Source organism: Chaetodon auriga, chromosome 5 (assembly GCF_051107435.1).
Source record: "Chaetodon auriga isolate fChaAug3 chromosome 5, fChaAug3.hap1, whole genome shotgun sequence".
NCBI classification, from domain to species: domain Eukaryota; kingdom Metazoa; phylum Chordata; class Actinopteri; order Chaetodontiformes; family Chaetodontidae; genus Chaetodon; species Chaetodon auriga.
Window position 1 is genome coordinate 4,131,396 of NC_135078.1, and position 56,105 is coordinate 4,187,500.

The window sequence follows — 56,105 nt, forward strand, 5'->3', positions numbered from 1 at the left end:
TTGTCAGTATGCATTAACTCCCTCTGTAGTCTGTAGAAGTCACATGACCCTCGCGTTTGTGGCAATCACTTGCTCCCATATGCGCACACTAGATGAATGTAATGATAACAGGGACCTGCTTATTAAGATGTTGCTCTACAGCAACACTACTTCTCCAGCACTCCACTGTGTACCTTTAACTGAATGGGTGAGCTATGGACAGTCATTTATCATTCTTTAAGAAGGCAGAGCTGACTCAGAGATGAGACCACAATGGATCATTGTTGAGAGGGAGACTACAACCACAGGCCAAACAACCCATAAGAAGCATCACATGTTTATTCAGGAATAAATAAATCATCAAAGCTTTAATATTAATCTTGACTTTTTCCAGATCAATTCCTGATTCCTTCATGACAAAAACCAAAAAAACATGGAGCAACACATTTACAGATCACATGAGAACATGAGTCTTTGGCATTTCTACTCTAAGAGTAGACTGTGAAATCAAACTCAAAACCATCATGGACACGATATTTGAATGTGATATCAAATGCCATTTGTATTTAGGGTGGCATTTTCTGAAACAACCCATTATTCCTTTAGTCATAGGCACTTTTTTCACTTCCTTCTGATGCTGATTAAATGCCTTGTGTGGTCAGTGAAAGTTAAACAATGAGAATGATTAGACTGGATGAAATACTCTAGCAGGACTCAAAAAAAATTCAAAAAAAAAAAAAATTATAATTCATTGAAAGTCCAGCAATGAATATTTAGAAATATTAGTAAACTGTCCGTTTTGAAGAACAATCACTTTCACAGTGCTAAATCATTGATGCATTGTTGGTGCAGTGTTTTAATGTTGCAGATGGTGCAATGCCTTTTGCTTGAGAAATCTAAACCTGCAAAGCCATCCAACAAAACTTGTAAAAACTTCAAGATTTTAAATGAAATAGGTAGTACAGTAGTCTGTAAACTGCATCTCCCATTGTACTTCAGCACAGTGATTGGGCACATCTATTTTGTTACACTCCTTTCTCTTAATTTTTGCACCTTAACACCTACCGTGGAACAACCCTCCCCTCTCCCTGTCACATTTCCTCTTCTCTTCAGTATCATGTTTGTGTATATTGACGTTTTTCCATCAGCTTCTCCTCCAAACACTTAATCAGGATCGGGTCCACTTTGGGGTCAAATTTGTTAGCAAACCAGTGACCATAGTTGAGGAGCCATCGAAGTTCAGCAGTTCCATAGATGCAGACACTCCGCATGTGTGTACCTGTGCAGGCTGGGTAAAGATTTCCTTCTAAATAGTTCCATTTGACGAGGCGTGTCTTACTCCTCAGATCTGTAACATCTGCTTCTGACCTGGGAATGTGTCCAGGCACCCCAGGGACCCTGACAAGGGTGGCCCAGAAGTGTTCATCTGGTGAGTATGTATCAGCAGACCATGTCAGAAAGTCCTGTGCCACCTGGCTGCGGCTAATATGATTCACAAAGTCCCATGACAAGACAAAATATGCGCTGCCAATGAACATCTCGATACCATGAGGAGGGACATCTTTGGCCACTGTGGTTTTGACAGGAATACGATGGTATTCATAAGGCACATTTTTCAGCTCGTGCTGGAAGCTGAAGCGCTGTTTCTTGAGCTCACTGGGTCGGCTGGACTCCAGCATGTTGCTGCCATTCAGTCGTTTCAGCTCCATTACCAGTTCATAGTTTGACTTGAGAGGAAAGTCCTGGCCACACAGGTTGATGACATACTTCCACTTGACCTCTGACCTCAGCAAGTCAGAGAGGCAGTTTAGGTCGGCATTAAGCCTGCTAATATGGGCATATTCCACAGACTCCAACTTTGATGCAATGAACACATTTTTGGTACACTTTGCGAGGTTTTTAATTGCCTTTATAAATGTTGGAGAGGACTTCTGATCATAGTGAATGCAATAGATGTTATGAGGTGCATAGATGGCATGAAGAATACGCTCCACCATGGGTGCATTCTTATGCACCACCAGAGAGTAAGCCAAAGGGAAGCTCCGCTCTGCATCCGACACTGGTACCTCATTATAACCCCTCGTCTTGATGAATGTTTGACAGTCCGAGGTGAAGCTCACAGTGCTATCATCGTCCACGTCAACAATGGTTTTCTGTTTTATCTCAAGAGCTTTGCCTATCTCCACAGGGTCCAGCTCATAGATGGCAGTGCAGTTGACGTCATACCTGCGATTGTGGAGTCTGGATAAGCTGAGAGTGATTCCATAGGGCTCAATGTAGATGCTGTCCCTTACTGTCACTTTAATGTAGACCAGCTTGAGCAGACACACCGCCAACAGAGACAGAGAAAACAGGAAGCACCTGTGTCTCAATCTATGTATGTAGTGGGCACATCTTATTTTCATTCTAGGAGCAAAGGGATTAAAAAAAATCATGAACATTTGCATTCACACTGTGTAGTTAACTACTGTAGGCAGTTATGTAATGTAAGAGTGAGCATTATTACATTATTTTAATACAATTTTAGTAATATTATTGTAACATTTTTGTTAAGGTGGATGAAATTCTTTGAAGACTTTGAGCAAAGTTTACTAGAGAGGAGCCCAAGTAAATCATTCACAGTACTGTTACAGAGCTGTGCATCTTTCTTTTCCTCGCATCATTTACCTCATGAACACATCAACTTCACATTTCAAATGCGTTTTTGTTTGATAACTTCGTTTAGAAAAATGAAATACATTCACACTTGGAAGAACCTGTGTCAGTGTACATTACCTTGCTCGCTAAAGTTGTCTTTGAGCGGCTCTCTGGTCACGCAGACTTCCCCCACAGATCCCTTAACACAAGGAGAAACACATTGTCTGTCAGTTCAAGGGTAAAAACGAAAGAGAGGAGAGAAAACCAAGTGAAAAGACAGCGAGGAAACATCGGAGCGAAACTGATTGAACAAATTCCACAGAAGTTAGAAACCTGGTGTAAGTGGATCAGTTCTCTGCATTACGCACCGGTCCCACTTCACTGAAAAACGTCCAAAACGGATCACATGATGGGGCTGTGCGGTACAACCGGTCTATCCTGAAATCATTTCTACACATCCGCTAACTGTCTGTGCTGGAACAGCAGAAAGCGAGGGAGCTGAGGGCTTACCACACGCGTAACCAGCCGCGCAGTCATGAGCCCCGTCCGCTGTGTCCATCGCGGACTGGAGTGAAGGCTGAGGGGGGAGTGGCAGAGGGGAGAGTCCCGGCAGCAGTCCGCCCACTGCCGGCTCACATCCCGCACATCACCACCACCCGATACATTTACCACCAACTCACTAATGATTAACCCACCTCAGCACAAGCAAGTCTAAGAATGTGGCAAGACAGCGCTGCTCTTACCTTTCACACCGCTGCTCATCCATGCATGTGCAGTCTCCTGTGTTCAGCATCTGCCGTGCGGTGTGCCAGCGCAGGGCCCCCGCCATCATTCATACCTCCTGAGCCCACAGCTCCCAGCCAGCAGCTCCCACTTTGAAGCACACACCACAGACACTTAAATGTAATGGATTTTCTTTATTGCTACAACAGTTTGAAATATCACATTCAACACTACAAATACTGTAAGTACCTGAACAATGCTCAGCTAAACTTGAACACTGTGTTTAGGGATACTGTATATGCAGTGTGAAGCTACAGTCTGCCGCCACATGGCCAAGTAGAACTTTGGCTGTTTCTTGTCTGATATGAACAACATCATAAAAGCAGAGGTACAACAAGCTCATACAACATGGGAAAAGAAGGAAAAAAAATGAACACTCAGAAATACTTTTCAATCCTATTCACTCTGTACCCTCCTTAGTTTACCACAATCACAGTGACCACAGTCAATTGAGTAAGTTCATTTCTAAAGTTCAGTTCTCAAAGCAAACACTATTATGAACCAAATGTAGGGAGAGATAATTAGAATAATTCATTGCCCCAGTCTTCAGACTCAGAATAGTCTTTATTCAAGAGCTTCTCCCAGTAGCAGTCCAGCATAACCATTGGCAGCAGTTCCTCATCATCCACCAGATGGATTATCTTGATTTTCAATAGACGGTTCAGGCTGGTTGCCTCTGCACAAACTGAAAGGGCACACAAACACATTCAAACTACATGAAGTCCTCCTTTACTCTAAGTGTACAATTGATTTTAAAGAGGCTGTTTGCAACAGTGGTCAGAGAAGCTCCAGGTGGGAGACGTATGAGGCAGGTGATTAATTATTGACATAGAAAAAGTCATGCTTCAGTGACCGCCTGCCTGCCTGCGTGCCTGCATGCTTTGTTTGCGTTGCTCTGAAGGAAATGTCAAAGGCAGGATGTATGTGGAGCTGAGCCTGGGTTAGACATGTCAGCAGACAGGAACTACAGACCTGTGGTCAGCGCCCCCTGAGAAGATCCGGCTCTGCAGTGCAGAACAACGTCCTCAGGACATGTCTGTGGTGTGTTTCCTTCAGCCTCCCAGTTCAATAAGTAATAAGACAAAGGTTTGTCTCTGAACGTCACCTGAGCAAACAGTGGAAGGAACTTATCAGGGATGTCTTCTAATAGCACTGACATGTCTGTTTATAAATGATGACTTATTAATGAGCCTATCGAAGATATGGTGGGATATGTGAAACCTGGGGGCCGATCAAATGTCTTTCAGCATTACTCTGGAACAACAGGCCTCTGTAGCGCAGCACTTTTTAAAAAAAATTCTCAATGATATGGAGGAGGAGGAGGAGGAGGAGGAGTGAGTGGGCTGGAGCACAGCTCTACAGTGAACAATCAATAATTTACATCCTAATGCTGTGTCTTGCCCTGTCTCCACAGACCCTTACTGGCAGGTAGGAAACAGCAGACAAGTGAACTTACACAAGACGGGAAGATATTCTGTGGGATGCAGCCATGTCTTTGGACCAATCTTACCAAATTTGTATATCTCTGTGTCAAATGTAAGGTCAGTCAGACTCATGGTGTGGGAGGGCACAGCCTTTAAAGATTTGTGTTTCTATATGTTAATTATGGTGCCACCATCAGGCCACCTGGCCACATTCATTGTGAGGCATTTGCACATCATTTCCAGTAACTGGGCCAAGTTTCATGTCTGTAGCTCGTTCCAGCTCACCGATTGAGCCACGGTGGCAGACGACAAACAATAAACTGGTCTAAACTCAGTGGAGTTCTGCCCGTTCTTTAAAAACAGCTCACTAATATAGTTTCATTTTGAAAAAAGGTTCAGTGATTTTGTAAAACAGCTGGTCACTTTAGAAAATTTGACTCAAACAGGAGGAAATTTTCAGCAGCAATATACCCATATTAGGTGTTCTAGAGGATATTTCCAGCAGCAGTCTGAGTATGTGGGATTCAGTCAAAATAAACTACAGTGTGCCTCTCACCCATTCCAACGGTGTGGCTTGCAGATGTGTTTTGAATAGTTTTCAGACAACAATGGAGCTCTATAGCACAGAAGAAGAAGATACAGCAGGCTTTGGACGATGGTTAGCACTGTCACCTCACAGTTAGAAGCTTCTGGGTCTCAACCTGTCAGCCTGTGTGGAGCTTGCATGTTCTCTCTCCTACCAGAGTATGTTTTCTGTAGGTGTGCTGGCTTCCTCCAGTTAGGCTAACTGGTTCCTCTAAATTGCCCATTGGTGTGAATGTGAGCGGTTGTCTGTGTCTATGTCAGCCCTGTGACTGACTGGTGACCTGTCCATACAAAATACTGTGACTACAGTGTCCCTCCCTGCTTTGATTCTGGCAGGGGACCTTTGTTTCGTCTCATCTCTCTTTTGCTGCCTTTCAGAGTAAAGGCAAAGTGCTCACAAAATACTTAAAAAATAAATAAAAGTCTGCGTTAGTGTGGGTGTGTTATTTCAGGTATTGTTGGCGAACAATGAAATACACTCATTGGAGAGGAGGACGAGTTTGAAGGCCTATCACGTGGCAAGACAGCACAGCAATGTATAACACAATGAAACGGGACTGGACTGAGACTGCAGCATGCTCATTCACTCTGTCCTACTCTGTCCTCCTACAGAACAGGTTAAACTGGCCTGGCTGAAAAGCCGACAGAGAAGATAATTCATGCTTCTGCAGCCATATGTATGCTTTGAGTGTTGTGAAAGGGATTGAGGCAGCCTAGTGTCTAACCTTGTCCCAGGCATATGCTGAGCTGACAGGGATGTTGTTACCAAGGATAGACTCCAGCCAGCGTTCTGGAGCCAGGTGCAGCTTGCCTTTACTGTCCTTTATCGAGCCATCACACAGCGCTTGAGCGAGGTGCCAGTGACCCTGCAGGAGCAAGACAAACAAGATGTTTTTTTCATTCACTACAAATGCTACTACAGATAAAAAATAGCCGATGTTGCCAATACTGCTATTTCATGGATGTCACTTGTTTCAGTATTTACTCATTGCTTATGTTTATCAGCCACTTAATGTCCAAGGCCCTGTTGATACAGAAACATGCATCTCTGCTGTCGTGTGTAATTACTACCCTTCTTGTTCAGACATCAGCTTTAATTATTTCAGGCTGCTGGCAGGTAAGTATGTTTGGTGACAACTCTGTGGAGAACAAGCTGCTATGTATGGATTAAATAGGCTTTATGAGAAGAGCTTTGCATAACCTTTAGCAACAGCTGTAGAGTACTTCCAGATGGCAGGACTCCCCTCTGTACGAGCTTAGAGAGATGTCTGCTCTTGTCTTCAGCTCTTGTCTGTATCAGTGCAAATTTTCCTTTCCTCTGAAAGTTGATGTGTTGTGTTTGTGAAGTATTTCCTGGTTGTGAGGCACTGCTCTGACAGCTGCTGGCTTTCTCATTCAGCCCATCAGTGTGTGTCAGAGTCTCCTTCCCCTGGGTTAGTAATGGAGCAGGAGGTCTGGGGACTGTACAGTCCTTGGTATTGTTCGGAGGTGCTGATCTTAACAGACTGGCCCGTGTAACTGGTCTCCGACTTTCCTTTCTTTGACTGTCTTGATTACAGCTACGTGCTTCACTAGCTTTAGAAGAGGCCGGTGTGGAAGGTAGAGTGGAGAGGAGACCTGGCTGCGGATGGTTGGGAGGTTGAATGCAAAGTTTAGCCTTCATGGCTTCATACACCTCTACCAAATGCATTTGCCTCTGGAGGATCTCCACCAGCGTCCTTTGACATGAAGCCAGGTTGACAACTTGACTGTTCAACACACGTTGGCGAAAGTAGTGTGACACACTCCTGCACAGACAGTCAAACAATACTGGTGTTATTTAGACAAGCAGTGTGTTAGCACAATGCTAAAAGCGACATTTCCTTGGGTCTTTGAAAAAACTGTTTAAAGAATGCATGAAGGATCAGACAGCCCACTGTACAGCAATGAATAGCAACCACAAAACCACAATGTTCCTAAAGCATGAAACTAACTGCATTGGATTTCTACCTCTACTACACAGGTGAGAGTAAAGAGACAGGTGAGACTGAGAAAGAGGGGGGAGTGACACAGTTCAGCTTGGTTCAGACCTTTACTGACCCACCAGAGGGCAATAAAGACAGAAAAACACAAAACAACAGTTAGACACAGAAGACTTTTGGTTTCATTGGTTCTGAGTTTAAGCCCTTTGTCCAACTTGTTGCTGAACAAATGACATATTTATTTAATCTCTCAATTTCTACAAGAATCACCCTTTAGGACTGGAAATCTGCACATGTAGTCCCACTGCATTAGGGTGGTAACAAATGATCTAAACAACTATAAAGTCCAAAGTCTAAAGACCAAAGTCCTTAGTTACTAATCAGGAAGGAATTCTGTGTTTACTCCACATCAGTGTGGTTTCAGAGCTAAACACAGATCTGTCATTGCTATTACTTTGTTTACTCATGATATTGTATCTGTTGTTGACAAAGGGAAATGTTGTGCTGCCCCCTTGTAGATTTAACAAAAGCTTTGCTGTTGATCATGCTATGCTCCTACAGAGGCTAGTTGATACTCCTGATAGTCCTGTGAATGGCTTCAGGCCTACCTGCCTCATAGACAACAATATTATTATATATAATATAATAATATACAGTCGTCCTCAAAATTATTCATACCCTTGCTAATTCTTGTGATTTTTTAACTTAGTGACGAAATATTACATTTTTTTTAAGTTTGTGTATCAGTCATATGCGAACAACAATTGAACGAATGAAAGAAGAAGAAAGAAAATATTCATTTCAGGGGTATTTTATTGATGGATTCCCAAAAAATGCCATGTTCAAAATTATTCATACCCCTGACAATATTTCAACAAAAATGTACCAAATGTGGTAATCTTTGTCCAGGAGTTACTTTAAGGTGTCACAATGGAATAAAACCCTTTAACATTGTTGACCAAATGTTAAACACTGATTTAAAAACAAAAAAAACCCATCCTTCCAGAAGAGTATAAATAGGGGAAAAGTGCTCAGGTCATTCTCAATTTCTGGTCATCATGGTCAAGAAGAAGGAGCTCAGCGAGGACCTACGTCACCGTCTTGTATGTGCCTACAGTGAAGGAAAGGGTTATAAGGCCATTTCCAAGCAGTATGATGTCCCTGTGTCAACCATCCAGAGCATCATCAACAAGCACAAGAGGTTCAACACTGTTAAAAACCTCAGTGGGCGTGGCAGAAAGCGTAAGGTGTCCTCTAAACTTGCCAGGAAAATCTGCCGAGAGGTCAACAACAACCCACAGACCACAACCAAGGCCCTAATTGAAATGCTTGACCAGGCAGGGACACAGGTGTCACGGTCCACCATCGAGCGAGTTTTGCACAGAGGAGGTCTCCGTGGGCGTACACCTCGGAAGACGCCGTTGCTCAGGAAGAAACATCTGGAAGCTCGCCTGGCCTTTTCTAGACGTCATCTGAAGCAAGATCCCAGCTTTTGGTCAACCATCCTGTGGTCTGACGAGACAAAGTTGGAGTTATTTGGCCATATGGACACTCAATATGTCTGGAGAAAGAAAGGAGAAGCCTACAGACCGAAGAACACTGTGCCCACTGTCAAGTATGGTGGTGGGAACATAATGCTATGGGGATGTTTCTCCTCCAGTGGCACAGGGAATCTCGTCAAGGTCCGAGGAACCATGAAAAAGGAGGATTACATCAGGATCCTTGATGAAAATGTGAAGGAATCTGCTGAGAAACTCCAGCTTGGCCACAACTGGACGTTCCAAGACAGTGATCCTAAACACACTGCCAAGGTAGTGAAGAAATGGTTCAAAGACAATGATGTCAACGTCCTAGAATGGCCAAGTCAAAGTCCTGACCTGAACCCCATTGAAAACTTGTGGCATCACTTGAAGACCAGAGTGATGGCTAGGAAACCGACCAATCTGACCCAGCTTGAGGCTTTCGCCAAGGAAGAGTGGGCCAACATCCCACAGGAGACATGCAGGAAGCTTGTGGACACGTACAAGAATCGTCTAGAAGCAGTCATAAAGAACAAAGGCTATGTGATTGACTATTAAAGAAAGACAAAGGACGAGGGTATGAATAAATTTGAACATGGCATTTTTTGGGAATCCATCAATAAAATACCTCTGAAATAAAGATTTTTTTGAATTTTGTATTGTTGTCATTCTTTCAATTGTTGGTCACTTATAACTGGTACACAAACTTGAAAAATTGCATTCATTTCATCACTAAATTAAAGAATCACAAGAATTAGCAAGGGTATGAATAATTTTGAGGACGACTGTATATTCTAATATAATATTATAAGGGTTCACACTAAATACATGTTATTCTCTAGAGCCAGACATATTGAGAACAATTATTGCATATTCCCACTGTGAATGGACACAGTATTGAGAGGGTGTCAGAGTATAAATATCTTGGTAACTGGATCGAAAACTTTGGTTCAAATTTCACATTTCCACACTTGACAGCAAGCTTCAACATAAATATGATATTTGAATAGAGAATTTAGCTCTGCTCAGCAGTGAGCAGATAACTGAGGCAGCCTTCCTGTCAACGTTGGATTATGGTGGTTTTATCTATATGTTATGATCCTGTTTATTTAGTTTTGTCACTTCCTGTTTTCACATTTTACTTCACTTCCTGTATTTTCCCACCTGTATGATCGTCCCGTTGTTTTTCGCCTGTGTCTCATGAGCTCTCCCTCCTCAGTGTATTTAAGTCCCTGTGTTCCCCTCTGTCTTTGTCAGTTCATCCCTTGTGCACGTGTGTCAAGCTTTCCAGTTGCTTTGTGAGTGTTTCTCTGTTTCAAATGTGTGTTTGGACTTTGCCTCGTTTTTCCCCAGGATCTGTCTTGTTTTTGGATTTCATCAGCTTTATGGACTTAAACTTCGGTTTGGTTTGCTTTTGTTATTAAAATAGTTGAACTGCACCAGTCCTGCATTGTCTAGGCTGCATTTGGGTTTAATTCCTGTTTTGTTTTGTTTTTTTGGTGACACTATGATCACCCCACTGCCCCTACTTGCACCTAGATTCAGTTTATAACTGAGCCATCCTTCTCAAGGCAATGTTACTTTTACACTGTTTTTGTATATATGTGTGTCTATATATGATTTTATTGTCTTATTTGTTGCTGTCTGCACCAACTTAATTTGCCTGCTGGGGGATCACAAAAGTCTTCTTTTATCACTCCACATAAGATCATTACTGCTGACAGGTCTTCTTCTTCTCTTTGCATCTTGTATGAAAAGGTTGGGTGATCATTGCTAACAGTAAGATTTGACAGGCATTGGTTTGGATTTATTTATAAAGCCCTTAATGGCAACATATCATCATACATCACTTCCTCAAACTCCCAGTGTCATTATTAACTTAGCTTCTTCCCCAGAGTCTCTGTGCTTTCTCCTCTCGCAGGCTCCCATGGATAGTGGTTGAACCTGGATTGTGGATTATAGCTACGTCTGCTGCCATGGCCCTGCCTGACATCCACTGCTCCTGCTATTAGTCATACTTTATTATTAGATCTGTCTCTGTCTCTAACCCAGCCGGTCGAGGCAGATGGCCGCCCACCCGGAGCCTGGTTCTGCTTGAGGTTTCTGCCTGTTCAAAGGCAGTTTTTGCTCGCCACTGTCGCCAAGTGCTTGGTCATGAGGGAACTGTTGGTGTCTGTAGAGAAAGAGTTTGGTCTGTACCAGCTCTATAGAGAAAGTGTCCTGAGACAAGTTCTGTTGTGATTTGGCACTATACAAATAAAACTGAAGTGAATTATTAGCCCTGTTCACTGTTTTTAACTGTGGTCTGTTTTTCTCATGAACTATTTTAATCTGGATCTATTCTTTTTTTTCTTTTTTTTTTTCAACTGGACTCTCAACGTCACTGGAAATGAGGGCAAGTCCTCAATGATTCTGAGACTTTAAATGAAGGTTTAATGAATACCCAGTACTGCGAAAGTGTTTTGTTTTTGTTTAGATCTGGTAATGAAGAAACTTTTAATAAATCCCCAGTTGAACAGTATTACCTAAAGCAGTTTTTGGAAGGAATGAGCATGAATGCACCTGACACGTCTATGTTGCTTTGTGCACAACTATAGTATTTACTGATGGTAAAAGTTCAGCCAGGAAGTAACAAGATATAAAGGACCTCACTTTCACAACGGTTAATTTGGGAAATAAGTTTCATTTCAGTGGTTTAGATAATATGGTTATACTGTGGGCTCTAACTGTACACTCTGCTCTAAAGTCACCATGTCTTCAGATCGATGCAATGACTTTTGTGAACTGCACATTATTAAGTCTGAAATGCTTACTAATTAAAAAAAATCTAATCTAAAGAAGTGTAATTTATTTGATCCTAGTGCAGCGGTCTACCCAACTCTATCTTAATATGCTGACTCATTTCAAGAAAAGTGGTGTAGTGGCTCAGGGACCAGTTCAGACCTCCACTAGTTCCCTCCTGTAGTCCAAACACATGCAGGTTAGGTGAAGTGGGAACTAAATCACCTTTAAATGTAGATATGTTTTTTGTGATCAACATATACTGTAGGTGTTTTTGTTTACAGTGATGTCGCCTCAGACTCAAGAGAGGTGATGGAGTACAGAAGATGCTCAGACAGCTTTGTGTCAGCCAGCATTTTTACTAAGCACTTACTGCAAAGACATTTTTGGAAATATGTCAAGTAAAGACTTTATTTTTATTTATTATTTACTGCATGCATATGTTGCACAGAATACAGTAAGTAGCTAACTTTATGCTTAAATTTGCCACATTCTGAAATGACAGCATTCAGAAACACTGTAGCTTTTGCTGCTGGCTCACAAAGCCTCACTTAAGACAAAGATGGGAAAAGTTACTGAACTGACCGGTATTTTTGGGCAAGATTATCCTTCTCCAGGTGCTGTTTGGTGAGCACCTCAATCAGCACATTCTGGATATGTGTCAGAGCTGCATGATATCTGCCTGAAAAACAACAGAAGCTGCAGTGAAGGATTCAAATTCAGTGTCTGGTCGTTATTTGAAACCAAGCTGGCAGTGCATATCATCTCATTTGCATTAGTATTACTGGCTGAACATGCTGGAATCCTATGGGCTAATTTTGGTGTACAACTGTCTTTACATGTACCTTAATCACCAAATGACAATGTAATATTATTGCTATTATCATTATTCTTCCATTTCTCCCTGTTAAAGGAGTCTTTCTTATCTGAATCAGGGGTGTAAGGACAGACGGTGTTGTATAGATTGTGATAATTTGTGATACTGGGCTATAAAATAAAACTGACTTGGTGTAACGGGGCTGGACTGTTTGCAGCTACTCTACCTGCATCCTGCGGACCAGCCAAAGGCCAAGAAGATATTTCTGTTTGTTTCCTCCCAACCTCCTCCAAAACCATTGTTATGGCCTCTGAATGACTCAGCTATAAGAAAGATAGTGAAAAATTATGAGAATCACACCAAAGCTGTAAACCAGTGAAGCTTTCAATAAACTTTTCAATAATGCGGCATGGCTTCTAAAGAGAGGGACATCAGATGATTGGACCTGTGCCATAAATGGCTAAAAAGACCTTTTCTGTCTGCACATTTAATCCAGCCTCAGATGACACTAATGCACACTTGAGTCTGAAGGTATTGGAAGAGTAAAGAGCTCTCACATTATCAGTGGTGGTGTCTTTCTTTCTCAGCTGAATGTCACCAGGCTCCCTGGCTCCGTCTCTGTCACCTGATTCTCTGGATTTTACATTTGCCGTGTCATTGTGGCTGGGAGTGAAGCTGCTCTGGCAGGGGAGCTGCATGTGGCAGTGAGCCTCTGAGGATGTGTCACCTGAAAGAATCCTGCACTCAGTCCTCAACTGCAATCACTGCTCTAAGAAATGCAAAGTTTGAAGGTTTTCCAAGCTTAAAATAATGTGATCCGACACAGTTTACACACAGATTTTGATAAATGTTTAAGCTATCTTGCCAACTTTGTTGCCAGAAGTCCTATTCTGTACTTTGGTCAGCAAAAATCAATTACACGGTTCAAACTATTTGCAGCTTGAAAATGTGTTCAGTGAAGACAAGTAAATTTCTATAATCCATTGTGGTGAGATGATAATTCGTATGAAGAGATCGTCCTCCTTCCTTAGATCCTCTCGCAGGCGACAGATGTCTTCTGTGAGTAGACAGACCGACAATTCTCACACACACCCATGGTCAAACGACAGCAGCAGTAGGTGTGAGCAAGAGGTGTTTCTGGAAGTCCATAACTGATTACAGAACAGGATCAGAGCTGCAGAATGTGTCCCAGTAAAAGTCTCCATTTCAGAGCACTTTTGGAGCTACTTTGACTAAAAAACAGGCCGGTGATAGCTAGCAGCAGACTCTGCTAGTGGTATAAATGTGGAAATTGGCGATTGTGAGCAAAGCTGGGAAATTCCAATCTGGGTGTAGTACAACAGAGCCCATTCACGAATTAAACAATAATAAGCCATATTTCCAAAGAAGGATAAACAAACCGCACCAAATCATTCCAGATGCAGTGACACAGAGCCAGCCAGTCATAAACTTTCAGAGTATGGACAAACTTGTTTGTTACCTTCATTTATCATTCATGATTTTTCTTGACACTGCAGCTCAAAAACTAGTGCAAACTCCAAGCTCCGCTGATGATGTGGTGGTGCAGCTGTAGGAAAGACTGCAATATTCAGTGAAAACACAGAAGGTGTCACTCTGTGTGTGTCCGTGTGTGTGTGTGTGTGTGTGTGTGTGTGTGTGTGTGTGTGTGTGTTGCCTGCCTCCTCCCGTATTCTGTTGCCTTCTTATTGGTCTCAAACTAGTTTCCAAGGTGTTCCGACTAAAAGTGTATCTTGTTTCTAGCTGCTGTTGTAACATCTGGGAAAACTCATGATGAGGTCATGACACGTCTTGTAAACTGCACAACAAGGCAGGCTTGAGCATGGATCCATGCTGACTCATAGTGTTTTTGCCTTAAATCTAAAACATTTATCCGGCACAGGAAAACAGTGGACAGTCTGCACTTGGCTTACACAAAGTCTCCACAAAGTTTCCAGCACCAAGAGCTCACTGACTTAAGGCTGAAAGGTGAAACTGCATGCATAAAAAAGGTGAAGCCAGCTGCCTATAGCTGCTGTGCTCCTATAGGCTCACATTTACTCTGCAGAGAAAACAGGAACAAACTGAAGACAAGACTGGAATGTGGAAGGTTGCTCACCTGCTCGTCTGTATGGTTCAGGTGCCTCGCAAGGCTGCTCATGCATAACAGAAGATGCTTGGAAAGTTAAGAGCAGCTCTTTCATATTCTCCTCCTCCGCCATGTCCAGTGCACTGAGGCCACCGACATTCTTGTCACTGATGTTTGACCCATACTGGAGGAGAAGCTTCACCACCTACACAACACACATGCATTTCACAACATCTTGTTAGGAGGTGGAACCTCCAGTACTGTGTGGACTTTAGTATTGTGCAATATTAACTATGGAATCTATAGATAACTTGTAGTCAATGCTCCTGTTTTCACTGGAGGCACTGTTGCTCAAAATCTGCATCTAGCAGTGCTGATGAATGGTAGCCCATCCATTACAAAACCCAATAAGGCATTAACATGATTAAGCCTTCTGGCTCCAGATTGGCAGCTATCATGTCATATTCAAAGTCAATAAAGTCAATTTGCTCATTCCGGCTGATGCCAAAAACAGTGCTGTGTCTGAGTCATACCACACACTGCAGATACCAGCCTTACCCGATACAACACATGCACCATGAGAGTTGCTGGAAGCTTTCACAATGCATTAACATATGTGTCATAAATCACTCCCCATCTATACTCCATCTATGTTCACTGGATATCTGTAAACCTTTGTGTCAGGCATTGAGCTGTCATGAAGAAAGCATCATGAACAGCTGGTAACAATGTATGTGGTATTGGGCCACAAAGCAAGTGACTCATCTGATGTGGACCCATCACCTGATAGTGTCCAGAGCAAACAGCATCATGCAGGGGTGTGACACCATCATGGCTTCTAGCATTAACATTAGCTCCAGCCTTCAACAGCTCCTCAGCCACTGCTTCATCACCCACAGCAGAAGCCTCATGGAGAGCTGTCCAGCCTGACAAGTCAAGTCAACATTCACTGGTAAGCATTGGTCTTGTGTTTGGTAGTTAATACTTGTTTAATGAGAAACTGAAATAATGTAAAATGTCAGAATATAGAAGTGATCAGTTGTGTCTAAGCTGTGACAAACCTGCGTTATCCTCCACGTTGACGCTGATCCCAGCCTGAATGAGCGCTTTGACTCGTGCCACACCTTCTTTCTTGCATGCTCTGTGCAGAAGAGTCTCTCCCTTCGCATCTCTCTTGTGAAGATGCGTCTTGGGGATTTTCAGACATTGTGAGGAATTTGCTGCATTGAAGATGAATGAAATCCAAAGTAGTAAAACAATGAAGATAAAGCATGAGAAATCACATGGTAAAGCTCTCTCTATTACAGTGGTCATATGCATAATACGGCAGCGCATCGCTGTCATCACTACAAAAAAACGTTTGCTCAGTTTCTCCTCACAAGGAACTCTTTGTTTTACGTCATTCTTTTCACATTATAACACGTTTTTCATCTTACTATGACACATTTCCTTGTTACTACTAGATACTAAATTACAAAAAACTTTCTTCTAATAAAAAACATCACTTTATCCTGTTAAATCTCCAAACCTTCTCGTTACCGCACAAAACAAACATGTCAACACACTTTTCTCATTATGATATGTTGGTGTTTTGTGTAAGTCTGTCATGCTTTACTCTGCAGCCCGCAATGTACAGCAACATGCTTCTCAATTTACAGCGTTACTTCTTGTACTAAAAGTGGACCAGTACAGTAGTACAGTAAGCGACTGTACAGAGAACTACAATGACTGTTTTAAATATGGTTTAAGTTTTACTGATGTTCAGGACACAACTGACTGAAGTACCATCCATCCATTACTGACAGACAGAAAGACAGAAAGACAGAGTCGTGGCCTGGTCACTGACTTCCATGACTTTTGGCAACATGACATAGACTTACATTCAGTTTCTGCACACTTACCCTAACCATAACCATAAAGACTACTTGCCTGACCCTAATCATACCCTAACCTTAACCCAAGTCTACACCCTGAAATTTAACGATTTACATTAGGGGGACTTGTGTTTTGTCCCCATGAGGAAGGAGAGTCCTCACATTGTCACTGTGTAAACAGATTTATGCCCCCACAGGTAATACATACACACACACACACACACACACACACACACAAATTCATACAAAATAATTACACATAGGCAGACAAACTGAAAGCATCTCACATCCATAACACATAATAACACCGTGCCACATATCTACATCATGTTATATGGTTCTGAGTCATGCACTGTATGATGATAACCAGGCTGCTGTATGGGCTGCAGTATGTCTTCAGCTAGAGATGGACCTTTTTCCTTGTTTTAACACCAAATATGTACATTAGAAAACATACCAGCTTATTATGTAATAATGAGAAAAGTTTGTTTGTTGTTGGTTGTTTGTTTTAATGAGATTTGTTGGACTAAACAAAGTAATATGTTGTTATCACAAGACGTGTGTCTTGTAACAACTGAATAATCTGATATCTAGTAATGGCAAATCTGTCCTAACATGAAAAATATTGTGTTATAATGTGAAAATGAGGAAAGTTTCTCCTTATAGCAGGAAACTTTTATGTCAAGGTGGCAGCAATACGTTGCTATAGCATGATGTTTCAGGAGTTTCTAACTTAAAATCACCTAATTTAGATGTAGAATTAGCACAGCCTGCTGCAGACTGGGTCCAGCTGGATATCCCTGACTCAGGTGGTTTGACTTGATTTATCTCCATCTCCGTTTCCTTTTCCTGCTCTTTGTTGCCAACTTGTGATTCTAAATCACGAATCCCCCTGTCCTCAGCTGCCCCTGTGCTTTGCCAGACATTAAGATTATGCAACAAGCTTAAAGAGTCATCATCTGAAGTTGAATCATCTCCATTCCCCTTGTGCTCGTGATTACAGCTGTCTGTCATCTCCACAATGTCTCTGAAAGAAAAATAAACATACAAAGGAGACAGATAATGAGACTTTGGAGGTACTTCCAGATGCCTTCCAAAATGACCCATATGAGTGTTTTATGATCTGACACACCTACTGGCAGGACGGCATTGTTTGTAAGTGCCTTATTACATATAATTAGTGCAAAAATGATTCATATGATTGTCTGGCACAAAACCTACTTGGAAAAGATGGCGGTGAAATGAAAAAGTTGACTGTTGGGAGGAAATCTACAGCAGTTTCCTGCTCCCTAACCTCTTGCCTTTTTTGGTTTTGTGGCACTTTAACAATGTCGAGCTATTTCTGTCTTCGCTCCAGGATGATGACAAGAATCATAATTCACATGGCCACCACTTTCTGTCACTTGAGGTGTTTGAAGAAACAATGAAGGCAGTCATTTTTCTGGTGAGGACAATCTCTTTTAACCGTGTGCAGCAGACGACGCAATTAAAATAATCACATGCAAAAGTTGTTTATTTATTTATTTTTTGATTAAAATGGTTTAGTATCAGGTACTTTTATTTTGTATGATCTAATTAGGAGATGTGCCACTCAGTCAGCACCTTCGGGCGTCTCTGTCTGGAGTGTGAACTCATGGTTAGCACAGGCCTTTAAGAGCTGCTCTCTGCCACGGTGATCTCTGAGGAACTGAGCTTTACAGGTGTACTGTGTTTTCTTTACAGGTGTACTGTGTTTTCTTTACAGGTGTACTGTGTTTTCTTATATGCTTGTCCTTTCAAACAAGCACAAAGGATGTGGAGAGTCACAACTGTGATTACGAACGACCGAATTCCTCTGAATTCACAATACAAATATATTGTCAGTTCAGGGGAATATATAATACCTACAACTTGCTCTAATAAGACCTTTTTCAGGCATAATAATGGCAACTCAGTGTCATCACTTCATCGGTGATATTGCACATCTACTCATTTTCACCATTCACACGTGTGAATGACCCGAAATATCGTGAGTTGACCTCGTAAATCCAGACACACCCCATCATGGTGTATTTTAGTGCCTGTCTTATTTTATATTAATATTTTTATTTTATTTTATGAGAGGCATTAAAATACTTCATGATGGTGTATGTCTTATTTGTCCTGAGTAATAAAACATTATATTCTACTTCATGCCAACTTCACCTCAGTAAACTGTGACTAGCTTAAATACCAACAGTGTCATCTCCCGCCGCCAGTTTACACACTGTGTGAGTGAACCACAAACTCTTTCAACAACATATGAGTACAAAACGAAACCTTTCTTTCATACATAACATCACAAAAACAGGATAAACTATTAAGACATACTCTCCAGTTTGGACAGTAATTACCTTAAGAAGGAGCAACACAGCAACGTCTCTTCTAGAAGCGCGCGACCCCCCCTACTGGAGCTCCGAGGCATTACTAACAGATCGACGAACAATTAACCTCAGATTAGCACATCTGCGTTCCTCTTTTCAGTCCAAACAATGCCGCGTACCAATACAAATCTACAACCAAAAATGAAATTATATGTCTATAAAACTGAATACAGTAATAATTGTAATAAGAATTAAATAACTTTTCAAAGGAAACAGTTTGCCTGAATTATTCTTGTCTGTCACATAGGCTGCCTGTCACACCAGTGGCAGGTGTATTTGATGCAAACACTTCAAATCAAATGGGTTTCAGTACTACAATTGGCTAATTTTAAAATTAATAAGATAAGATAAGATAAGATAAGATAAGATAAGATAAGACTTTATTGATGCCACACCAGGGAAATTAATGAATTAATAAAAGCATATGCTGGAACAATTGAATGAACAGGAGAGAGATTCAAGATTCAAGATCTGAATTGTCACTCCAGTTATACAAATACACTCATGTAAAATTCTTTCACCGGGAGGCTCCATCACAGAAAACAGTGACAATAAATATATAGGCCTATAATGCATATGACTATGAAATCAGAATATAATAGCAACAAATTGTATTAAAGAAATGTATAAAAAGGAATAGATATAAAAACAACAAAACTACTTACCCTATACTTAAACTACCAAATGTAACTACGCACTAGGCCTAACTAACCTATAAAAAGTATTGTTTCACAGTATAACATCAGGCAATCAGTCAGTCCATGCTAATGTCATAAACCACAATTTCTCATTCTAATGACATGAAAACAGCAAATATCTCAAATTCTTTTGATGTGAAAGCATTCAACTTCTGCTCAATCGGGGTCTTTTCATTCCTGGGTTTATCTGAAATAGTTAATGAAAAGCTGACTGGTTCCTGAAACTGAGAACACAAAAAGAGAAACGTTCACGTGGAAATGATGCTCACATGCACCGCAAACTATTTCAGAGAGGAAGGTAAACATCATGTGCCTCCATGCTGCCCAGCAAGACTACAGTTCTGTGAGGCTTTCACAGTCCAGTCATGTTGAATTTGAAGTTAACCTACAGTTTGACCACACTGAAACAAGCTGGCACACACTGGAGCTGAACACAGTGGATGTCCTGGCTTGTTTGTGGAGGCGTGAGCTCTTTGTAGCAGGGATACTGCTGGATGTGATGGTGGAAGATGGAGAGGAGGTGGAGAGTTGGAGAGAGTCTCACTGAAGAATGGGAACAAACAAGATAAACATTCAGCCTACGTCAGTCCTCCTGTTGCCTATAAGTTCTGTTCAGTTTGGCAAATTTAGATATTTTTTAATTTTGTGCTTTAAAATGTGTGATTGGCAGTAATATAATATAAACAAAGCAAAAGAACCAAAATAAATGCGTGAATTATGACAGGAATGAAGACAGTAGTTCACACAGCAGTTGCTCTAGAAATCAAATAAGTCAAATCAACCCTTGGTTATTTTTTAGTCATTATTTGCAAGAGAGTGAAATGTCATCAAATCCCAGCAATATTCATACAAAAGAACATAAAAAATCTGTAGAAGTTTGTACATGTTACCATTCACCACATTTTTACACAGAAAATAATCCAATTCAGAACAGCTGCTGTTCATTTTGGTTCTGAATACACTTGAGCTAAATAATCAGATCTGATTTACACACACTGACCATCCATATACTAACTTACTCTGGCTTAAAGAAAAAATCATCCCAAAATGCTGGTTTAGCTCAACTATAACATATTTTCCTCACCAGAACCAGAGTGAGATGGACCTACAGTAGTTAAAGTTAATATTGGATCACTCACAGCGACTGGTTCAAGTCAAGCCACTAGACTTGAACAAAATGTTTTATTTTCACACCACACACTAGATGGCAGCACAAAGTAAAGCATGAAACTGACAGTGAGTACACATGAAATGACTTGAAACCTGAATCTGATCATTTTCTGGGGAGAAAGTACGTTCAGCCTCTTGTGTGGGACAAGAATGAGAAACACAAATACATACTTTTAACTTGTATGTGCTAGTCTGCTGAGTAATCAGAATCAGAATCAGAATCAGAAATACTTCATTGATCCCTGAGGGGACATTGTTTTCGTTACAGGTGCTCTCTACAAGAATAGAGGAGATGTAACATGTAGTGCAATTAGAAGATATATATATATATATATATATATATATATATATATACACATATACATATATATATATATATATATATATGTATATATATACATATACATATATATATATATATATATAGAGAGAGAGAGAGAGAGAGAAAGAGAGAGAGAGAGAGTCTAAATCAACTCCTTATAATGCTGCCCGCCTCTGGTAAAATCGCCTACATCCTCAGTTTAACCAATCACGTGATTCTATACCTTTAGTATAATGGCCCGTGTCAAGAATGTGACTTAGGCAGTTGATCAAAACATCCAGTTTGATCCAAACTGTCCAACGCAAACTTACTTTGAGTTGGGGGTGTTGGGTGGAGCAGCAGCAAAGGCAGGTGGAGGGAAAACCTGTTGGAGCTCATACAGCAGCTCTCCATTCCAACACAGATAAAGAGAGACAGACAGACACATCAGACAGTTGAAAGAGTGTGTGTGACGATGCAAACTGAAGCTCCGTCTCTGTGTTCGCTCGTGTGTGTCTTTGCATTGATGTGTGTGTGTGTGTGTGTTACTTACGGCTGTCCAACACAGCGCAGGTTTTGGGTGAATCCATCAGGGAGCCTCACCACTGGTACATCGTTATTCTGGAGACACAAACACACACAGAACAGGTGATTAGACGAGCTGCAGTGGTGTGTGTTTTCATGTGAAGGTCATGTGACCACAGCGCCTAAAGCTAAACCAGTTATTACAGTGTTCATGCAGCGTTGAATGAGTCCTGACTTGATTAAAACTGAGCTCCAACTGTGAATGAAAGATGAGCTGATCTTTAAGGTGAAGTAACATCCACCTGTGAGCTGTAGGTTTTACATTCAAATGTGTTTTAGGGCTTCATCTGTATCTGTATGTATATCAATACAGGTATTGATCTACTCCTAATGACCTCATCTATGCTTAGTAGCTTACCTGTCCCTGCCTATGAGCCTGATGGTAGAACAGGTGACCTGGCTGCACAATGTTGTTTGGGAACAGTGGTGGTCCACAGCTCAACCATCTGAGGAACTGCTCCTGGGGGGAAACACCCACCATATCCTCGACCCTGATCCTCTACTGGTTCAGGGGAGGTGTCGATGGAGCAGGTGGAGGGTTGGCCATCAGGTCATAGATGGCCGCCTCGAGAGTGGAAACCACCTCTCCCCACTTCATCTCCTTGACAGCACGGTCGACCTCTGCTCTGAAATCCATTTCGGGAGCAGAGACGATTGTCCCGCTGTTAGCTGTCCCTGATCTATTGCAGAGGAAACTGTCTGGTTACTGGACTCCTGCATTTCATATTAATTTAGTTCAAAACATTTATGGAGCAGATACCGTTACTTTACACATATTTTTTTTACATGAATTTAACTCTTCAGCAACATATAAAGTTGTTAAATTTAGTTTCAAGTGGACCAGCTCCAACATTAACATTTCTCTACTCTTAACTCAGTATGATTTGAAGGCAGCTGGAACATTCACTTGTATAATGAAGTATTTTCACATTACGGTATTAACAATTTTACTTGAGTAGAATCTGAATATCAGTGATGTTTTTACAGTCACTACAGTTTTGAAGTACTGCTCCATTTTCTTCTACTTTATATTTTTATTCCACCACATTTCAGAGGCATAAATTTTACTTTCTATACTACATTTATGTAACAGATGTAGTCTCAAGTTACTTGGCAGATTAAGATTTAAGATGAAAAAGTAATGATTAATTTATAAAATCTAAAGCATTGTTACAGATTTAAGTGGATCTGTTCCTACATGTGAAAGTATGAGTGTGAAAGTATGAGAGGACTCATCCAGGACTTTGTGGACTGGTGCCAGCAGAACCACTTCCTGATTAATGCTGGAAAAACCAAGGAGCTGGTTGTGGACTCTTGACGTACTCTTCACTATCACCAGTGAACATCCAGGGAAGGGACATTGAGATGGTGACATCTTATAAGTACCTGTGTGTTCATCTGAACAACAATCTGGACTGGACTCAGAACACCACTGCACTTTATAAAAAAGGACAGAGCAGACTCTATCTGCTCAGGAGGCAGAGGTCTTTTGGGGTGCGTGGGCCACTCCTGAAGACCTTCTTTGACTCTGTTGTGGCCTCTGCCATTTTCTACGGTGTAGTCTGCTGGGGGAGCAGCATCACAACAGCTGACAGGAAGAGGCTGGACAAACTCATCAGGAAGACCGGCTCTGTCCTGGGATGCCCTCTGGAACTGGTGGAGGAGGTGGGGGAGAGGAGGATGACAGGCAAGTTGTCCTCCATGACAGTCAATAACTCCCACCCCCTCCAACACACACTAACTGCACTGAGGAGCTCCATCAGTGACAGGATGCTACATCCAAAGTGTGTGAAGGAGCGATAGCGCAGGTCATTCCTCCATGCAGCTGTCAGACTACACAACAAAACTGCTCCAAGTAATCTGTGAATTATCTGTGCAATAATCTGTGCAATCCAACCTGTACATAACAGTCTGCAAATACTATTTATAATTTCTTATGAAGATCTTTTGTATATACTTACTGTTTTTAATTTGCATGCACTTGTTGCACCACTCTATCCGCTTTATTGGTGCTGCTGTAAACTGGAATTTCCCCTTGCGGGACTAATGAAGGAATATTGAATTGAATGACAGTCAGTGCTGTTGAAGTACTTACTGAAAAGGTTTGATGCTCAAGAATCGCTCAGTATGGTTCTCTGAACTCGTCTTGATACAATGATTTCTGTGTTGTCGATGTGAAAACTGTGAAATCTTCTGGTGAAATGAAGCTGCTCTCTCTATATATATACACCTGGTTTAGAATGGACATTATGATGTCATGTGTTCTGATTCTGATTCTGTCCATTCTACAGCATCAGCTGACAGCCAGAGTTCATTTGTAAATATGGTGACCATTATCAATGTCCCCATGTCCTTCTGTCCCCAGCGGAAAACTCTTGATTTTGGTCCATATGCACTGTAAAAGTTGTCCTCTCTGAGCAGCAGGGGCAAATGTTCACACTAAACCTTCATTATATTCAACACTTCATACCTGAGCTGCAGCTCAATGTGCTGAACATAACATTTCATTAAAAAAACTAAATGTTTAAAACACTATCGAACAATTTCAAACACAATAAAACAGAGCAGAAGATAAAACATTTCAGTGAGATTTAATGGGAAACTGACTACACCATTTAATTATGAGCCTCCAGCACGTTGAGATGTTTCTAAACGCTTTTTTCAACAAGCTGCATTTATTTGCCTCCATGAAAATGAAGCATTTGTTTTTAAAACACATCTGTGGACATAAGCACGTGTAACACCTGATGAATCCAATATTTTACATATAACAGAGGCGTTAAACAGTTTAAAGATGAAGAAATACATTTCAAAAGTGAACTTGAGTCGTATAATATGCAGTAGAAGCAGCTCCTCTGTGTGGAGGCACAACACTTTTAGGCCATGAATCATGTGATGTGCTACAAAGCAGAGCTGGTTTCCTTTAAAACACAAGAGTCAAGAGATCAACCTTTATTATGTTTAGAGCTGGTTGTTGCTAATTCTCATTATGAGGAGCAGCAGTGGAGGAAGTCACAATCTTTATTGAAACATCCCTGAAAAAACTAAAACATCATTCTGATTTAATAGCTTAAACAAAGATACAATGGAGTGCTATTGAATGTATCATGGACATGAGTTTGTGATCAGAAAGCTTTGTAGTTCATGGTTATATTTGGTTTTACATAAACAAAACACTTTGCATATTAATAGAAACTTAAGGGTGAGGCTGAACGGAGAGGCACATGAGTCTCACAGATACTATGGTCCAGAGGGGCAAGGCGAAGCTCACTGTCAAGGTCACAGAACAGGGGTCTTTACCGGGGAACAGGAGAGCAGACGAGGTCAAAGGCAGGCTGGGTCAAAACCGGGGAATCTGTCCGAAAGTAAACACTGGAGAGTCTTGCATAAGGGCCAAGAACAATCTGGTGAAGAGTGTGAGGGAGCCACTTAACAATGGCACTGGTTGTGATTAGTCTCAGGTGTGTGCTGGCTGAGCAGGTGCACAGATGAGGGAGAGAGTGGCAGCAGAAAAGGAGCTGGCTGATGTGACACTACCAGCCCATTCTCAAACTTTCTGTACACAAACACACAAACTCAGGCACATTACAGTCAGGATGTTCTGTTCAGCCCTGTTATGGCAGAGGGGACAAAACTCCTGGGGGTCAAATGATTGTGGCTGTGTAGTTTTGATAGAGGGTTAGTCTAGTAGTGGTATGATGTGGAAATTCATCTGAAAAACAAACCAAATGCCTGAAACAAGATAAGAAAAAAAAAAAAAAAAGCAAATTGAAATGCATAGTGTGCAGCTGGAAAACATACATTCGATGCTGCTGATGCTATTTCTATGTAGGCTCCTTTAATTGAACGTTTAAATAAAATGAATGAATTAAAGTCTTTGTGTACTTTTGTGACCATCCATTTTGGTAGGCTGCAGCTGATGAAGGTGACAGTGATGTGTGACACTTTGAAAGGGGAAATGGAAATACATCTCTGAGGTGCAATTCCTGGACTTTGTTGGTGGATCAGCTAGTTACTGAACGATTGGTTCAGCCTTGAACTTAACCTTGAATCATCCACGCCCTTACACAGTGAGCAAACAACACTGAAATGCCATACAATGTCTGAACGTCCCACATGTCCTGAGAGCCCAGCACCATGTCAGAATGGATTTTGACAGCTAATGTCTGTCGAACTTTGCACACTACAATGTGCATATGAGCTGACTTACATGAAAATGCAATCAAAAAACCAGTGCTCTGAAAATACAGAGATAAAATGATCACATGTAACATGAAATGGAACAACTTTGAAAAAAAATACCAAAATAATCTAAAGTACAAGTTGCTCCTTCATTAAATACGATTTCCAATTCAGAAAATAGGTTTCAGATCATACATGAGAGGAGAGCATACATCCCACAAACTGTTCCCTTAATATCCAGGTTATCTTGCAGTTTTGTGACATATTGCGCTCATTAATGTGAAGTCTGATGCAACTGAACAGGAACAGAGAGTATAAAGCAGAGGAGTTTGGCTGAACTGTCACAAAGCTGCTGTATAACAATGTGAAAGCATGAATTTATGAGGCTCAGTGCAAACACCGCTCAGCGCTTCACACACTCTGCTGTACCAGCCCGCGTGTCTGTGTGTGGTGGTGAGATTAGACGTCCTCGCTCTGGCCATGCCCACTTACCGCTGTCGCCTAGGAAACGGGGCGTGGATAAAGCGCTCGTGAAGCAGGTGACCGACGTGATTGGCTGAAGTGTCGGAAGATGTAGTAGCGTGCCATCGTTCCATCGGTCTTCAGTGAGCTGCAGGGAAGGCGCTGCCGCTGCTGTCTGCGCACCGCACCGGGAGGCAGGGATCCGCTCACTCTCAACTCTCATTCTCCTACCGGCTCAAGGTGAGTCAGTCTGAAATATTTATTTTATGTTGTATGTTTTGAATAAATTTAGGCCTGTACAGACTGTATGGATGACTAAATCCATCCTGAGAGACATGCGTGTGTACGTCAAAAATAAATCGCAAACGGAGCCGGCGCAAGAGCCGCAACAAAGCCGCTGCGCCAGACAAAATATGAACTCAAATAAGAGATTTCAATCACCAGCATGAACAAAGAGCAGCATTTTTCATGTCATTTCTGAATAACTATATAAAGCAAAGGCGGGATATTTACTGTGGATTCATGGTAATTTTATTGGTGGTAATTTAATCGCGATAATAAAGATCATTTTTCGTTTTTTTTCGATCGATGATTTAATTGATAATTATAATTATATTTTTTTCTACATAATTAATATAATGATCTTTAGATTGAGCTTCTTATTATATTATACTATTATTATTATATCATATTCATTTTGGAAGTTGAGTTGGAGGCTTCCTGTCTATGAAATCGTAGTCGGTCACATCAGTGTTTCAGTGATCTTTACCTACCACACCGCAGCATTGCATCTGTTTGGAATTGGTGACAGTGACAAGTAAAGAAAATGTGGATTTGGATTTCAGTTCAGGTTCTGGCAATATGCAAAATGGAAACGACTTCTAACACCATTTGTATGGACTCAAGGTGTCACACGTAAAACCAAAAGTGGGCTCATACATGAATATAAAGAGTAATAAGATCAAATTTACAAGAAAAGAATAGGTTAATTAGACAGCAATAAATAAAATAGAAGTATAAAATTAGAATATATTTAAATAAAAGTAGGAAAATCACAGTATAAAATTACTGTATTTGAAGCTTAAAAATGCATTTACTTGAAAGTATAAAAGTATGAAATATAAAAGCAGGTATTAATAATCCCGTATTTGACAAGATGATTGTATGTTCTGTCTGAAAAGTCTTACTCTGTAAAGTTTCTGATGAGTGCAGCTGTCAAATAAATGAAAGCATGTAAAACTGCAGAATTTCCCTTTTAACTTGTGGACTTCTGACTTGTGGAGTTGAAGTGTAAAGTAGCATAAAATAGAAAGACTCAGTAAATAACATGCACATAATGTAATGTATAAATGATTTTTGATCTCCACTGTGGCTGAGTTTCCTGTGATCACATTGTGAATGCTTTTGTTTTCCACATCGCTCTTAACATCCAAGTCCAGGTAAAGGTGTGCAGTCAGCTTCTCCCACCTTACATTGATCTACCTGTGTTATTTGGTAGCTCCGTTGCACCATGTTGACCCGCCTGTTCCGTATGCACGGCCTCCTGGTGGCCTCCCACCCATGGGAGGTGATCGTTGGCACAGTCACCCTCACCATCTGTATGCTGTCCATGAACATGTTCACTGGCAATGACCAGATCTGTGGCTGGAACTTTGACTGCCCCAAAACAGAGGAGGTGAGTGAACTGGATGATAAAGCACATGTCAGTTATCTGTAGTAGTATGTCCACCACGCAATGTAAAGTAGGCCACCGACCTAGATTATAAGAGCCTCAGGACTGTCCTCCTACTTAAAAAGCAGATTATATGTCACACTTACTGACAGTATATGAATACTTTTACTAATATCAATAAAGCTCTAACTTTATCCCCATAAAATATGAATATGCATTGTTATGACCAATAGTTATAAATCCATAAAAGCATAAATCATTTCTGCCTGTGGTAGAGCCATGGCTCTCTGAAAGGACATCAGGCAGTTTGTCATTCCGTAACTTTGGTCCAGACCGAAATATTTCAACAGCCAGTGGATGGATTGCCATACATCACGAGGCTTTAGTGATCCCCTGCCAACCTCTCTGTGATGACAAGGCTCCAAGAAGTCACCGCTCCCGGTCTCCAGAAAAACCATGTCGTGCTTACAGTTTGGTTTTTGTACAGATTTAAAAAATTAGATATAACCAGTCAATTAGTGAGCTTTCGAGGTGCTGCTAGGTGGATTGTTTTAACTTTGGACAGAGCCAGGCTAGCTGTTTTTCCCAGCCTAGCTGCCTTTGTGCTAAGCTAAGCTAACTAGCTGCCGGCTGTAGCCTTATTTTTACCGTACAGATATCAGAGTGGTTTCAACTCTCAGCAACAGTGAATACAGACATTTCCCAAAAGGTCCAACTATTCCTTTTAAGCATTTCATTGAGAATTATTATGAATTTCTTTGGCCTACCACTGCTCAGATTTTCCTCTCTTTTTACAGCAAATTCTGAGCAGTGACATCATCATCCTGACCATCACACGCTGCATTGCCATCGTCTATATTTACTTCCAGTTCCAGAACTTGAGACAACTGGGATCCAAATACATCTTAGGTAACATATTGAGGCTCCTAAGATGTCATAAGATGGACATTGATTTTTTGACCTAACTAACTATGTACATTCTCTTGCAGGCATTGCTGGCCTTTTCACCATATTCTCCAGCTTCGTATTCAGCACAGTGGTCATTCACTTTCTTGATAAAGAGCTGACGGGCCTCAAGTAAGGACACTCTCTGCATTTTGCCCTTTCTTATCAGTCTGCCTGTTTAAAAAACCCCAGTTGATTGTCCTGTTCTGACCTCCAGTGAGGCTCTGCCCTTCTTCCTGCTTCTCATCGACCTCTCCAAAGCGTGCGCTCTTGCCAAGTTTGCCTTAAGCTCCAGCTCTCAGGTAGGAAGAAATATCGACACATCGTGTTTTGCGTAATTCCGCCTGAAATTCAACAGCAGGTCTTACTGTTATGTTGTACGTCACTTTGTTCAGGATGAAGTGAGGGACAACATTTCTCGTGGCATGGCAGTACTGGGACCTACCTTTACTCTGGATGCCCTGGTGGAGTGCTTAGTGATCGGAGTTGGAACCATGTCAGGTACTTGCTGCCTGTTGGGAGTTTTGTTGATTCTTTAAGTGAGACTAAGGTTTGTAGTCAGAGGGTTTCATGCATTTTACTGTACTTCCTTGAGCTGAGGTCAGGGTTTTTAATTTTCTTCACGGAGGTCAAGTATTGACAAACACAAGGACATTTAAACCTGTTAGGAAAAAGAACTTATGAACCAAGGTAAATGCTCTGAGCATATCACTGCTCAGACTCCTCAGCAGATGATGGCTTTAATTTACTGTAATTTGACCAAGAGGGAAATGAAAGAAGACAGGTAGTGAATAATAATTGTTTGATTTGGTCATTTTGGTAATACAATGACCATTTCTCATCTGAGTATCTGTTTGATCTGTTTCAGGTGTGCGACAGTTAGAAATCATGTGCTGCTTCGGCTGCATGTCTGTCTTGGCCAACTACTTCGTGTTCATGACTTTCTTCCCTGCATGTGTCTCATTGGTGCTGGAGGTAAGGGTACAACATTTCACTGTATGTGTGTACGTGTGTATTTGTGTCAGCTTGATTGATTGATTATGTTTGCTCTTCTAGTTATCCCGTGAGAGCCAGGAGGGCCATCCTATCTGGCAGCTGAGCCACTTCTCCAGAGTGATGGAGGAGGAGGAGGACAACAAACCTAACCCTGTGACCCAGAGAGTCAAAATGATCATGGTACGGCCTCTCATTCTTCGTTTATTTCTTTGTTTTCATTTGAACATGAGTGTGATGTCTGCTCTCTGCTCTGTGTGCAGTCTCTGGGCCTGGTGATGGTTCATGCCCACAGCCGATGGATCGCTGAGCCCTTGTCCATCAACACCACAATGGACATCCCACGGGTTGGCATGGAACTGGACCACCTCTCACCCAGGAGGATTGAGCCAGAGAAACCGCTTTGGCACTTCTACCTCACCAGGTCAGGCCAGTGATTTGCTTGCTTTGAACTTCTTGTGTGTAGGACGGATACCCTGCATATCCTGCACTGCTTCATAGTGCGTGTCCTCAGAAATGAATACTCTAGATACAATTAAGCTTATGAACTGTGGACACTGTATGTCAGGATGTGAAGTAAGAAGATGTGAAAACTCTGTTATTGTCCCTTTTCTCCGACAGGATGATAACCATGGACATAGAGCAGGTGATCTGTTTGGCCTTGGCCCTGCTGCTGGCTATCAAGTACATCTTCTTTGAGCAGGTTGAGATGGAGTCTACGCTTTCACTGAAGAACCCCATCACTATGTCAGCCCCCACCCTGACCCCACGGCGGCCCATTGAGACCTGCTGCAGGAAGGAGCCATACGTTCCCCGACCCCTGGCCCCCCCACAGAGTCCCAGCGTGGCTGCCCCGGTGCCCGCTGACAAAACAGAGAGAGGTGTGTCTGTGCGCAGTGATGATACTCTAGCTGATGGACTTGTGTAGCACTGTGGTATCCAATTCCACTTTGTTTCCCTAGATGAGGTTATCCGGCCCCTGTCCCCCCCGGTCACTGATCCCCAGCCAAAGACCTCCTTTGTTTTGGGGGAAGAAGGAGAAGAGCTCGAGTCCAAGACTGATCAGCCGAGCCTCCCCCAAAAGCCCAGAGACCTGGACGAATGTGTCACCATCCTCAACAACCCTGAGGTGAGACAGCACATGAACCCATAAAACATCCCTTTCACAGCTAACCTCCTCTCAGGGGGCTGAATATTATGTCACCTTGGCCGACTTCCCAGCTCCCTGAGGTGTCTATTTCAGTCATGGAGCCATGTCCCACCAATAAGACTGCAGTGTTTGAGGCAGTTGTGTGATTTAACTACGCTGTAATGAGCTTAGTCACTCCACTATCTCTGTGAGGCTGAACCAATTAGAGCATGACGCCAACAGAAAAGACACCTGCACTGATTCCACTTGCTGTGTGTGTCCTCTCATCCAGTCAGCAGCTCAACTTTGTACTTTCTTAGCTGTGACTTGAGGTTTCATTGCAAGTCAGATAGACGTCTCTCACACCGCATGGAACGTTTCTTGCTAAGACATGTTAGGTACTGATGTTAATGCTAAGCTACATATACATTTATCATAGCAGTTATCACTTTCACTCTACAGCCAGTACAAGGAACACATCAAAGATGTCACCTGTAGTGTGTCAAGAGAACTTGAATACTGAATTAACTGGTAAAAGATGTGTTGGTTCTTATGTTAAATTGTATCCATAGCAGCCAGCTTCACTGGCTCCCCCAGCAAATGACTGTAAACATATATCTGATGAAAAATACTCAGCAGTTTGTACAATATTTAATTTTTTACAACCACAATCTGCTTTGTCCGTTGTTGAAATATTTCACTGAAGTTCAGAAATCCTTCGATAATCTACAGACCTACATTTTTTGTGTCTTCTCATCTGCAGTGAGTTTTAAAGTAGTCACTGGCTACTGGTCTGTAGCTATTAGCCAGTGGCACCATACACAGCAAATAGTAAACAATTGTGTCTCTTGCAGCTGGGGCCCCGTTTCCTGAGCGATGCTGAGGTGATGCTGCTGGTCAACTCCAAACACATCCCTGCATACAAACTGGAGGCCATGATGGAGAGACCAGAGAGAGGAGTGGCCATACGAAGGCAGATGATATCTGCAAAGCTCCCCTCTCCTTCTGCACTCTCCTCCCTGCCATACACCGACTATGACTACTCCAAGGTAAAGACACACACACAAACACACACAAACACACACACACACACACACACACACACACACATATGACAGACTGCTGTTGTCTCTGCTTCCTGTTTTACAAGCTTGTCAACATTTCTGATTTCCAGGTCATGGGCGCCTGCTGTGAGAATGTGATTGGCTACATGCCTGTACCAGTGGGTGTGGCTGGACCACTCCACCTGGATGGCAAACAGTTTCAGGTGCCCATGGCAACAACAGAGGGCTGCTTGGTTGCCAGTACCAACCGCGGTTGTCGAGCGATAGCTGTGAGTGTTAGCTATGTTGTTTTCCAAAGCTGTTGATAGCGTGCTTCAGGACAAGCACAGGGTGGACAAAATAATTGATTCACTCAGCAACATGTGAATAGCAAATAGTCGGCCACTGCCTTCAGTCTCTTATTTGCTGTTGTCTTTGATGGTGTAGTTTGCTGGTTTTTAAAAAAGATGTCAGGAGTTTTCATATTAAAACACTGAAAAAAAAAAAAATCATAAATAATAAATTAGGTATAAGGTCTGGACTAAGATGTTCCTCACATATGGAAAGTTTTGACTGTGCAAATCTGTCTTATGTGATAAAAATAAGACGCCATATTGTACATAGATACAGAATTTGTACTTAGGATGTGTTGTTAATATGAGAACATGGGATTTTGAAACGGAGCTCACAAGGAAAACAAGAAGTGAATGAAAGAAGAAGATCGAGTGAGAATATGCACTGTACCTGATTTGTCACTCTTTCCCCCCGCACACTGCAGCTGGGAGGCGGAGCCAGCAGTCGTATCCTGGCTGACAGTATGACTCGAGGACCCGTCGTGAGGCTGCCCTCTGCCTGCCAGGCTGCTGAGGTCAAGGCCTGGCTGGAGAGCACAGATGGTTTTCAGGCCATCAAAGATGCCTTTGATAACACCAGCAGGTAAAATATGAACCCTGACGTGGACCGAACTAGACTAGTACAGACTCAGTGTGTGTCCGTTGTGCATCTACCTGTTGTTTTTGTGTGAAAGAGTCTGTGGTTGCTGTTGGCAGGTTTGCTCGGCTCCAGAAGCTGCTGGTTGGTCTGGCTGGGAAAAATCTGTACATCCGCTTCCATTCTATGACTGGAGATGCCATGGGCATGAATATGATCTCGAAGGTAACGGTTTTATAATAACTCTGTTTGTGTGTGTGTGTGTGTGTGTGTGTGTGCGTGCGCGCTCTTAAAAGTAAGTCAAACATTTATATTAAGGGATTTTAGTGCATCAAATGCATATGACAATAACAAAATACACATGGGATGACAGTTGTTTGATATTATCATATTATTGAACAGCAGAAAAGTTTAAGACATGTAACCCCAGTGTATCTGACATGTAATGATGGACATGTGGTCTGCCTGCAGGGTACAGAGCAGGCTCTGAGCACACTGCAGCAGCACTTCCCAGAGCTGCAGGTGGTGGCTGTCAGTGGGAACTACTGCACCGACAAGAAGCCAGCCGCCATCAACTGGATCGAAGGCCGGGGCAAGTCTGCTGTCTGTGAGGCCACCATCCCCGCTAAAGTGGTCAGAGAGGTAGGACGAGCCTGGACCAAGAGAGCAGCTTACTGCTGCCTGCTGGCACAAAGTTCTTTTTCAGGCTTTATACGATCTTCACTGGCATTAATCAGTTTCTCCACCCTTTAAACCACTGACCTTGAACCTATCAACAGGAAGTCAATCCTGTAGGAAACTTGAATGTTGTAAATGGACACCCTTGGACTACCAGTGTAGATTCTGGTGCTGGCTTGCACATTTTTAAAATGAGGAGCAAAGAATTAAGAAAGGATGGCACCCTCAGCCCTTCAAAGTCCCTCAGTGTTGTTGAAAGTAATCAATTTTCAACAAATGTGTGTGTGGATGCTGGTTTCCTGCAGTAATTAATAGGAAACAGGACTAAATCGGGTGAGGTTAAAAATGTACCCTGTTCATTTAAAAACTATTCATTTAGCTGAGCTTGTTCAGCTTTGAGTTACACTCACCTGTTATATCAGCGCACATCAAAGAAGTGCTGGCACAGTCAGGAAGCAAATATAGAAAATGTAACACATACTCTCATATTTATAATAAATAAATTTTTATAATATTTTACTGATGAAATGCTACAGTAAAGCAAATTTTCATGTCTATCTGAAAACTATAGTCAGGTGTGCATGTTTCTGCTTGCTGTTATCGTTCCTCCTGTTCATGCTGACCTTCAAAAGATGCCTTCTAATGCAGATTCAGTATAAGTGATATGGAACAACAAGTCCACTGTATCTTCCAGAGTCTTTTTAGTACAAATTCCTTTGTGTTACTGTCCCTACGCTGCAGCTCAGAGGGAAACACTGAGGGGATTTTGTACTAAAATGACTTTACAACATACTCACTTGGTTTGATTGATTCAGACCGCTGACGCCTCATTAACTTGAGATGAACTTTGGAATATTTCTGCACAGAACCAGGGGTGTAGTTTTTATTCCCCATCACTTACATCATCGTAGACATGTAGAGATCTTTTCACGGTCAGAATGAACTGGAGGCATCATTTCTCCAAGCTGAAAGTGTTCAGTCTTCATATGGGTTTATTGTAAGACTGACTTGAAAAATTGTCAGCTCGTCATGTTTTTCATGCACAGCTCACAGGTGATGTTAATGATCTTACTCTATTCACATTGTGTGAGCAGTAACAAAAAGGACAATCAATCAATTCAATGTTTTGTCTCAGAAGAAATTACAAAGGCACACAAGAGGACATAATGAATGGCAAATGATCATGATCATGAGGTCCTTTAGTATAAATTGTTCCCTATTCATTAAAATCACCCTGTCTCATTTTCTCTCGATATCCACTCCTCATCTCTGTGCTGCAGGTTTTGAAAACGACGACAGAAGCTCTGGTGGAGGTGAACATCAGTAAGAACCTGGTGGGCTCGGCCATGGCGGGTAGCATCGGTGGATATAACGCGCACGCAGCCAACCTGGTGGCTGCCATCTACATAGCCTGTGGACAGGTGAAGCACTTCTAAGGAACTTTTGTGTATCCATTCATTTCAATATATCCCTGTGGTTCCTGTGTTAATGTGTGGCTGTGTGTATGTGTGTCCTCCAGGATCCAGCCCAGTCAGTTGGCAGCAGTAACTGCATCACCCTGATGGAGGCATCAGGACCAACAGGGGAGGACTTATACATCAGCTGCACCATGCCCTCTATAGAGCTGGGCACTGTAGGAGGAGGCACCAACCTGCCCCCCCAGCAAGCCTGCCTCCAGGTATACACACACGCACACACACATACACACACACACACAGGTTTCAGGCTTAAATACAGATGTTATACCAACAGGTCATTAATGTGTGTGTGTGTGTGTGTGTGTGTGTGTGTGTGCGCGCAGATGTTGGGCGTGCAGGGAGCCAGTCAGGACTGTCCAGGGGAGAACGCACGGCAGCTGGCCAGGGTTGTGTGTGCCACTGTGCTGGCTGGAGAGCTCTCACTCATGGCTGCTCTGGCTGCTGGCCACCTGGTCAAGAGTCACATGACACACAACAGGTAGGAACAAGGAACCTTAAGGTTTTCTTCGTTGGGCCCTGTGCATGTTCCCATAAAAGGGGCGTTTGGCGCCTCATTTGACTTTTCTTCCACACAAAATGGAATTATCAGTGTACTGCTAATCATGTAAATTCTTAAGTTGATATATTTATTTTACCTCCCAGTGCACTTTCAGTGCCTTCTGATTATTTGCACATTCTCTTAAACTTTCATCTTGATGCGGCATTCTCAAACATTATACTCAAGAACAGCCTTTAGGTCTGTCTTGTCCCCTAATGGTTCCCATGGCTAAACACCACTGCTCTGCAGTAACTACACAGAGATAGAGATATCCTGTAGGCTGTATCGCTCAGAGAGAATATCATCAGAATAGAGTTCATGAAAAGGTGGAGCTTTTTATAGCTGAACAGACCCTCCTCTGGAGCTGGTTAGGTGTACAGCCAAAGTTACCATGGAGGTATAGCCAGGTTACAAAAGAGCCACCTCCATGACATTGAAAAATCTGTTTTTTGGCACAGCATACCTTGCTAACCCCATTTTTCAGCTACGCTCTTGACTCCCTGAATGATCCTGGCCCGAGCAGTGAGGACTGTGTGAATCCCAGAATATTTATATTTATATGTTTGTTTTTCCAGGAACATATGCATACAAATATACAAATGACATTCAATTAAAGTTTTTACACTTTTATTTTAAAAAAGCATGTCTAACCAGTGTGCATTTGACATACAAAGCATGATGGAATCTGATCAAACTGTTCTGCATGCAGATCCAAAGTGAACCTGCAGGAGACTCCAGGAACGTGCACAAAGAAAGCCTCCTGAGAGCCTGAGAGCAGGGCGGCCTCCTTCAGTGAGCAGTAAACCCAGGGAAACATGGACAATTTGAGAGGGACTAATCATTCTGTTCAGTGACAACAGACCTCAGAAGTCCAAGTGCTTTCAAAGAGACGCAGGAGTGTCTCTTGACCAATCTCTGCTGGATACGAAAAGGATCCATACAAGCTAATCAGACTATTCTGTGGGAGTTTATTAATTTTCTGTTTGTTTGTGTTATGGAGCTGGCAAGGAGCACTTAATACTGACTTCATTTATTTCCACATTAAATAATTCTGTCAGGGTTTGGGTTCAAATGAAACATTTCTGCTTTCCTGTTGCCAAATGGAGCATTGTGAACACAGAAACAATGATACCAAGAAGGTGCATGTTTGTGACTGTTTAATGTGCGTGGCCATTCATGGAAACTTAAGAACAATGCTGCTTACTACAGATTCTGCCTCCACTGATTTCTTCATCAGGATGGTTTGTGAAGGTAACAAGAACAGACGGTGTCACAGTTTTAAAGCGGCTCACACAGTCCAGCAGTACTGAGAAGAAGAGCCAAGTCCTGGTTCCACCACAGGAGGACAGAAAGATTAACCATGACTGACTACAGGAAGGAAGAAATAAATATATGAAAGAATTATTATCTGGATCCAAGAGGCACTTTACACCTAAGACTGCAAACCTCTCCCAAAGGCCGAGTTGATCTCCTGCAGGGACAGAACAAGTGGGGACAAAATCATAATTGTAGTAACATTAAGTGCCTGCACTGCTAATGGGACTATGCAAGCAATCATTAGCCCATTCATGCTGAGATTTAGTAATTGATACAAAGAAACAAAACCAATGGCTCAACTGATCTCTGCACTGTATTTGCAGTACACCATAGATATGTAGACTTGACTTTTGTGTGTGTCAGGTACTATAATCTTGAAATGTGCAGACGCAGTCGAGACAAATGAAGACATGCTGTCACTGTGTGGTGATGCTGTGACAGGCTTTTCAAATCAATTTGCATTTTAAACTGCATTAGCATGCAACATCGATGCTTAAGAATGGAATGGAATGTGATGTACTACAGATGTGGTGTGGGTAAAAGGAGCTCAGTCATAGTCTCCCTGTTGTTCTAGCGAATGGCAAATATTTTGGATATATTTTGTAATAAATACAAAATGACTTTACATTGACAGAATGTACTGTTTTGTCATGAATTGCACACGGGAGCTATGTTAATGGAATTTAGCAGTTGAGTTTGTATCGAATCTATGAAGCTCAGCATGCAGTAGCTTCATGTGACACAGCTTTGTGTGAAAAGCAACAAACTGCCCTGGGGCCCCAGATCCTGATGGGGCCTATATGGACAAGGTTCAGTGTGTCCATATAAAGTGAAGAAGGTGACACCCGTATCGTTGCTTAATCTTAATGCCCTGGTTTGTAAAGAATTGAGGAATTTATACTTATTTATTATTATCTGCTATTGTAATATTACCACACATAATATTTACATCAACATAATTGGGTAGTATTCTCAGAAATGTATTGCTAAATACAAACGTGAATGTATTCATCAATAGGTAAAGGAATTAATAATATTGTTTAATGTATTTTACTTAGTCTAATTAGCACAAACTAATTACTAATTGCAAACTAATACGTAAACAATGCAGAGTGGGCCCATGCTTTATTTTTGGCCCCTGATGTGGGTAAATGTGGTCCTGAACAGTTCATTCTCAGGTGCTTCTTGTTCCTGTATGTAGTCAAACAGCTTCCATTAGTCATGTTGAATTTTACCTCTAAATTAGTGTTTTAGCTCGTTTCCTGCAAATGCTTTCTTTACATATACATTAGTCAGACTTACATAAACATTCTGTGATAATGGCTTCACATCAGTCTGCACTTACCTACAGTAAGTCCTGGAACTAATGAAAACCAATGGCTGTCGAGAAGTGGAAGAGTGAAACATGCTGAAAAATGAAAACACTATCGCATGCTTTGGACAACGGTCATCAGAAATGCAACTCTATAAGACTGCTTCCATACATAATATAAAACTATCAGTACAAAAGGGGATACAACATGCAAAAACTCTGTTGTGGTCTTGAGTTCCAGAAGGCAATAAGATCTTAAGCTCGAGTGTTTGAATCCTGCAGGTGTCCTGGTTTGAGATGTCCAGTCAATCTGTTGAACCGAGGAACACTGCCTTAGCACAGATCAGTCTAATCAATGAATGACAGTTATAGGTTAGTGAAAGTTCCACTTCTAATGAGATTACTCAGCCTTGACTTTCTTCCCTTTTCCCCACATCCCGTCTAATAGGTCTCAGTCAGAAATCCTCCACTGATCTCTGTCAGTGCATGGCCCTCACCAGAGAAGCTGTCAGCCAATCAGATGAGGGTCCGACACATCTCACCAGCTGTGAGTGGACTGATTGGCTAACCCCTGGTAGGACGGCTGCAGGCCACAGTCATGAATAATGTAGAGTGTGAGCTGGTCTGAAGTTTGGATGTAAATAACAGAACAGGCAGGGGTTAATGGACGCTTCTCTGTTCTCCACCTGAACACACTGAGCACATGAAGTCAGACATGTCACATAGCATGAACGCATGTTTGGACTTCATGTGTTACTGTGATTTAAGTTGCCTTGAGAGCAAAAGTCTCTGTGTGAGCTGAGGCATTTCTCTTATTATTCATTTATTCACTTACTCACACTGGTCTGCAGCTAAGCAGACTGTCCAACATCACATAGTTTTTACTGTGCTTACATGTTTTATTTATTGTGTTATATATATTTCTACTGTGCAATAATACAAAAACACTGCATTTCTTGTCGATCTTACTCAAAGTCTTCCATTCAGAAACTGAGCCATCCTTCTCAAGACAATATCATGTTTACACTGTTTTTGTTTGTAATCTACATATATAGAGTCGATTTTATGCTGTGTCCTTTTTTATCGTCTATTTGTTCTTTTTTTACATTTCCTTTTCATTCTTGCTGTCTGTAAGAACAAATCCTCAGCATGGGATGAATAAAGTTTTATCTTATCTCATCTTGTCCTATCTTGTCTTATCTGTAAAGAGGTTCAGACACTGCACAGATCACATGCTTTCCAACGACATGACTTATGTTTGAGGCCATGCAGATGTACTGCTGACTGATCATTAAGGTGCAGACTTTTCCCCTTCTCTCCCGCCGTCCATTAGCGTTAACCTTTCCTAAAAAATAAATAAATAAAAAATAAGAAAAAGGACGGGGGGCGTAACTGCCTGTTTGGTGTGTTTGCTAAATTCCCCTCCGGTGCAGCAGGTGGCAGTATGAAGAACTGTAAGCTGAGTCTGAAGGTTTGCTTGTCTCATCCAGTGAGAGGAGGTTCAGCTGTGCCTGAGAGTTACGTTATTCACAATCATGCAATTTATAAAATCTACCAGCCAGCTTTTAGTCTGTCAAGCGCACGGGACAAGCACAGAACTTGTCAGTGGGATCTGTGTCCCGTGTGGAACTTGTTCTATTGTTTAAGTGTACTTAATATACTGCAAATGTACTAGTTTTGTGATACTCACTCATGCTGTTTTTCAGTTTAAAGTAGAACTGAATGCATTTATACTATAAGTTGTGCTTTGTGTACATAAACTCAAACATTAATAGATTACAAATACATCTACAGGGATACTAGTAGATTTTTACATCTTCAATACACTTTAAGTGTACTTGCTAAACTAAAAATGTATTTTAAGTGAGGATTTAAAGTGGACCACTAATTTGCTGAAATACGTTGCACTTACAATGTGCATGAACTGTACTACTCATGGATTACAAGTATGTCTACATTTGCATATTTATATGTTACCTGAGCATTTCCAGTACACTTTAAGTGTACTGGAAAATTAGGTTACTGGTGTATTTTAGTCAATTTTTAATGTCTGCCTGTCCTTGAAATATTTGGCACCTCTTATTGTCTGATCTTTGGAAAATATTGGTCACTTCTTATTTTTCCTGTCATTAAACAGCACGATACAGCATTCTGGATGTTTGATCTGAACATGATAAACTTAAAAAATGTGACACTTTCTTGCGTTGTCTGTTATTGTGACAGAGGTGTAAAACAAGTGTATGTACGAGGTCGGCCTTGTATGTACATGCTTTTGTGTATCTGTATGTGCTACACTCAATGGCAAATAGATACAGATTAGCCAGCAAAAATGTATTTTTGAGTATGCCATGACAACATGACATTATTGTACAATCCTTGCTGCTCTGATGTTTTAAAATGAGTGGTTGCCTTGTGGTGAGTTTAGGATTCACTTGTTAAATTGTCCCTTTAGAAATAAAATTTTAATAATGACATGATAGAAATGTTGTGTGAAGTATGTGTTGCAGGCAAAATACAGTACATACAATGCTCTATAATTTCTAGGAAAACAAAACTGTAGGCAGTTGAATAAACAGAATGCTTTAAGAATCAGCAGCATTTTGCACTTGAGGAACATGCTGATGAAAGAATGAAAGAGTGGGATGAGCAGTGCTCCGACTCTGTGCAGTGATTCCACATTCACACTGTGTGTACAGTCTGCTGCACAGGAAGAGCTGCATGGCAGGAAGGAAACATGGGCCAGGCTCAACCAGAAGTGTCCTTCACTGCCCAAAGGGCCCCTCAAAATCTCAGATGGTACAGATTCCTTCCTTCCACTCTGTCGTCTGCAAGTTTCTAATACGTCACATAGTTATTATTCTCTTTTTCTCAGTATTGGACAGGGGTGCTTCGAATGAGATATTGTACTTATCAATGGTTGGATTCACTAAATGTTAACCATTTGTGTCTTTTGAGTGGAGTGGAAAATGAAATATGAGTGGATTATATTATTTTTCATAAAACAATTTAGAAACAAATTCAATCTGACATTATTTAAAAGGGAATAAATTCTTAAGCCTACAAAATGTATTTTGTAGCTGGTGTACACATGGTTCCTGCCTGGAGGACAGCCTGGGAGGAATTATAAAAAAAAGAAAAAGAAAAACACAAAAAAGCCTAAAGTGAATCAAAATGGAGCCGTTTTCACTGCCCTTGAGAATGAAAGTCTGTCATGTTTGTTACATACATACATACATACATACATACATACATACTACCATCTCTCCAATAGCGGCCAGTGGCGATATTGAACGTTAGTATGTGTCTAACCAATACACACGAAGAAGAAAAGGCGGAAGGAAGAGAAGAAGAAGACGGCTTGACTGCCGGTCAACTTTTCTGGGACGTAAACAACCAATACACCATGCTTTTCTTCACTAAAACTCCTTGTATTTATTCACAGTTATGTCACATTGCGAACACACAGCTCAGCATGTTGACCGCGCAGAGGGTCAGGAACCTCGCCAACCAGGTAGCCAAGAGCTGACCACACACGCTGAGTTGATGTTATCTAGCTAACGGTAGCTAACAGTGGGACGCAGCGCTAGTTAGCGCTAGCTGTTACATCATGTGGCTCGCGCGGTCCAGCGCGCATTGACTAACTATCATGTTTTTTTTATATTTTAGGTCAGGACCTTGTCTCACGTTACAGGGGTTCGCCCGTTTACTAAATACACACCGCAGCCCATCTGTCGTCTTCCAAATAAAGTAAGTTCTGTTTCCAGACTCCATTAAAAATGAACAGGTTAAGGATTTTTTCTTACTGACAAGAGATTTAACGCGTAGAGCACGTTTTATAAGGGTCTTCTCCTCAGTCCTGCCACATTTAGCTTTTACGACAAAAATGTATTCAGGACGCTGAGAGAGCTGAGTGAAATTTGGGATCAACAATGACGCAGGTCCTTCATTCCAACTGCGATCAGACTGTTCAACTGTAGTTTGGCCCAATGCTAGATTTATGTATTTATTTATTTTATTTTTTATTTTTTCATTTTCTACTGTGTGTCTTATTCCTTTCTGTGTCTTTTTATGCTTCTGATACTACTGCTGCTGCCTGTAACACCCAAATTTTTATTAATAAGTTTAAATTAATATAGTGCTATCGTATCTCTTATCTTATGAAGAGAGAAACTGAAAATGAAGGAAACCAACATTTGTTTAGACAACCAGTACAGTTCTGATGATCTACAGTGAGTCCTTGTTGTATCGTATCTGACCTCAGTTTTTCTGTCAGTGGTTTGAGAGCAGAGGTGATGGTGGTAGGTGGAGGAAAAGCATCCATCTGACATCACCTAGGCAGGAGAAACCCACCCCTGTGCACGTAAGGTAAAACCCAGTTTTTACATTCTGTAAGCATCACTGGCTGGTGTTGAATGTTTCTGCTAATATGTAACTTTGTGTCTAAAAGTGAGCTGTCTGAAGCGGCGTATGAGAAGCTGGTAGATGAGACATTGGATGCTCTGGCTGATTATTTTGAAGACCTGACAGATGAAGCTTTCACTGGACCAGACTACGATGTAGTGTTCGCTGTAAGTCAGTCTAATTCCTGTTCACTGTCACTGTGGAACACCTCATGGTATTTCTATACTGTAGGATGGTTGACATCATTGCATATGCCACTCACCTGAGAGGAAGGCAGCAGGCTTACTGTCATGGTTCTTGTGTTTTTACACCTTGGTAATGGGGAACATGAGCATAAAATATGGAAATAAAGATCATCACATCATCTGTAAACCATAAATAATTCAACTAAATAATAACAGTTAATGAACAAATAGTTTTTATTAGCTACCAGAGTTATTTGGTTTATAATCATATAATTGATTAAACAACTAATTATGAAATGAGTCTCTACATTGCCTATTACTTATAGCAGCTACATGGCTTGTTTCCCTTTCATAAACATCTCATTGACAGAGGTCCTCCTCCTGTCCTTCAAACAGCACATGTGTAGTACATTGGTGAACATTTGCATTGGCCAAACTCACCCATGACAGTATTAGCAACAGATTCATAGAAACTGATCAAAATCAGCACACAGACAACTTTTAAAGAGTAAAAACCTCAGAAGCCAGAAGAAGCTGTGACGTAGGAATGTCCCACCCGTCTATGCTGGAATTGTTTTGTGGAGAGACTACAGAGGAGACTGCAGGTGTTGGCTGTGTGCACGGCCCATTACCCCTCTGTGCACCATGATTCTGTTTCAGACGTGGCCTGTTGTTTGGCTGCTGGGCTCTGTTGCCTTATTGATTTCTTGCCCAGTAGAATCACAGTTGGCAGACAGCTGGAGTTTATCCGACAGGAAGCTTAAAAACTGTAAATCCTGGAATTACACAGAAACAGTGAGAGACCTAACTCTGACCTATCAGAGAGGAGGATACATTTTCGGGACAGAGAGACAGGCAGAGGATCAGGGAACAGGAGACGATTTAGAGGTCAGACCTGCTCCAGTTTTCTTCACAGAATGGGACTGCATTTTGTTATTTTTATTTCAATCAATTGTGATAAAACCTTACTGACCAACTTAATTGCTCAGAAATCAAGTGGTGCCTCTGTTAGAGACAGGTGCACAATAGAGTGCACAATGACTGTACATAAGCAGACACACTGTTAAACCACATGATCTAAACAAATCCATTGGAAAAATATTAACCGAACAGTGTCTGGTAAATGGTATTACATCAGGCAGATGGACATGCTGGTTCCTACTATACTGATGTTATTTCATTTTCAATCAATGAAAGTGATGTGCAGAGTTTCCAGTTGGTTCTGGTCGACAATCTCCTGGACAAACAGGAGGAATTCCAGTCACATTATAGTATGAACCTTACTTTCCCATATTTTTGTGTCCGAGTGGCAGCCAGCAGCCACGAAATGGCTGCAATGTAATCGCTTTGGGCATAGTGCTGCATGCATGTACGCCTACTAAGAGTGTTTGTTTTTGCCACTGACAGGCTCAGATTGTTATTCTAAATGTCTGACAACATTATGGAGAGGATCCCTACAGAGATACATTTGTAATAAAGATTAAGATCCTTTTTGTTTAACCAGCCGTTATATTGCTCTGGCCAAAGCCACCAGACTCCATTCACAAAAACAGTCATTTTATCATTGTGAAACACACTTCATTCAAACACCACAGAAACAAAATACAACTCAACAAAACCTTCTTGCTTCGTCTTTTCACTGTTCCACCAATCATCGTTAACTCTGGTTTGGTTGAAAGAAACTCTTAATTCACCAAATTGTGGAGGAGTGAGAGGGCAGACATCAGAGAAGCAGCAGGGCAGATAGTCTGAGCCACAGTATTGTCACATCTAACTCAGGGATTGTTTTCACCAGAGACATTTATTTATGTCAGGCTTTAACACATTTTCCTGGTTTAAACAAAAAAAACAAACGGTTATTACTGGATGACAGAATCTCTGGCTGTGTGACTCCTGTCCATCATGCAGTGCATGCAGTGTCGTGGTGGTGGTGTTGCTTTTTTCCCGCAATCAAATATCTGTTTATTTTTTTACAATTCAGTTAAATATTCAAATTCAGAATGTTCATTGTCAGCCATTGTATTCTAATTTTATTGAATTCTTACTGGAACTCCTTTATAGGTTGCACAAATGGATAGATGAGTGTTGTGATGTGTTCTACAAGCTGATGCTATTGTAGTGTTCGAATGTGTCGTCTCCTGTTCAGATCGACATATCACCAGGGTGTGAACCGTGATGGGTTCCGTGTGTGTGTTTGTGTCAGCCTGCTTTTATTGATGCTCTGTGCTGTCATAGCCAGGTTTGGAAGCTCCCTCTCTGATTGGCTGCCTGATAAATATTATCAGATTAAGATCATACGAGGCACATTAACAAGTATTGTGAATATTTTAAGCAGCTGTTGAGAGCATGTGTTTGCTTTGTCTCCCTCTGTTATCCTCACACTGTACTGTCCTCCTGTCTGTCTGTCTGTCGTGTGTTTGTCCTGACACTGTTGGTGTTCCTCTGGGACGTCCATTCTACAGACACATGTGACCGTCTCACAGCTGTTTTGTGTATCTGTTTCCTTTTTGTCCCTCTTCTCTTCTGTAACATCTTATTCCACCCTGACAGTGGTCCATGAGAGGGTGATTAATAAAGTGTGTGTGTGTGTGTGTGTGTGTGTGTGTGCGTTAATCGTTTTGGTTGGACAGCGGCTGTCTCTGCTGGCTCTGACTGATTGGCCAGTGTTCCAATCTTGGCAGCTGACCCCCTTTTTCAACTGGCTGCAGTGACATATGGGGCCATAAACAACACACACACACACACACACACGCGCACGCACACACACACACACACACACACACACACACACACACACACACACACACACACAGCTGCATGAAGAGAGCTGTGACTTGGCTGGCTAAATATGAGGTAGGAGCATTACTGCACACTGCAGAGGGGCTCAGAGAGGTGCCAGAGTAAATGTTTATGGAATAATCAAGAAGAAGCTCCTCACTCACTTCCTTGTGCTTTTTTTTTTTCATACGTAAAGGGCCACCCTCCATCTTCCAGAGCATCATCCCTGTTACACAGTAGCTTCGGTGAACTAGGTAGTAGCATGCTTAAAGGATTAGTGTTCCTCCCCCTAAAATCACAAATCATTTTTAGGTTGGTTAGGTAGGTTTTAGATTAAACAAACGAGATACAACACACACACGTATGACAGAAGACCTAAGTAGAGCAGAGTAGAAGGTCATTGTAAGTATGTGTACATATTCAAGGAATTTGACTTGGTTTTAACTTGCTCTTAATTTTAGACAGTTCCAATAGAACTGGACATACTGTACAACTAAAATGGAGTTATTGACAGTGTAAGACTGATCTAGCCGTTCACCAGTGATGGCCTTTGGTCTGATTGTTTTGGTGTTCAGTGTTCAGTAGCTGAGTGGGGATGTTGGAACAGGTTGTGAGCAGGGTGTGAGGGGTCTGCAGTGATGTTTCCTGACTCTGGAGGTGTGTAAGTCCTTAATGGCAGAATGGCACCAATGATTTCCTCTGCAGTCCTGACTGTCCGTTGCAGTCTGTTCCTGGCTGATCCAAACCAGACAGTGAGAACACACCTGATGATTGCAGTGTAGAACTGGATCAGCAGAACTTCCTGAGCTGGTGCAGGAAGCACATCATCTACTGGGCCTTTTTGATGATTGTGTATATGTTGGATGTCCACTCTAGGTCCTGGGAGACAGCGGATCCCAGAAACCTGAAGGTTTCCACAGCAGACACAGTGTTACTGAGTATGGTGATGGGGGCTTCTCCTAAAGTCCAGGGCCATCTCCACAGTTATGAGCATGTTCAGCTTTAGACGGTAGTAGAAGACGAGATGTTCAACCTCCCATCAGTGTCATCACTCTCATCACCTCTCAGATGAGTGCTCTCATTGGTGTAAAGGGAGAAAGGCAGTGGGCACAGCACACACCATTCCTGGGGGGTGCCAGTGCTGATTATTCAGGTGATGGATGTGATTTTCCCCAGCCCCACCTGCTGCCTCCTGTCTGTCAGGAAGTTGATGATCTACAGACAGGTGGAGGCTGGCACAGTAATCTGGGTAGGTTTAGAGTTAAGGACCTCTGGGATGATGGTGTTGATGACCAACCTGAAGACCACAAACAAGATCCTTGCATATGTCCCAGGGGAGTGAAGTGCAGTCTCATGTTAACTACATCGTCTAGTGAAGTGATTGCCTGGTAGGCAAAGTGCAGGGGGTCCAGCAGGGGGCCTGTGATACCCCTCTGGTGGGTCAACACCAGTCTCTCAAAGGGTTTCATGAGCACAGAGGTCAGGGTAACGAGGTCATGTTCATTTAATCCTGAGCTTTAGGACCGGGATGGTTGTTGGCCATTTGAAGTATAATGGAACTTCACACAGCACCAGAGATCTGTTGAAGGTCTGTGTAAATATGAGGACCAGCCAGCTGGTCAGCACAGACTGTCAGACAGGAGGGTGACACACCGTCTGCCTGTGGAGGTGGGGGTCAGTGGGGGTCAGTGGGGAGGCTGAGGAGGAGGCAGAGGGTGATGTTGGTTATGTGTTATTTTTGTATCAATTAAAAATGTAAAGTTTGATTTTTTCCATTTAGGTTTGTACTTCAAATGGTTTGTTAAATTTCATGTGTTATAAGAAGTATGTTCACGTGTGTCTGTTTTGTCTTTGGCTCATGGACAGAGTGGTGTGCTGACGGTGAAGGTGGGTGGGGACCATGGCACCTACGTCATCAACAAACAGACTCCAAACAAACAGATCTGGCTTTCTTCTCCCACCAGGTAAGACTGGAGAGTTGTGTCACACCTGACTCCACTCTGATGGTTTTGAGGAAAGGATCACATGAACCAGATGTCTTTGCCCACATTTTATCCTCCACTGAGTGTGACTCACACAGCACACCATCACAGACTGGTTCCCAGGCACCTGCTTCCCTGCTCTCGTAGGCGAAAGCGCCTCGATAACACTAACATCTGTCTGCAGCTGTCTGTCTGTCTTTCTCTGCACTGCAGCAGCTCTGTTCTGCTGCAGAGCTCTGCAGAGCAGAGCCACTTCTGCTCTGTGTCCATACAGATGGACATTTAAAGTTACGGTGACAGGTACATGAAAAACAGTAAAGAGAAGTAATACTCTCATTGAGACAGAAGTGTGTTAAATAAACTTTTGAGAGAGAAAAAAAAAGCTTTTCTCCTTTTTCTGAGAAATCTGCATTGACAGCATCACAGCTGATTTCCTTCCTGTCTCTTTGCAGTGGACCCAAGCGCTACGACTGGACAGGTGAACGCTGGGTGTACACTCATGATGGCATCAGCCTCCACCAGCTGCTTTCTAAAGAGTTTTCCATCATCTTCAATAAAAACATAGACCTCTTTGATTTACCCTATTCCTGAGAGCTACCGTCCTGCCTACTGTGTAACTGCTGTGACTCAAGAAACAATTCAATAATATGAGAGCCAAAGACACAGAATATATATGTACAACTCCACTTAACTTATCAGCGTTAGCCTTTAGAGGAGCAGTTGTATCTAATGTCTGATCTATATGTGTGAGCTGTTCTTTTGTCATCTGGTTCTTCTCTATTTTTTATTTGTATTTCATTGTATTTCTTAAAGGCACATTCTCATTAAATGTGTGAAAAACCCACAGATGTCAAAGGGGAATTCAGCCACATTCAGTCTCCATAGTAACTCCTGCATGTCCTCAGTGTCTCACGCTGTCCAATCAATGAACACATGAGCCTGTTTCAGTCGCAGTCAGCATTTTCACATGCTAGCAACATTGTTGCCAACAGCTTACTTGTTCTGAATAACACCTTGCCCCAACAACACGCTTCTGAAAACAAGCAATATTGTAATGTTTCACAGCACTGGCAGCCTGTAAGACGTTGGCTAGTGGACAGTGTGTCCACATGTAGTTTGGATTTTATTTTGTTTGAAGGGACCATGCACAATGTGAATTATAAATGTTACCATTTGATGTGCTGTATCACAATTAAAGTTCATTTCATCTTCTCTTGGCAGGTCACAGTTAATACATCCTCAGCACTAAGCAAAGATGACATATGATTTACAAGTTACACATCATCATGGCAGCAACAGGTGGATGGATATTTGTTTATAAAGCAAACCAATAAAATTCATAGTCAATGGTTACAGAGTTTGGTAGCTTTTAGCACCTTAACTTAATGCTACTCATAGAACTGAATCTCTTTACGTTGTTTGGTTGGGTGTTCGTCCAGCCTGCCACCAACATGTAATACAACATATGCGAAAGTATAATAGCCATCATTATTTTTCATTTTTTCTCTTTAACTTATTGACCCAATTCAACTTAAAATCACCTTTAGAACTCATTCTTTGTTGTGATTGTTCGCTTTTAGGATTTCTGTGAGTTAATAGTAACATGCCATGTGCTGAAGGGGGTCTGTACACACTGGTAACACACATGACATTTGTTCATTTGTTATTTTAACCTAATGTATCCCATAGTTTTGACTGATTTGACTTCAATCATTCTTCACATGTATCAGCTTCTACACATTACACAGGTTATTTAGCACCTTCATCATATTGACAGAGTCCTCTGTTACTCAGATGAGTAGTCAAAGCCCTGATGTCACCTTACTCATTTCTCAGCTAAGCAAGCAGCACAAGTGTGTCGTTTAATAACCGGTGTGGACAGTGGAACTTAAAGCCAATTCTGTGAATTCCATCAATAAAAGTATTCGAGTGCTTTCCTGTAATGTCTTGGCTTGTGTGTTTGTGCTTTGTGTTTCATGTCTGAGCTGAGATCTCTTCAGTTTACGCCACATTCAGGTAACTTCAGCAGCAGACGGGAGAAACTGAAACTTCGACACACCCAGTCTGCTTCCTTTCTGTAATTTGGTCTGCTTTCATTCTGATGTAATTACATGATATTTAATCCATCCCAGTCATTTGGCTTTACAAAGGAAGGTCTATTCACTGATGTGCAATAGGCATAAACAGCCTTTCAGTCTGCCACTGAAGAATAATGAACGTATATTAAGGTTAGTGTGTGTCACTGACATGTAGTCACTGATGCATTTGAAGGCACAGTGCTCATCATATAGTGCTCTCAGTCATGATCAAAACAGTAAAAGTCATTTCCTCATATTGAGGTTATTTGAACTGATTTGGTGTTTACACAGATGTATTTGAAATGCAGAGGGAGGATTCCTGCAGGTTGCATTTATTCGAAATGCCCTATCACTGTAAATATAGATAATAAACCAAGAGTCAGACTGTCTGACTTCCTTCGTATTGCACAAGGTATACCCATGATTGTGATGGTTTTGTTATGATGTAATTATTTATATCTTTTTTTCATATGCTTTCTTATTTTCACTGCAGCGTCAATGTAGGTGTTTCCTCAACCCACTTTCAGATTAGTAGATCTTAATTCATGTGGTCCATCAGTGGTGTCCAGGTCGAGTCATGCACTTTCTCCCTCCCTGACATCCATCTGTAGGAGGGCTGGAGAACACAAATGAACACTGACTCTGTGTTTTAACAGAATGCACCACAGTCTCTCTCAGCAATAAGAAATTCATTTTCTCACTTCTTGGGAAGTCAAGTCTTCAATCTCCAATTTGTCTCAGCTCACCTTTATGCATTGTGCTGTGTCATCCCATCACTGGATTATTGGATGCAGAGACCAGTGTGCACGTCTTGGATCCTGACTACCAGTGAGGTAAAAAAACAGTGATGTTTTAAGGCTGGACCATGTGAGGAAGTATGTGTGACCGTGGAAATGCAGCCACACAGGATGTTTTCCTTTTAAATACAAAAACATCTTTATTTCTTTCTTTAATTTTGGCCCAGTTTTGACATAATGTTTATAATGTTAATGTCAACATTAAAATGGTTTTAACTCCAGAAGCACATGCATAAAGATGTCTCAGTGTCAGTAGCATTCCAGTGCAAACTTTTCTTTATGCATGATTTCATATCCCGTAATAACACCACGAATAGGGCTCATGTGGCTCAGTAGACTGTGGGACTGTGGTCTGCATGTAGCAGTGCAGCAGTAAAGGGTAACTGTGTGTTGCCATGTTTCATTCAGGTGGGTTTGGGACACACTGTGTTGTCCATCCTCAAAGTGTTCCATGTTTTGCCCTTATTTCTCACATTAAAGGCTGTAGAGTTTGTCTCTCAGCCATGTTACCTGACAAAGGTGTCAATAGTGGTTATAGCATCATACATTTATTACAAGAGTCAAAGCCCTCTAGTGGCCCTAGGAATTTGACAAGAGCAAAGGAGGAAGTCAGACAGGAAGGAGGAAGCTGGGATGAATGGATGGTTCACAGACAGATGTTTGTGATCATTCACCCCTTCACCACTACCTGACCCTTACCCCGACCTTTACCGACCCCACATATTACTTACATTTGCCACAATTTATTGTATGTCTCAACCGCATTTAATTGTATACCTCCATTAGGCCTTTTACTATTGAACATCTCAGTCTAACTCCTTTCAGCCACCCTATGAGCACCACATTTTCATGTAATTTTCCTCTGTAATGGAATATGTGGCACTTGTTCCTTCTGTCCCTCTTGAATTAATCATTAACCTGCAAATAAAAAGACAAAGTGTGAGTATTGATTTGTATTATTCCAGACTTACCTGCAAAGCAAAACCTCACCCCCTCCCTTAGTCTCTTGGCTGATTTTTTTTTTTTTTTTTTTTTTTTTAACATTTAACATCAACAGGTTTCATCAGTGTACTAGTTATTTTCCACTGAAGGCATGTGAAGATGGTGTGGGATGAATCCTGTTTCTCTGTTGTGGCTGCTCTGCTTGATCAGTCACTGGCCACCAGACAGCAGTCTTCCCCTGCAGAGCACTGTGAGCAGCTGATCCACTGGAAATCAGCCTGATCCTGTCTGCTGCTCCTGGATCAGACCAGCCTGACACACTCTGACTGGAAGATGAGTGAAGCCTGAGGCTGCTGGGAACAAGAGGATTTACTGTCTCTCTACCAATCACATCTGACTCGCACAGGATCGGAGTCTGGATGCTTAGCCGTGAGCTGACCCCCACCTTACACACCGGCTTCACTGAGCTCGACCCAACAAGAACCCAAATGAAAAGTTTGTTTGTGCTGAGAACACCCGAGTGTCAATAACTAATATGACAAAACAAGACCTGTGTTGCTCATAGAGATACTTTAGACAGACAGACAGAGACAGAGAGAGAAACAAACAGCTCAGTTTGTTTTGTGTCCCGCTCTACTGGAAGCTTGAGTTAAAAACTTTATAAATTTCATGGTGAAAAATCCTCCCAAAGGTTCAGCTGTAATAGTCCTCCCCCTCTGTCAACACCAGTTAGACTGATAACTGCCAGTCGCATGTAACATTTTTCTCTAAGACCAAACAGAGCGAAACAAATCCAGCAAGTCTTATGATAAAAATGTTCATCATGTAATGGCCTTGTGTGCCATGTGGGCACCTGCAGATCGTAGATGTGACACAATCCTTAAGCCAAGACATGTAGGCTGAATAGTGTTGGCTGTAAAGCATGGCTGGTAAAGTCAGGTCCCAATTGAATGGCAGTTGTCCAGCTCCAGCTACCCATCATTCTCTACAGATCATTATTGTCTCATTGTGTTTGTGGAACAGACATTCATGTTAAGAGTGACCACAAGCTTGACAGCATTTTTAAAAAGCTCCTATTCGGCTGCAAAGATACAGATCAACCAGGCAAGAAACTTCATATTGCAGATGCTTTAGTCTGAAGAATTGTTGCAGGTGAAGTGGATCATACCTCAGCTGCCCATATCAGAGAAAAAACTGCAGAGGACCTTGAAATGCAGCTTCAGAGAGACACAACACTGAATGGATGGCTGAATGAGAGAAGTGCAGTGCCCTACAAAATCAGCCATTTTGGAGATTTAGGCATGAAATCACCTACATATCTGGGCTGATGTTCAAAGCAGCAAAGCTCATTGTTCCACATTGGCCAAGACAAGAACTGCTTAACAAAATCCATGAGTCACACTGCACAATTGGTGTATCAGGATACAAAGAGGAGAGACATGGCTGCTGTGTTCCTGCACAACCATGAGCTCCTGTGACACGGCTCACATGCCAGATGGGCGACCATACAGGAGAAACAGAAAGTGTGTGTGGAAAACAGAGCAGAAAACCTTTCCATCTACAAATGGAGAGGACATTGACATGCTCAGGGATGACAGACTGCAACAAAACAGACAACAAACAGGCAACACACTCACATCCATCTGACCACACAGGTGTACGAGGCCCGGTGGACAACAGGAGTTCCTGGTAGATACAGCAGATCAGCTTACTGCAGTTTGCTGCATTTATGACCTTGACCTTGTTGGATAAGAAATGATGAGTCACAAAGACTGTTGTAAGACGTGTTTACAGTTATGAAGGTTTAGTAAAGCACGCAGGTCCTCATGTGTGAAACAAAACACATGTTAAAGAGGAGGATGGAATGTAATGGCGTTTTTTATGCCATGCTGGCACCCGTCGATCATAGATCTACACCATGACAGGGAAACAGTAATGTTCACAATGAACTGTTGTCTCCCTCCATTTATATAACAGTGATTAGGGATTTCTGTCCTGATGAAATATCATTTGGGTCATTCTTCAGTGATTACTTGTTACATGCATCCAATTTAAGAACAATCCAGGTCCATGAAGATTTTCATGTGGGTAAGAACAATTCAGTGGCCTGTGCAGATTTTGTGAATTAGACTGGGAGGATTATAATGTTTCCCTTATTCAGTACAAAATTAAAAGAAAAGACCAATAAAATGAATGGAATGAATGTGGCCCATTGCCATAATGTATGTAAGGCTTTTCTGTCTCTCAACAAATGCTGAAAGAAAATATTATAGTGGTAATAATAATGCTACATTTTATTAATAAAACATTATTTATGGTACTTTATATGAGTGACCATAGTCAACAACACATTGAAAATAACACACCACATCAATCACACATTAAAAGAGGGCTTTAAAAGGTGAGTTTTGATGAGTGATGTGAACATGGACAGATTGGTGCAGTTGTGTTTGGGGTGAAGTTCCACGGGGAGGGGGCAGCTATGGAGGAGGCTCTGTCACCCCAGGTCCAGTGCTTGGTCCTGAGTGGTGGAGACAGGAGGCTGGCATCAGGGGAGCGGAGGCTGCTGGAAGGAGTGTGGTGGTGAAGCAGGTTGAGGTAGGATGGGGAGGTCCCCCTACTTCTTTTTGCATACTGTGGAGACAGTTGTCAGTTTTTCTTGCATTGTGAAAGGATGAGCCTCACCACTGGAGCTGTCGATCCATATCAAAGCTGAACGGTCATCTAATGGCAAATAAAATAAGAACACATCTTCATTTTTAACAAAGACAAAAGACCAGTTGTGTTGTTAGAGTCCAACACCTGTACTCAGTTTCTCAGGGATCACTGGTGCTGATGCTGCTAACTATGGTGTTGTTATGGTGACAGATGAAACAGAAGCTTAAGACACAATCCCACACTGGCACTTCATACCACACCAGGCGTCCTCATCCTCACTACAGAGTCTGTGATTATATCACACACAGGAAACATGCTCACTCATGATGTTTGTGTGTGTGTCTGTGTGTTCCCTTGCATCCATTTACAGCAGTTTATCGCAGCAAATTCCCCCTTTTTCATGAATCTGTCAGGAATAGTAGAACAGAGCTCCTGTTTCATCCTCCCACCAGGTTTGTTCCATTAACACACCCAATGCTGACACCATCAAGCACCGTACACACACATGATCTCACACTGACATCATGTGGGAAAATGTACTAATTTCATTCATTTTGCCAAACCTGTGTGGGTAAATGAATGATAGATTTATTGTTATGTTTTATTTTTCATGTAATACCATTTAAATGTCTCATCCCTCAGTGGGTTATACAACAACAATGAACCTCCGTGGAAAGAAAATAAATGAACAAATAAATTATCCATAGACCTCAAAAAAAAAGAAAAAAAAAAGATTTCTGATGACAGTTGTAGATAGTGACTTATGCGGATTATCCAGGGTAACAATACAGCCCAAATCCCTGAGAGAGTCCAATAATCCAGAATCCAATAATTATTACAAGCCACAATGTGAAAATGTTGGAGGATCACAGGGGATCATTCATTCATTCATTCATTCATTCATTCATTCATTCATTCCTGGCTGCATGGCTCACTTTATTCAAGCAAATGTGACCGGTGCACTGTTCCTGTACGCCCAGACACAACAATGCACAGATGTTAGCTGTCGATCGATAGCAATATTATACGCAAACTGTGTGACAGCTCAGACTATAACTGATCTCAGACCAGGAACCCCAGAGACAAACCCACCACTGTTAGCATCCAACTGCACCTTTGCACTGACTTTTTATGTAATATGGCAACCAACGGCTATTGTGGTGATATGCCAGACTACTTCTGCCTTTATTATTATTATTATTATCATTATTCATATGACCACGTGGTTGTTTGTTGTTGTTTTCCGCTGAGTACACGATGACAAAAATTTATATTGAGGGTGGCTCTGGAGACAGCATATTTACTGAAAACATGTTACATCTGCCCCTAGAACATCATCTCATCTGCAGTAACCTCTTGTCTCCCTCAGAGCCTCCCTCTCCCTCCCTCCCTCTCTCTCTTACTCCCCCCCCCCCCCCATGTCTACGTGGTGTGTCATTGCCTGACTTGTGCAGAGCCTCTCTAGCTATATCCTATCCTGTAATCAAGACTACATCCCACATTTTTCTATTTCACATTTGCTCCTTGCCTGTTACCTGCGACTAACCCTCTGTCTGGCCTCCCTGCAGTCCCATCTGCTCTGCTCTGACCCTTCATCTCGTCTGGCCAGCTCCTCTGCCTCCAACTCTTGTTCAGCCCAGCAATTGGTCTCTCTGCTTGACTGCTTGGCAGCTCATATCTCACTCTTTGCCCCCTTCCAGTTTCTTCACCTATCTGTGTTTGCACCTGGGTTCACCTAAAACAAAACTGCAGGATTCATCCTGTGAAAATTCACAGCAAACGTCAACATCATTCTAGCCGGTCGTTGTCTGGATATCTTTCTGTGGACCAAAGTGCTTGATCTTTTGTGATCTTTTGAATTGTGAAAGCAGATAGAAACCATAGATCACAGTGTGAATGCTGACTAAAGATGTCTCCAAACTGAAAAAAAAAAAAAAAAAGAAAAATGGGGATGGATGTGGCGGATTACCACTTTAAGCACCCAGAGGCTTAGTGCCACTAT

At 41.8% G+C, this 56,105-nt stretch overlaps 4 protein-coding genes across 6 annotated transcripts; 2 read left to right on the forward strand and 2 right to left on the reverse strand.

The window, feature by feature from the left end:
- Positions 1-300: 300 nt before the first annotated feature.
- On the reverse strand, positions 301-3,172 carry gcnt4a (glucosaminyl (N-acetyl) transferase 4a). Of its 2 annotated transcripts, none has more exons than XM_076731140.1 (3): positions 2,985-3,172; positions 2,755-2,815; positions 301-2,385 (listed from the first exon to the last, which is right to left on the reverse strand). In XM_076731140.1, the coding sequence occupies exon 3, from the start codon at positions 2,382-2,384 to the stop codon at positions 1,095-1,097; it is 1,290 nt and encodes a 429-aa protein (XP_076587255.1). In that variant the 5' UTR covers position 2,385; positions 2,755-2,815; positions 2,985-3,172; the 3' UTR covers positions 301-1,094. The 2 variants fall into 2 exon arrangements, with proteins under 2 accessions (XP_076587255.1, XP_076587254.1); XM_076731139.1 differs by having other exon boundaries at positions 2,950-3,169.
- A 748-nt stretch (positions 3,173-3,920) lies between these two features.
- Positions 3,921-14,684, reverse strand: LOC143320640 (ankyrin repeat domain-containing protein 31-like). The gene is made up of 4 exons (XM_076730469.1): positions 14,604-14,684; positions 6,134-6,274; positions 4,372-4,504; positions 3,921-4,084 (listed from the first exon to the last, which is right to left on the reverse strand). Exons 1-4 carry the CDS (start codon positions 14,643-14,645, stop codon positions 3,921-3,923), a joined length of 480 nt encoding a protein of 159 aa, XP_076586584.1. The 5' UTR covers positions 14,646-14,684.
- Positions 14,685-26,372: 11,688 nt separating this feature from the next.
- LOC143321306 (3-hydroxy-3-methylglutaryl-coenzyme A reductase-like) lies at positions 26,373-37,606 on the forward strand. Its single transcript, XM_076731584.1, has 20 exons — positions 26,373-26,487; positions 27,746-27,922; positions 28,717-28,828; positions 28,909-28,996; positions 29,082-29,166; positions 29,260-29,365; positions 29,733-29,839; positions 29,921-30,040; positions 30,121-30,281; positions 30,479-30,738; positions 30,820-30,986; positions 31,841-32,035; positions 32,161-32,319; positions 32,808-32,965; positions 33,079-33,184; positions 33,431-33,601; positions 34,918-35,058; positions 35,157-35,315; positions 35,439-35,593; positions 36,363-37,606. The coding sequence occupies exons 2-20, from the start codon at positions 27,758-27,760 to the stop codon at positions 36,415-36,417; spliced, it is 2,670 nt and encodes an 889-aa protein (XP_076587699.1). The 5' UTR covers positions 26,373-26,487; positions 27,746-27,757; the 3' UTR covers positions 36,418-37,606.
- A 4,009-nt stretch (positions 37,607-41,615) lies between these two features.
- Positions 41,616-49,575, forward strand: fxn (frataxin). Of its 2 annotated transcripts, none has more exons than XM_076731555.1 (6): positions 41,616-41,793; positions 41,949-42,029; positions 42,544-42,647; positions 42,730-42,850; positions 47,513-47,610; positions 48,081-49,575. In XM_076731555.1, the coding sequence occupies exons 1-6, from the start codon at positions 41,686-41,688 to the stop codon at positions 48,217-48,219; spliced, it is 651 nt and encodes a 216-aa protein (XP_076587670.1). In that variant the 5' UTR covers positions 41,616-41,685; the 3' UTR covers positions 48,220-49,575. The 2 variants fall into 2 exon arrangements, with proteins under 2 accessions (XP_076587670.1, XP_076587671.1); XM_076731556.1 differs by having other exon boundaries at positions 41,622-41,793; positions 42,556-42,647.
- The last annotated feature ends 6,530 nt before the right edge of the window (positions 49,576-56,105 follow it).

Excerpts from the sequence above, each read along its gene's own strand:
- LOC143321306 (XM_076731584.1), top strand. The coding sequence starts at position 27,758 with ATGTTGACCCGCCTGTTCCGTATGCACGGCCTCCTGGTGGCCTCCCAC. Across the intron at positions 30,041-30,120 it reads AGAGAGTCAAAATGATCATG|TCTCTGGGCCTGGTGATGGT; the intron begins GTACGGCCTCTC and ends CTCTGTGTGCAG. Across the intron at positions 30,987-31,840 it reads CCATCCTCAACAACCCTGAG|CTGGGGCCCCGTTTCCTGAG; the intron begins GTGAGACAGCAC and ends TGTCTCTTGCAG.
- fxn (XM_076731555.1), top strand. The coding sequence starts at position 41,686 with ATGCTTTTCTTCACTAAAACTCCTTGTATTTATTCACAGTTATGTCAC. Across the intron at positions 42,851-47,512 it reads ACTACGATGTAGTGTTCGCT|AGTGGTGTGCTGACGGTGAA; the intron begins GTAAGTCAGTCT and ends GCTCATGGACAG. Across the intron at positions 47,611-48,080 it reads TGGCTTTCTTCTCCCACCAG|TGGACCCAAGCGCTACGACT; the intron begins GTAAGACTGGAG and ends GTCTCTTTGCAG.
- gcnt4a (XM_076731140.1), bottom strand. The coding sequence starts at position 2,384 with ATGAAAATAAGATGTGCCCACTACATACATAGATTGAGACACAGGTGC.
- LOC143320640 (XM_076730469.1), bottom strand. The coding sequence starts at position 14,645 with ATGAGCAGCCTTGCGAGGCACCTGAACCATACAGACGAGCAG. Across the intron at positions 6,275-14,603 it reads TGAACCATACAGACGAGCAG|GGTCACTGGCACCTCGCTCA; the intron begins GTGAGCAACCTT and ends TTGCTCCTGCAG. Across the intron at positions 4,505-6,133 it reads CAGCATATGCCTGGGACAAG|GTGACGTTCAGAGACAAACC; the intron begins GTTAGACACTAG and ends CTGTTTGCTCAG.